The 61,700-nt window shown below is 36.3% G+C and overlaps 1 protein-coding gene across 1 annotated transcript; it reads left to right on the forward strand.

The window, feature by feature from the left end:
* Nucleotides 1-10,634: 10,634 nt before the first annotated feature.
* A2M (alpha-2-macroglobulin) lies at nt 10,635-58,557 on the forward strand. Its single transcript, XM_045554372.1, has 36 exons — nt 10,635-11,034; nt 13,277-13,460; nt 14,564-14,723; nt 14,885-14,937; nt 16,371-16,391; nt 16,666-16,834; nt 17,693-17,777; nt 20,320-20,440; nt 21,376-21,490; nt 21,640-21,749; nt 23,539-23,700; nt 25,898-26,125; nt 26,369-26,432; nt 27,569-27,711; nt 28,330-28,479; nt 31,839-32,006; nt 32,461-32,566; nt 33,943-34,063; nt 35,726-35,954; nt 36,676-36,802; nt 37,112-37,233; nt 38,023-38,074; nt 48,022-48,105; nt 48,378-48,554; nt 48,874-48,961; nt 49,758-49,914; nt 50,196-50,270; nt 50,652-50,832; nt 52,751-52,974; nt 54,239-54,457; nt 54,626-54,753; nt 55,609-55,699; nt 56,359-56,427; nt 57,433-57,535; nt 58,028-58,069; nt 58,407-58,557. The coding sequence occupies exons 1-36, from the start codon at nt 10,949-10,951 to the stop codon at nt 58,421-58,423; spliced, it is 4,431 nt and encodes a 1,476-aa protein (XP_045410328.1). The 5' UTR covers nt 10,635-10,948; the 3' UTR covers nt 58,424-58,557.
* Nucleotides 58,558-61,700: the final 3,143 nt, after the last annotated feature.

Here is a 61,700-nt window from a genome sequence, read left to right on the forward strand (position 1 = left end):
GGCTACTATCCAAATAAAAAAGTATGTTGGCAAGGATGGGGAGAAATTGGAACCTTTGTGCATTGTTGGTGGGATTATAAAGTGATAGAATCACTATGGAAAACAGTATAGAGTTTCCTCAAAAAATTAAAAATAGAACTATCATATCATCTAGGAATTCCACTTCTGGGTATATATTAATATCAAAAAGAATTGAAAACAAGGTCATTGCAGCACCATGCAAAATAGCCAAGAATGGAAGCAACCCAAATGTCCACCAAAGGATGAATGATTAAACACTATGTGGTGTATACATACAATGGAATATTATTCAGCCTTAAAAAGGAATGAAATTCTCATACATGCTGTAACATGGATGAAGCTTGAAGACATTTTGCTAAGTAAAATAAGCTAGTCACAAAAAGACAAATACTGTATGATTTCACATAAATGAGGTATCTAAAGTAGCCAGATTCACAGGAACAGAAGGTAAAATTGTGTGGTTATCAGGGGCTGGAGACAGAGGAAAGGGGAGTTGTTTACTAAGTATAGAGTTTCAGATCTGCAAGATAAAAGACTTCTGGAGACCTGTTTTGCAACAATGTGAGTATACCTACTACTGAACTGTACAATTAAAAATGGTTAAGATGGGGAAAAAATACATATCTGCATCTTCATATATATATTATTGTATACAGTAATATTTATAGACTGGAGATATTTGGGGGCAACTTATACATTATTTTCTGTTTTCTTCATACTTATATATTTTGCAATAAGCATATATTACTTTTATAGTCAGAGAAATATTTGAAAAAACCTAAAAAAATCAAAAGTTACTTTCTTCTCTCCAACTCTCTTCTCAAATTGTAATAACCATTTATTTGTGCTTATATAGCACCAATAGAATACGTAATGTTTATTGAATGAAATAATTTATCAACTAGTGATGATAAATAATGCCTATGATGTCACAGATGTGCTTGTGCAAACAAATGAAGTCGGACCCTTATCTTTACTGTATATAAAAAGTATATAGTATACTTTATACTATATAAAGTTTCTTACATGAGTAAGGAACATGCCTATTTCTTGAAATTACCTTTTGATAAAGGAAGAGAAAAAAAGAAAAAAGAGAAAAGAATGAGGTTATAACTAGCTGGTGGCATTAAAAAGCAAGCCACCTAATGAAACCCTGTAACAAGCCAAGATAATATAGCCCAGGTCTGTAGTATTTTGGTGGTCTGGTTTTACCAAATCCAGAGTCTAAATATACAGCAAAGTAAACAGATTCCACATACTTCAAAAAAGCGTAACTGCAAAGAAGAAACACGTCCTGACTCCACACATTCCACCCTAAAGAAGGCTGGTGGGAAAACAACTGGCTTAGAAATTGATTGCATTCTTACCAACTACAAGAATTTTTGTGTTATGAGTAGACTTAGCAAGACCAAAAAAAGGCCAGAAAAAGGCAATGGACACTGGCTTCAAGCTCCCAGACTCACCTTTGACAGCCTGTGGAATTTAAACTACAGTCCTCATCCCCCAGAATAGAGCGCCGGAGTCCACTCCTGGATATCCTACCAAAGGCCAGTCTCTGGGCATCATTCTAGAGAGAACTCAAACTTAGAAAAATGTGCTCCTGCAGAGAGGGACAAATCAATCCCTCGGAGTATTATATAGACACTCTCAGAAGTGTGTTGGAAAGACAGCAGAGAAAAGAAGAATGAAGTAGTTTTATAAAGAGAAAGGATGGTGAGAACAAGGAACTGAGGTTAGGAGCTGAGTGGGCCCATGACAGACCTCCTAGAAAGAATGTAACATCCTAAAGTTTTAACTCATAGACTGTAGGATAAGGTGTGACCACCATATAACTTTGCATTTTCCCTCTTGCATGATAAGGTTTCCTTTAATCAATTACCCTAACCCTTTTAGCAAAGTCTATTGTGTTTCCACAGCATTATGTGATGATGATATAAAGACTGAACAAACAGATGAGTAAAAAATGTATAGCCACCTCCCACCGTGTAAAAAGGGGGAACAGAATCCCAGGCAAGAGAAATATGTACTGAAGTTTCAAGCAGTGATTAGTTGAAAGGCAAATTGTAGTCCACTGTGTTCCATGCTGGAGACAAGAACACAGGGAGGGGACACCAAATACTTAAGGGAAACTTATAGATTTGGAGCATTCTGATACTTTCATAGACATTACCCCTTTTGGTCAAGCTTTTCATGGGAGCTAGAAAGCTCACTGAAGGACCTAGAGTCCCAGTATTCTGGATTGCTATGTGGGATCCATATTTAGGAGTCAGATGGGCAGCTGGTAAGTCATGCATTCTTCTGCGAAAATTAAGGAGCCTATACTCTCGCCTGGTTCATAAAATAAGCCACAAGAGAAACAGCAAACTTGAGTTTTCCTCTCAGAAGGTCCTATGTCACATGAAGAGCTGCTTCAGAGAGTAGATTTTGTCCTAAATATGAAATCTAAAGTTGTTACTGTTTTGAAATAAAGTTCCAATAGAATACCATGTTTTATATAACATATAAAAGAATTATAGAAACTTTATTAACTAATCTTCACTCAAAAGACTCACTAGATGAAATAATATTCTCCATTTCAAAAAATGAAACCAGTGAAATAGTAAACGCTTGTGGCTAATATAATAATCATCTCTAATATCTCTACAAACTTTTGCTCCTAACAATTGAGTTATATGCTTACCCAAAATCATTGTGGTATATTCCCAAATTTGTTATGACAGCCGTATTATTGTAATTATAAACTTCTGTAACAAATTGTGTGAACTAAGAAAATATAAATATGAAAAAAATTTCATTTTTTCTATAAAAACTAGGTTGAAAGTCTTCAGAAAGACTCAGTGGAAATGAATCACTTATGAATGCCATTGAAGCCATTCCATAATGTATACATATTTCAAAATGACATGTTGTAGACAATAAATACATATAATTTTTTTCAACTAAAAATAAAATTACCAATTAGATTTTTTCAATATATCATTTTGGACTTGTGAATTTAAACATATTTAATGAGTTTAAATACATTACATTTCTTTCTTATCTTTATTAAACTCAAGGCATCCCAGCTTTGGCCAGTGGAAACCTCTTAAGCGGGGCAGCTGAGTCCTTTTGGCATAACCCTAGAAGTCTTTGACAGCTTCCTTTCTATTTGGTAGGATAAGATGTTCTAGGCTCATCTTGCATTTACTGCAAAAAAAAAAATGCCATTGAATTAGGCATGGAGGAAACAATTACAAATTTTAAGAGAAAGTGTAAAGAATCTAGGCAGATTCTTCACTCTAACTGCTTCACAAACGAGGAAGAAACTGAAACTAGAAATGTAATCAATGTATTGCAGATGTGCTTTATACAAGAAAGATAGTACAGTCGTCCTCTCTTATCTGCAGTTTCACCTTCCACAGTTTCAGTTATCCATGGTCATTCACTGTGTAAATATATTAAATGGAAAATTCCACAAATAAACATTTCATAAGCTTTAAATTGCATGCTGTTCTGAGTAGTGTGATGAAATCTTGCACTGTCCCTCTCCTTCCCATGCAGAACATGAATCCCCTCTTTGTCCAGTATGTCACACTGCAGACGTTTCCTGCCCATGAGTCACTAAGTAGTTGTCTTGGTTATCGAATCAGCTGTCACAGTATCACAGTGCTTGTGTTCAAGTCACCCTTATTTTACTTAACAATGGCCTAAAGTGCAAGCGTAATGATGCTGGCACATTATTATAATTGTTCTATTTTATTATTAGTTGTTACTCTCTTACCGTAACTAATTTTTAAATTAAACTTTATCATGGGTAGGTATGTATAGGAAAAATTGTAGTATATATAAGGTTCAGTCCTATCCAAGTTTTCAGGCATCCACTGGGGGTCTTGGAACATATCCCCCTTGAATAAGGGGGAACTATGGTATACAAGATTAAGTAAGGTCATTTAAAAACCATTTATAAAATTGTATCATATAATATTTATTCCTACACAAGAAATATTCAAATTATTTTACCTAATAAAAATTAACATTTTGTACTTTCTAATAAAAATTTAAATATGTTAGCAGTCTATACCATTTCCTTTAATAACACGGGAAAATTACATCATGATGTCTACTAATTAATAGTTATTTGTGATTACCACCAAAAGTCAAAAAACAGCTTGATGCACACATATTAAATACCATGCCTTTTTTATACCCCTTGCTTTATAAATAACTTGTGATTTTACCTTCAAATTACACTGCATTATTTCAAATTAAATAAGAGAGTACATATTTATAATTTGTATTGAAAATACATGAATTATGAGGGCTACACCACTTAAAACATAACAGCTTTCAATGCCTTAAACATTATATTCCATAATTATTGTGGGTTAAATAACCCACAGTTCAACTAGTGATTAAATAATCTTCAGGCATGACAAAAATCAAATAAATTAGAACATGTACAGCACTTAGAACATGGCTCAGCCTATTTATATAGTGCATACTACTTAATTGCCAGCTATCTTTACTATTGTTGTTATAGCTGTGGTTGTTAGCATCATTATCATCATTATCATCATCTAAGTAATTAAAATAAAGCTTGGCAAATGATTTTATTTTTCCCTACTCTTAAAATCTGACTCCAGTGTTTGTTCCCAAGCTAAACAGAACTCTCTAAAATGAAAGTTCTGACACTGAAAAGTTCCACAGTGAACATCAGAGCCTCAGTGAACAACAGGGATTTTGTTCAACCCCGCACGCATGCACGTGCACACACACACTCGGGTTTTTGTTCACCAAAGGAAAATTAACCCTGCAACATTTCCCCACCTTGTCTCATTGTCAAAAATAAACTTCAGGCAGTTAAAGATAAAAAATTTAAATGCAAATACTTAACAGAGGAAAAATATAAGAGAATATTTTTATAATTTCAGCATGCAGAAGATCTTCCTAACCAGAAAATAAAACCCCTAAACAAAGTTAAACTACAAGCAACAGAGAGAGCAGCTACAAGTAACAATGATGCTGGACATCACTGGTAATCATAAATTTGAAAAAGAAAAGAAAAAATATATCATGCCCCCTTTCCCATTAGATTGGTAAAATTCTAAAAGATGAGCTGTGGGAAGCTACATACTCCTTAAACACTGCTGGCTTTGAAAAGGTAAATTGGTAGTCATTTTAGAAAGATAATGTGATAGTAACTATAAAATGTTTTAAATGTGTGTATTCTTTGACCTAGAAAGTTCACAGTACAGATTTGTCATACAAAAATACTTCTACATGACCCACAGTGTGTATATGTAAGGACAGTCATTGAATTTTATTGTTTGTAGTAAATTCCTTGAGTACAGGCACTAATTCCTCTGTATTACATCATAGGGTCTAGTAAAACAGATTGTCTGTGGATATCAGTCCTCTTTAGAAATCTAAAAGAGCAAACAGCTTTTAATTAAAAAGATAAAGCGCTTATTAAATTTTTGATAATTTTGAGAAACTATGGCAAGCATATTGTTAGAATAAAAACAATCTGAGAATTTGTTGTGCTTTTATCTTTGTACATGCAAATATTGTTTCTTATTAAAATTTTTTTTAAAGGATTAAAGAGAAAGCACAAATAAGAAACACTCTGATCTTTGAGAACATCTCTGTAGATACATATTTCCCTAACTCCAGGTTTTGACGAAGATACTTGTGCAAAGACAAAGCCAGCACACCCTCTGATAGGATAAACATGTTATGTCACCAACTGAGCTTTCTGATTTTGAAGATGGTTAATATGTAACCAGCTGAAATGGTCTTCATTATCCACTCTCAGGAACTACATGAAGCTCCTATGTTCACTTTTCACAGGCAATGTGAACTAAGTGTACAAATGGTACAATTAGAGGACTTATATTCAGTTTCTGGCAAGCACTACAGCAATACAAGGGAAAACATTTGTTTCTATTTACTTTTATTTAGGCCCATCAACCTCCTAATCCTAATTTTTCTCAATTCCCAAATATTCCTTCTTTGTTCTTAATATCATGTGCTTTCCTATATTTTTCTCCCCTACTTTCTTTTCCATGAAGTGCTTTTCTTTTTTCCTTACTTTTTCTCTCTTACCCCTTTACCTCAGCTTTCTAGCGGCAAGTATTTGCTAAATACTTCAAAGCTGTATGGAACTTGTCCGAGTTGTGTGCTCTCTGTTCTGTCAAGGACTCGCTACTCAGATAACCTAACTCCTTTTTTTTTTCTGGAAACGCTGATGGCTGCTGTTCCACAGCAAAGCCCAAAGCAGATCTGAAATAGACTCTTCCTCAGCCATTAGGATTCGAAATATAAACACTAGCATGGTAAGGTTTACAATTTTAAAGCTCTGTTACATATCACATCTTGTATAAAACTACCCCATGAAGGTGAGAGTACAGATGTTACCACCCCCCCCATTTATTGCTGAAGAATTTGAGTGGAGCTCAGAGCAGTTAATGGGGTTTTCCAGGCCCCCATGGTTCAATCAGAAACAGGACCCAGGTGTCCTGGCAACTGACCAGCCCAGTCACTTTTTTCCCCTCCAGCTTATTTTCCCTTTCCCCAAGAGACGAAGGCTCTATCTTGGTGAAAGGGGATTTTAATAATACTTTCCTCTTTATCTATGAGTATACCAAAAGTGGTGTTCCTCCATCCATGTTCTTAATACCTCCACTCCATACATCCTCAAAGGCCCCCCACCAGGGTTATCCCTTCTCACTGCACAGCCTCTCCCCTTTCCCTTGCTCCTCCCACTCAGCATTTATAGAGGCAGCATTTCATTTCAACGTGTTCAAATCTCTCTCCTCTTAAAGAAATCTTCCTTTCACCTGACATCTCTGCCAAGTACTGCCCTACCATTTCTCTCCCCTCAGACAAACCCTGCAAAACCAGCTCCAGTTCCTCACATTCCCCTCACGCCTTAAGCAGCTTCTGCCCTACACCAACACTGACAGTGCGCTTGTCCCTAAATCCAGCAGAAAAATTAGCAACCTGGTCATCGATTTCACAGTGGCATGTGACGTGAACAGCCAGGAATTTGTCAGTAACAACCGTTACAGATCATCTTTGTAATTTACGGTGGGGCATCAGATGAATGGTATTAACATTAGTCTCTCTTGTTTTAAGTAATCAATTTTGCAAATAAGCATTCAGTTATTTCTGGCTTCTTAAAAACAATTTAAATTCTGTTATATTTTGAATCAATACATCACAAAATTATGCAGTCATTTGTAATTGTTTAAAATTTTGTATGCTATAAACATTGATATCTTGGTATAAAGCCACAATTACTCTGAACTAGTAAAAATCTTCTGTTGACTATCCCCTTATTAAAATGAACCCTTCTCTGAGACTCAAGACCCCACACTCTCCTGCTTGTGTTTCTCCCTGTCTGGGCCCTTCTTCTTCCATTTGGGTACCCCTGACCATCGTCTAGACAAGGGTGTTCCCTGTGAATCTGTCTTGAGCTCTTTTCTCTTTTCATCACTATATTCTACTTGGGTATTATTATCCATTTCCATGGCATCAGCTCTCCCAATAAACTGATAAATCTCTAGTCTGTATAAGTAGACCAGATTCAGCAAACTAGTGGCATTCAGACCATTTTAACTTTAACCTACAATAAGAAATTTTGTATATTTTTAATAGGCAGTTCACAATGTAACACTATAATCATATTTTCACAATGTAACTGCTACATTGTGACCCAGGCCATACAGAGTTAAGGATAGAGAAGGTTGAGATAGAAATACCGACAAAGAGAAAGTTATGAAGTAGGTTTCAGTGCTATAACAAACACACCTCAAAATATAAAGGCTTGACTAAGAGAATGTATTTCTGTCTCACATGAAAGTCCAAACCAAAGGAGCCTTTTCTGTCTTGCTTGTTGCTCTGCCTTCCTTGGCACCTGGCTTGCATCGTATGCTCTATGATAGAAGCTCTGACAACAGTCATCACGTCCACACTCCAGCAGGGGAGGGAAGAAAGGGGAAGCACAGAACTTTACTCTTCTTTTGTAAGTCATGAACTAAAAGTGGCGTATAGCACTTCCACGCACACTCCAATCACCAGAACTTAGTCATATGCCACACTCAGCTTGAAGGGAGAAGGCTAGGAAATAAGTCATTAACCAGGCAGTCTGCACCCAGAACTCATGAGTTCTATTATTAAAAGCAGAATTGGAGAAGTAGTAACAGGAAACAACCAACAGTCTCTGCTGGATATATGTGAAACAGATATTTCCTAAATTAGTATTTTCACTTATTCTGTCTGACACACTATATTTTCTATTTTATTACATTATATTTCATTTTTTTTAAATCCTGGCCATGACTCACACACAGGTCATGATACCATAACTCACTGTAGATAATGACCCATAATTTGGAAAACATTGCTCTAAGCCTATTATGTCCAATAGCCTTTAGCCACAGGGGACTACTGAACACTTGAAATATGGCCAGCCTAAATTGATCTATGTTATAAATGTAAAATCCAAACCGGATTGTAGACTAAGTATGAAAAAAAAGAATTTAAAAGTTCTCCTTAACAATTTAATATTGACTAAATATTGAAATTATCATAATCTATATATATTGCATTAAATAAAATACATTATTAAAATTAATTTAATCTGTTTGCTTCATTTTTTAATGTGGCTACTAGAAAATTGAAAATTACATAGGAGGCTCATGTTATATTCCTATTAGATCCACATTGCTCTAAGCTCTAGATCCAAATGTTAAACTGCCTATGAATATTAATACTTGAATATCCCACAAGCGCTTTCTAAAACTACACTCTTTATCTTCCCAGCTCTCAGCGCTGTCCTCCCTCTGCTCTGACCAATCTCAGTTTCACTTACTCAGCTTAAAGGCAATGCAATTCACTCAGTGACAAGCCAAGAAAGTCAAAAGGCACATTTTCCTTTATTCCTCACATTCATACATTCACTGAATATTATAACATTACTTCTTAAATATGATAGAAATCTGTAACCTCTTTCCAAATCCCACCATACCCTAGTTCAAAATACCATCAGCTCTCACCTACATTCTCACACCAACTCCCATGGGTCTTCCTGGATTGCCTCCTTCCAATGGGTCTTCCAAATTTCAGTAAAAGTGATTTTCCCGGGAAGCAAACCTGAAGTCAATCCACTAATTACTCACTCAAATAGCTTAATATTTTCAAGTTCTTTTCTTATTTGAAGATGAATTTCTTTACTACCCTTCTAAATGTACAGGTATTCACTCTCTACCAAATACATTTTATTTCACAGAATATGCCATGATTATTCTCACTTCTTAGGTCTTTGCATATGTCATTCCTGTGCTTAGAATGCTCTTTTTATCTCCTTCTTCTGGCTAACCACTACGCATACTATAGAGCTTAATTTACATTTTGCTCTCCCCCAAACTGCTTTCCAAGGTCACTAGTCTGGATGACGTGCCCGTCTTAGATGCTCCCAGAGGATCCTGAACTTCAATAATAATGTTTGGATAGTATATTTTTATTGCTTATTTTTCTGTCTGTTCTCACATCCACAAGAATGTAAAACCTTTTAGTGCATATCTGTTTCTACTTATTTGACCATTCTATCTCTAGGATTGTGCATGGTGTCTAGCTCTAGTAGGATCAATAAATACTTACAAAACAACCAAATAGCCACATGAATGGATGGATGAATTGATACAGGCATGGATGGATGGATTAATGAAATTGTTTATATGACTTAAAGATTGCAGAGGAGTATCATATTTAGAAGACAGTAAAGAAATTTGTTTGCAAATTAGATGGTAAAGGCAACTGAGATCTTTGTTAGGCATGGTAGGTCAAAGCTTGTTTTGAGGTCCTGTTACTTCTCCATTAATCTTTTCACTTTATTTATTTATTTATTTTATTTGAAGATATTAGGGGGGTATAGATTTTTCTGATATATGGCTTGAGTCAGGGCTATAAATGTGCCTTCACCCAAATAATGTTCACTGCACACATTAGGTGGGTTTTTGCCCTTTTCCTCCTCTTCTCTGTCCCCTGCTTGATTTCCAATGATTTTACTTTCTTTTGTGTCCTTCTATGCCCATCAGTTAGTTCCAATTTATTAGAGAGTACATGTGGTGCTTGTTTTTCCATTCTTAAGATACTTCACTTAGGATAATGGTCTCCAATTCCTTCCAAATTTCTGCAAAAGGCATTAATTCATCCTTTTTTATGTCTGAGTAGTACTCCATCAACCCGTGTCCATCAATTCATGAGTGGATTGACAAAATGCAGTATATGTATATCTTTTCACTTTCTTAAAACAGGAAATTATTTTCTATTATCATTCTTCCGGGGCCTGGCTCTTCATCTGCAATCCAGTAATATCCCTATGGTCAAAACCTACCGGCTTAATCCAATATTATTTTCATACAGGACCACTGAATTCTGAAAGGGCTTCAACATTTAAGGTAAGCATGTCTAATGGAGGCACCCTGACTTATAGGAAAATATCTATTTTGAGCTTGCCCAGTGTTGCTCAAATTGTAGTCTCCCTGGCCAACCATTCATACAAGAGATGTGAGAAGAAACATAAAAGGCATTGTGGGGGGTTGTGAGGGAGCGAGAGAGAGAGGAGAGTTGAAAAGCTGATCTGCTGCTTTACAGTAAAACCCAGAGAAAGTGAGCACTAACGGGAATGTGGTTTTATCCCTCCAGGAATTCTATTTAGCCCGCCAGGAATTAACTTTGACTACAAATAGGTCATCAATGATCCTTTCAGAGAATGTTCAGAGACCTCAACTTTGTTTAGAGACCTTGTGTGGGTGGAACTTCCTGTTTGCACAGAGAGCAGCATAAAGCCCAGTTGCTCTGAGGAGTGTTTGGGACCAGACCAATTGTAGGGAGTAGGGTACAATACAGTCTGGTCTCCTCCGGTCCCTTCTCCCTGCGCAGCATGGGGAAGAACAAACTCCTTCATTCAAGTCTTGTTATTCTCCTCCTGGTTCTCCTGCCCACAGATGCCTCAGTCTCTGCAAAACCGTGAGTTCCACACACAGCATGAAGCACGAACTTTAAGAGTCGTTTCCTTTGTTTCAGATTCTCCTTTTTATTATTCATCTGCCTCTCCTGTGAAACTGTCCTCTCCTTCATCTCTAAGTTTCCTTCCAACCAGGGGAGTTTGTAAATCTAGTTTATTCATTCTTCCCTTATTCTTAACCATTTTTCTCCAACTCTCTGGATCTCTGAATCTCTAAATTTCCTGGTGATACGTAAAGCCTCTCTAAGGGGCATCAGAAATTGATACTTTTTTTTTTAAAGGAATCAGTTTTTCAGATCTTCGTGTTCATATTGCTCTGCTTGAGACCATGCTATTTATCCTTTCTTACCTCCCCTTTCTTAATTGCCCATATTCTGTTTTATAAAATAAAGAGAAACTTCTCCCCCAACCATATCTTACCATGGATCATTGTCCTGGAGTATAAAAATCTCCAGGGTGCAAAATAAAGGAAAAATTTGAAATACTGGTATTGGTGTTGAGAAAAGCAAAGGACTCTCATGACAAGAGAGAAAATCCTTTTGGAGATCAGGTGATGATGAATTCTTTGTTTCAAGAAAATTGAAGGAGGAACTAAAGGAAATACCAGCTGATAGGTGATTAGAAGCAATTCCTGGTAATAGGGTACTGGCTGAATTTGGGCAAGTAGTGTAAAAGAATTTACAAGTGGTGGCAATAATACTATTCTTTTACCTGCCATTTATACTTTTATGTGAACAATTCTTCTCAGGACTTAAATCTACACAAAACAAAAATAGTAACAAAATTAATGTTAGACCTTGTTTTATTCTTGCAATAAGTAATATCCATCCATGGATGCATAAATTCACCAGGAAAAAAACAACTCATCATTCTCACTAAAGATGTGCTTCAGAATTATTTTTATTTTAATTTTATATCTAATAGTCATGAAACATACTTTGTAATGTATTTATTTTGTTTTGATCAGTTGTATACAAGCACTTTTGTAAATAACTCAATCAGAAGAAAATGTCTAATATTTACAAATTTATTGTCACATTATCTTTGTAAGAGGAGTTAAAATTAAATTTATCTACCCACCTGTAATATTTTATATATATATATATGTACATATACTTGTTAGTAAAAAAGTAAGAGTGATCCATAAAATATTCTGAAGCACAAAAATCTTAGGATAAACTTCTATATGGTAAGAGGCATGGAAATTCAAGTTCAAGGAGGAAAAAAAAGGAAGGATGTTAAGAAACTGACCATTACACAAAGAACTTTTTAATGTTTTTAAGTAAATGATATTAGGTATCTTATCACTATAATATTTAAGATTCCATGGGAAACTTGTAAAAGTAATCAAAGTTTTAATTTAACATATCATCAGAAATAATATCTTTTGCTATTATTTAAAACTGGTTTTAAAAATAGAGGTTTACTTGAGAATATATAAGACGTGCAGATGTTCAAAAATTATTTTAGGAGTTCTGTGAACAAAAATATGTAAAAACTGCAGAGTCAATCTTAGATTATATATCAGGATAATGAGAATGTTTCTGTCCTGCTCATGAGTTAGCAAGATCTAAGTTCAATCACTAGAGGATCATTTTTGGATGGAACCATTGTCTAAATATGAGTTGAAAGGCAAATATTTAAAATGCAAACATCCACGGTTAGGTAACACTCTAAGACTTTATGAGTTGCTAACCACAACTGAGACTTTAAACTAATGACTCACTTTCTTTGGGGCTTAGATTCCGTATCTGTGAGGTAGAAGCAAGTACTTGCCATATAATTTCACAGAGTAGTTGAGTTATATGTATATATGCATATTTTCTTCTTTTTTAATGGAAGTTTTATAATTTGATTGGCTTTTCAGTGTTCACATGCCTGAGAGCTTGCTTGCTTTTTGCAGCAATCCTAAGGTAAAAGAAATTACATGAATAAATGTAACTGACATATTTTTTATTTGAATTCAGATGCTCGTGTATTAGGATTCCTTAAAGTGAAGTATGCCTACAAATTTTATTCTTTTAAGGCCTACCTCAAGTAAAATGTTCACTGCCACACCATGTGATGGAAAGGGGAAATAATTCTTATGCGTGCCGTTCAACAGCAGAGTTTCATGCTCAGCAATCTGTCTTCTCTTAAAGTAGAACTGATGATGGTAACAATTATGATGGAAAACAGTGCTGTTGACAGCAGTGCCTCTCTTCTTGTCCTCTTCTCTATCTAACTGGACTCTCCCACTCCCAGACACTATATGGTGCTGGTCCCCTCCCTGCTCCACACTGAGACCTCTGAGAAGGGCTGCGTCCTCCTGAGCCACCTGAATGAGACAGTCACTGTACGTGCTTTCTTGGAGTCTCTCAGGGAAAACAGGAGCCTCTTCACTGACCTGGTGGCAGAGAAGGACTTATTCCACTGTGTCTCCTTCACTGTGAGTGTGGCCGTTTGAATTTATATATTCAGTTCTATTGGTGAAGGTCTTAGGGATCCAGTATTCAGTAAAGATAAGGGTTTGGGAGGCTAGTACAAAATTCAAGAAGGAATTGAAATGCAGCAACTAAGCATAGAAATTAAATGCAGCCAGAGCAGGGTGGCTCACACCTGTAATCCCAGAGCCTGGGGAGGCTGATGCAGGAGGATCGCTTGAGGCCAGGAGTTCAAGAACAGCATAGGCAACACAGTGAGACCCCGTCTCTACAGAAACAAAAATTAAAAATTAGCTGGGCGTGGTAGCTCGTGCGTGTGGTCCCAGCTACTCAGGGATGCTGAGGCTAGAAGATCACTTGAGCCCTGGAATTCGAGGTTGCAGTGAGATTGTGCCACTGCACTCCAGCCTGAGTGACAAGGCAAGACCCTGTCTCAAATAAATAAATAAATAAAATTAAAAGCGATGTATGGATCAATTTAATGATTAAAAAAAAAACACCCTATTAGCCAGAAAGAACAAAAAAGAGAGTATGCACTAAACAAAGAGAAAAGATGACTTTTTAAAAGTATTAATAAAAGTGGAGAAAACCTAAATAAAGCAAACTAGGCCCAGAATCAACATGAGCTGCTCCTTGCAGGCTGAGAGGAATGCATCACTCCACACTCTAAGAGTAAAAATTATAGAAATTACTCCAAGAAAATGTCTACTATGTCTTCAGAGTGGCCCATGTGTGAGATGTTTACAGCCTAGTGCCAATTAAATATATAGCTTTTTACGTAGCCTTCAGACATGCTTCTCCCATGCCCTTTTGGCGTATAACATTGACTTGGTAAAGCTCAGCGTATAATTGAATCAAGACTGTATTTTCTGGGCTATACGAACATGTGAGTCTCAGTCATAACCTGTCTTACTGAAGTATTTTCCTCCACCTTGTGTTCTGGCTTCCCATGTGTAAAACAGCAAGAGTCATTCCCTCCCATGCCAGCTTTCCCTGACGAGAGTGCAGGAGTGAAATTAGGGCAAGATCTCGGGGAGGAGTGGAGCAGAGAACGGCATTGGAGACGTGGGAGGCTGAATGGGCTCTCAGGATCTCTGCTGTGTTGCAGGTCCCGCGGTCCTTGTCCAGTGAGGAGGTGATGTTCCTCACCATCCAAGTGAAAGGACCGACCCAGGAATTCAACAGGCGGACCACAGTGATGGTTAAAAACAAAGAGAGTCTGGTGTTTGTCCAGACAGACAAAGCTATCTACAAACCAGAGCAGACAGGTATGAGGAAGCCTACAGTGAGGACAACCTCAAAGACAAAGACCTTCCTACCCTGGATATTCCCCGAAGCTCCTATAATCTTGGTTCCTTAATTGCTTGTCTTACCAGCCTCTAGGCCTAGTTTAGGGTTCGGGGACTCATGGAAAATATTTCCATTTCAGTGAAATTTCGTGTTGTCTCATTGGATGAAGATTTTCACCCCCTGAATGAGTTGGTGAGTCTCCTATTATCTACATAAAGTTATTATTATCTATATAATGGCAGGGGGCCTACTTTTAGTGTTGCAGGGAGGACCAGGGAAAGGACAAATCAGGTATCACTAACAGTAATTCTGGCATTACAAGGCATGGGATCCTCATTTACGACATTATCCCAGGTCAAAAGAGTAGGTAATTCTTTCTGTCTTTTGCACTAGTACTCAGTTGGTTGTCACACAATTAAACTTACTCTATAGATAGTTCTCAGTTAGGAATATTAGAAAGATACACTAAATAATCAACATAGATAAGCCATCAGAGGACCTAAACTGAAATAGCTTTTCAGAGATTTAGACTTTTTCTAAACACTTCTACCTAAACCTCTGCTATAAAGGAAGATGTGGGTAATCAGTTTGCTCCTCAAGATTAACCTTTGATACTTGTGATAAAAAAAGAATTCTTTCTATTACAATGCAAACATCAAACCAAAGTCTTCCTTTTTCTCTCCCAAATCTACTCCTCTACCACATTTTCCTATCTCAAAAAGAGGCAATTCTTCTCTTCTAGCTCCTAAAGCAAGAGATTGTGGTATAATCCTTCCTTCTCTTTCTCCCACACCCACATCCACTTCACCAGAGAATCATCTTGACTTAAAATATATCCAGACTACTTCTTACCACCTGAATTGCCACAACCTATTCCTGATCAATATCATCTCTAAACAAGATCACTGCAGTAATGTTGAAAGTGAGCTCCCAGCTTCTGTTCACACTCCTCTATCTAAAATCAAACGCCGCATCCATCATTCTGTCAGCTTAACCCAGCTTTATTTTTCTTCTTGGCATTTACTACCACCTGAGAGATGTACACAAAAGGCTTTCTTCCTATTTGTACATTCGTATTAAAATGTAAGTTCTGTTAAAAGAGACATATTGTTCTTTTGTGCATTGCTACGTTCTCAGCACCTAGAACAATGCACAGCACATGAGTAGGTACTTAATAACTATTAGTTTTAAAAATCAATAACCTTTTATAGCAGAGGAGCTATTTCCATTCTTCCTCATTCTTAGAATTACCTAAAAATTCTGTCACCCATACATCTGAACATGGTTGCATACAGTTTAATGTTTATTTCTTGATCTGTATAACTGCATGGCAAAAGAATGTTCTTCATTAAAATTCACTATAAGTACTTAAGTAATGTTAGTAAATCCCATTCCTAGTGAATGGCAGTGCATATATATATTTGTTTCTGATGGTCTGGTAAGTTCTTAACATTATTTATTAATTGCTTAAAATAGATTAATTAAAAGTTCTATAAAAGTTAACCTGGAATCTTTTGTGTTTTACCATAGAGAGAGTTATTCTACACAAATCTGCTTTGTTTATAAAAAGGATTTGGGAATATTTGAGAACAATTATAAACTCCTTTTTTGCTTTCTCCTTTCAGATTCCACTAGTATACATTCAGGTAAGCAACTTGAAACATTCCATAATTGGAACGAAAGCAACAAATTCAGGGAAAGTGTTCTTGAGAGGCTCTTCCAATATCTCAGAAATGTGTCATTAAGGGAGAAGCCTTCAGACTCACCTAGGATTGGATGTTTATAACTCACTCCCCTCTTTACCCCTCACCATGACCCCATTTGTTTTCTTTGTGGGTAACATAGGAGTTTTTTTTACCTTTCTTTTATTGTCTCCAATGATCTAGATGCTTTTGTAAGTGATAATTAATTTATCCATAGGACCCCAAAAGAAATCGCATCGCACAATGGCAGAATCTCCAGTTAGAGAGTGGCCTCAAGCAATTGTCCTTTGCCCTCTCATCAGAGCCCTTTCAGGGCTCCTACAAGGTGGTGGTACAGAAAGAATCAGGTGGAAACGTAGAGCATCCTTTCACTGTGGAGGAATTTGGTATGGATCATGGAAAATCATGCGCACTTTTTTCTTGTAGTTAAACATCTAGGGCCCAGAATTTGAGCTTATTTGGAGTCTTTCCCTTCCCTATGGGTGACACTGGGCTTGGAGTAGAACTAACTACATCTAACTCCCATGAGGACATCAATGATTTGTGAATAGGGCTTCATATAACTTGGTTATTTTTTATAGCAATAATGAATACTCCAAAAAATATACAACATCTTTATTTTAGTGGAGTCTTCCATAACTCATTAAGGATACAGTGATCTGTCATAATCCCTCTACCAAAATCTCCTTTTGAGAGTAAGATAGATGTCTTAGTCCCTTTAGTGTTTCTACAAAGGAATATCTGAGGCTGGGTAATTCATAAAGAAAAGAGATTAATTTGGTTCATAATTCTATTGGCTGCAAGACTGGGCATCTGGTAAAAGCCTCAGGCTGCTTCCACTCACAGCAGACAGCGAAGGGGAGCCAGTGTGTGCAGAGATCACATGGCAAGAGAAGAAGCCAGAGAAAGCAAGAGGGAAGGTGCCACGCTCTTTTTAACAACCAGCTCTTGTGGAAACAAACAGAGCAAGAAATCACTCAACACCCCAAATCTATTCATGAGGTGTCCATCCCCATGACCCAGATACCTCCTATTAGGCCCCCACCCTCCAACACTCGGATCAAATTTCAACATGAAGTTTGGGGGAACAAACATCCAAACTCCAGGAGTGGATACGGTTATATTGGAAAGTACCTTTTCAGAGACCTAAAATATAATTAAGAAATTGTTGCAGAGAATCTGAAAATATTAACACCCCCCAAATTGAAAACTAATCATGAACCTTCTGTATTGCTAATCAACAGTGCTTCCCAAGTTCGAAGTGCAAGTGACAGTGCCAAAGGTAATCACCATCTTGGAAGAAGAGATGAATGTGTCAGTGTGTGGCCTGTGAGTTGATTATTTTTCATCTTTTCAGAAGAATTATTTAAAAGACACTCACGATTTGGGATATTTTGGCTAGTTTCTCTAGGAGCAGTGGCAGCACAAACACTTTATTTTGGGATCATCTCCATCTATAGAATGTTCTTCTTCTGTTGCTTTTCTATTTTTCCTTCTTATTTTCTTTCATATCCTTATAAGTATTACTATAACTATCAGGAGGTGGGGAACTGTTTCTATAGAGGCTATGCTATTAGGATGGATTCTGAAAGTGACAAAACTGCAGGCACACGTACACCAAAACAAAAACAAAAACAACAACAGGATAGTGCTGAAGGTTAAAGTGACTTTCCCTTAACCAGAAGTAACCAAATATATATTAGAGAGATGATCAACACGTGGTTAAAGAGAAAATTCAGTCATCAACAGATCATTTATGTGACCTTGCACGTATAGTCAGAAAATGGCCTACATTCAGAATTTGTAGAGACAGGCATATAACCAAACCCCATCTAACTCATTGGTCTATCTAAGGCGTGTCACATACCTCTCTGCACTGCCGTTTTTACTGAGGAGACTGGACATGATCTTTCAGTATGGTCTCTTCAAGGCTCAAAAATTCATGTTTCTAAGATCTTGTGCTCCTATCCCTGGTAGCCCTGCAGTAGCACTAGCAGGAAGAGCAGGCAGAGTGAAGAAACCAGTCCTGCCTAAAGACCACATATGTAATGCACTTACTGCTCAGCTGGGGCCCTGCCCCAGGCTGTCTCAGAGCAATGGCCAGGTTCCTGGTCCCACGTAACTGGTGAGCCAATGCTCTTGCAAATAGAGATATAAAGGACATTTCAAATAGGGAGGGAAGCACAGTGATCATCTATGACATATTTATGGAACAATTCCATTTTTGTAAAAAGTAAGCAAGTAAAACTTGGTATAATTAAAGATGGCTGTACATGGGGAGAAGATGATGGAAGCAGAGACGCCATCATATTAATAGCTTGTATTCCTAGGTAGGCTTAGGTCATTCATTTCTTCTCTTTATTTTTGTTTTGTTGTTTTTATTTCAAAATATTAAGAGGGCACAAGTGTTTTTGTTACATGAATGAACTGAATAACACTGAGGTCAGGGCTTTTAATGTGCCTGTCACGAGAGTAGTGTATGTTGTACCCAATAGGTACGTTTATATCCTTCACCCCACTCCCGCCTTTCCCCCTTCTTAGTTTCCAATGTCCTTTATACCAACTATATGACCGTGTATACCCATAGGTTAGCACCCACTTTTTAGTGAGAACATATGTTTTTTTTTCCATTCCTGTGATACTTTGCTTAGGATAATGTTCTCCAGTTCCATTCAAGTTGCTGGAAAAGGCATTATTTCATTCCTTTTTATAGTTAAGTGATACTCCATGGTATATATATACATATATATACCACATTTTATTTTTCCACTCATAAACCATAGCCAAATATACTAAATGGGGAAAAATTAAAAGCATTCCCACTAAGAACTGGGACAAGAAAAGGATGCCCACTGTCACCACTTCTATTCAACATAGTACTGGAAGTCTTACCTAGAGCAATCAGGCAAAAGAAAGAAATAAAGGGCATCCAAATTGGGAAAGAGGAGTTCAAACTATCCCAGTTTTCCAATGATATGATCTTGTGTCTAGAAAACCCTAAATACTCCCCCCAGAAGACTCCTGGGATTGATAAATAAATTCAGCAAAGTCTCAGGTTACAAAATCAATGTACACAAATTGGTAGCATTTCTATATACTAATAACGGTCAAGCTGAGAGTCAAATAAAGTAATCAATAGCATTCACATTAACTATAGATAAAATAAAATACCTAGGAATATACCTAACCAAGGAAGCAAAGAATCTCTACAAGGAGGACAACTACAAACACAGATGACAGCAATCTTCTTTCATCGCACAAACAAATGGAAAAACATCCCACTCTCATGAATTACAAGAATCAACATTGTTAAAATATCCATACTGCTTGAAGTGATTTACAAATTCAATGCAATTCCCATCAAAATACCAATGTCATTTTCCACAGAACTAGATAAATTAATCCTAAGCTTTATATGGAACCACAAAAGAACGTGAATAGCCAAAACAATCTTATGCAAAAAGAAAAAATCTGGAGGCATCATATCACCTAACTTCAAATTATACCACAAGGCTATTGTAACCAAAATGGCATGGTATAGGTATAAAGATGTTTTTCTCTTAAGGACAGGTTTAGCTTTTGTATTAAGAAAGACATTTTCTAAGATAAAATTAAAAAGCAATCAAGGAAGAAAAAGATATGATAAAAAGAAGAATCTAGTAAATTTTAGCATGTTGCACTGGAGATTTCTAAAAGAGAAGAGTGATTAGTGACTCTTGCCCTCAATATTGTGTGATCCTTGCAGAGAGCAGAAGGAAGTACAGAGGGGGGATGTACGAAAGCTAAAGGGGAAATTTAAATATAAATAGGTAGGAAACAGGGATGATGTTCAATGTCTGCTTTGATTCATTTGGAAATGTTCTCATGACAGATACACCTATGGGAAGCCTGTCCCAGGACGTGTGACTGTGAACATCTGCAGAAAGTATAATAACCCTTCCACCTGCTTTGGTGAAGAGTCACAGGCATTCTGTGAGACATTTCATCAACAAGTAGGTTGAAAATTCTTCCTCCTAGGAAATAATAATAAAGGCTTTGTTGACAAGCAGTGAGTTGCAACATGGTGCTAACTCAGGAAGAGATTTCCATGCCAGCCATTGTAATTTTAAAAAATCATCAACTTAGCAAAATAGAAATTATTTCTTGTAATTGCCCATTGTCAATGTTCCAGAATGACAGAAGTTGAACTATCCAAAACCTCCTTGAGCATCAACTTCTACAAAGGAAGCAGAAAAAACATATACCTCTTAATTGCCTTGGCTGGTTAGAATGGCAGTTCTGCTCTCTTTCTGTGAGCAAGAACCTGTCACTTGGCCCCACCTAGATGCCAAGGAGGTGGAGAACACAGTTCCCAGATAGGTGGCCACTTCCCAACCACACCTGTATATCACAGGAGGAGGAATTAGACTTTGATGAGGACTTAGTTCTAATGGTTGATAGCAGAGTAGTGTGACTATAGTTAGTAACAATGTATTGTATATTTCAAAATAGCTAGTAGACAGAACTTGAAATGTTCTCAACAAATAAAAATGGTAAGTACTCCAGGTGATGGACATCCTAAATAACTTGACTTGATCATTACACATTCTACTCTTACAACAAAATATCAATGTACCCCATAAATATGTACAAATATTATGCCTCAATAAAAAGATTACCCGAAAATGTTTAAGCCATTTCTATCTCATTCTCTCTAGGGAATTTCAGATATGTGGGGATACACCTGTCAGTTATACACCTGTCACAACACATGATGTATTGTTGTGAAAGGTAATAATGTTTAGTCCCTAGAGAAAAAGTATTGTGTCCTCATCATAGAAAATACCAAGATTATGCTCTCCCAAAAAGAATCCCATCAGATTAACTGACCACTGATCTGTGCAGAATAATATATGCCGGTTTTGTATTTTATTTTCTTCCCTCTTAGCTGAACAGCCATGGCTGCTTCTCTCAGCAAGTAAACACCAAGGCCTTCCAGCTGAAGAGGCAAGGGTATAAAATGGAACTTCACGTGGAGGCCAATATCAAAGAAGAAGGAACAGGTTTGTATACCACATGGGTATGGGAGAAAAACAATGGACATCAATGTAACTTTTTAGTCAAATTATAAATTGTAAGGGAGGAGGTAGTATAAGAAGTTCAGGGACATCGCCCTTCCAAAAACAAATTTATTGTTTTTCTTCTTTTTCAGGAGTGGAATTAACTGGAGTAGGATCCACTGAAATCACAAGAATCATAACCAAACTCTCATTTGTGAAAGTAGACCCATACTTTAGACAAGGGATCCCTTTCTTTGGGCAGGTGAAGTATTTTACAGTTCACTGGTGAACCCATGTACTGTCACCTAATTAGTACAATAGGTGTAGTTTCTGCTTAAACCATAGCTGATTAATGTTATCAATTGATAAAACATTACAAAAGTTTGATTAATATAACCAAAGGGATAAAGCCACATAAAACTAGATGTGTTGCTGTGTAAATTTGTATATGAAATATATAAAATTGTTCTAAAGTCCTATCAAAATTAGTAGGATTTTTTAATCACCTTTGGAACAGTATTGTATGATATCACTCAATTTCCTTTTCATGGTTTACCATGCAGTCTCTGTTTTCAAGACATTTTCTCATAGGAATCTCGAATTTTATGTTGACCATTTATTTATACTATCCTTCTAACACTAACTTTGTAAGGAAATGGGTGGGTAGGTGCTTTTAATTTTTATTTTGAAATATTAAAGATTCTACTATATCTAGTGTTTCTTTTGTGGGTATTATATTTACATTGCTTTTCTATAATGACAAGTTTATTTTTAAAAACAGTAAACCCATGGTTAAAATACTGCCATTTAAGGTTTCCAGATTTTTAACTTATACATTTTCATACAAATCTACCAAAATATCTTTCATTGTGATTTTTCTATTGTAAGCAGATGTACAAATGGACCTTTCTGATTCAGAAGTCTGGAATGGCAGTTGCAAGTACCTCAATGTGCAATTGCTGTGTAACATGTTCTTGATAGAAAGGTTTCAGGATTTCAGCTATGGAGGGCACAAATAGTAGAGAGCTTATGTTATGACAGCAAAACATTTTCAGAAACTTTGGACACTTCCTAAAATGAAAGTGCAGTCCACTTTTAAATTGCTCAGAGGTACATTTTACTTTTTTATATTTCATTGCTATTAAATAACCATCCTATTTGTCATAAGACACTCTCACTTGAAAAGAATCAGAATTTTGTGCACATTTTTATCTTTGTACTTGCAGTCAACATTTCACTGGCAAACTTAGATTTTGTTAATCAGTTATGAATACTGATGCAAATCAGCCTGTTGTACTTCCTACTACCAAAAGTAGCTCATAGTGAAAAAGAGCCTTCATCTTTACAATCTGATTGGACTATTCATCTGCTGAGTTCACTATTAGCAATAATATTTGGTGTTAGGCCTTATTTGATACTGTGTGACTCTTTTCAGTTTTACATTTTTCACGTGGGAAATGTGTCATAAAATCTGCCAACCTTCCAAATGGTTGAAAGTCCAGGTTGAGAAGCAGACACCATAGATAGAACAACTAGAGAAGCACACTGTGTTAGCAATTGCTTACTTGTGCAAGTATGATGCTTCAAGACACTAATCCTAGGGAGTTAATGGTCCACCCCAAAATAAGTGTTTGGGGCTCAAATAAATGTGACTAATGTATTAAAATTTTCATTACTGTATTACTTTTGTGCTCTATGACTCTCTAAGAGTTATATATAACACACAGTATTTCCAAAATATCTAGAATGCGTCCTTCTGGTCATCCCTATTGTTATTCCTATTGCTCTCTATCCCTTCAAACTGCTTTATTTTTCTTCTTAGGATTGATTACTACTAAATCAGTGTATGTTATTTTTGCATTCACTTAGCATCTGTCTCTTTTATTAGACAGTAATGAAAGGAACTTTGTTTTGTTCAATGCTATATCCTCAATGCCTGGAACTGTATTCAACATGTAAGAGGCACTCAAAAAATATTTGTGACAAAATGAATATGGTTGGTGCCTATTAGTTATTATCCATATAACTGACCCACAGCTTTTAATTTTCAGGTGCGCCTAGTGGACGGGAAAGGTGTCCCTATGCCAAATAAAATCATCTTCATCACAGCAAATGAAGCTAACTACAGATCCAATGCTACCACAGATGAGAATGGCCTGGTGCAGTTCTCCATCAACACCACCAATGTTGTGGGCACCTCTCTTACTGTTAGGGTAAGTTAGAAAGAAGTTACCAATGGCATGAAGTAGCCTCAAAAACATGGTTGCAACTTAAAAAGTGATGAAATTTCCAAATTGTGTTTAGTCCTATGGAGAGAAAAAACTAGGAGTTAGAAACCAATTTAAGGTCAACTTTTTATGAGTTTATGAAAGGGAGGCAGTATTTTCATGTGGCTAAAAGTGTGAATTCTACTTTAGCAGTGCTGGTAGGAATGTAAAATGGTGTAGTCACTATAGAAAACAGTATAGCAGTTTCTCAAAAATTAAAAAATGGAATTACTATATGACCCAGCAACCTTACCAAAGAATTGAAAGCAGGGTCTTGAAGAGATATTTGCATACCCATGTTCATAGCAGCACTATTCTCAATAGCCAAGACATGGAAGTAACCCAAATGTCCACCAATAGATGAATAAACAAAATGTGGGATATACATACAATGGAACATTATTCAGCCTTAAAAGGGAAGGAAATCCTATCACATGCTACAACATGGATGAACCTTGAGGATACTATGCTTAGTGAAATAAGCTAGTCACAAAAAGACAAATGCTATATGATTCTACTTATATGAGGTTCCTAAAGTAGTCAAAGTCATAGAGACAGAAAATAGAATGGTGGTTTCCAGAGGCTGGGGAGTAAAAGAAATAGGGGTTTGCTGTTTAATGAGTATAGAGGTTCAGTCTTGCAAAATGAAAGGTCTATGTTGCACAACAGATATACTTAATACTATCGAACTGTACACTAAAAAATTATGAAGATGATCATTTTGCATTTTGTTTTTATCACAATTTTTTGAAAAGTATAAGTTCCAGAATCAAAATCAAGTAATTAAAAATGCTGACTCAACTGTATGTTAAGGGAAAATAACTAAAACCTCTATGCTTCATTTCCTTACCTGTAAAATGGGTACAATATTAATATCTAACTCTTGGGGTTGTTATGAAGATTAAATGAAATAATACATATTAAAGTACTTAGTAACTGCCCATTAACTGTTAAATACTTTTATTTTAAAAGCCAATTTTAACATAATTAGCATTTAGTTTCACAAATACATACTCCATAAATTGTTTTACAGTATTTTTGTCTTGCTTTTTAATTTTCTCCAGATGACCCATCTATACCTATATAACTTGTTTTGTATAGCATACAGTCTTCTATTTATCAATAGAGATATAGGTATATGTTTATAGATATACATAGCTACACTATATATTACATATCATAATACTAGAAAAACCCTGCCTCATTTGGTATAAAGAAAAAATAAATAATATGTTTTATTGATTTAGCTTTAAATAGGTGGTCTAAAATCCCATACCTCCAATGACTCAAATTTGAATGTTTATTCACTTATCAATCAAGAAGTGTCTTGAATGCTTTCTATGTGCCAGGCACTGTGCTAGTCCTGACAATGAAAATATTATCTTTAAATGGTCCCTCTTTCTGGTGGCCATATATATGTTATCACTAGAACACATATTGAGATATGAACAAAGTGTTTTGCTGGCATAAGGATGCACTCATGCTATTTGGCAGCTGTGGAGGAAGGTAGGGGAAGCCTTAAAAGGGTTAAGGACCAACTTCTACATGAAGAAAAGTTGAAAATACAACTCAATAGGACCTATGAGGCATAAGAATCCAGAACGGCAGAAAGCATGAAAAATAATCAGCCTAAGATAGCCCAGGAGAGGTAGATTTCAGCTAATTCCCAACTCGGCTCTTAAATCGATGCTTTTTACCAATGTTTTCTCAGACCCCTGAGGTTGTAATATTTCATTCATTCATAATACCCATGTCAAACCCATCATAAAAGAGACAGCTAGTTTCTGAAGCAGTTTCTTAATATGATTTACTCTCCTCAATGAGGTTTCATAGCACCAGTGTCTCTATCTGCATAAGTAAAGTAGACAAAGAAATTTCAAACAAGTTAATCAGATCAAAGGAAGCCTCCTTTTATGCTCTTCAGAAATGTAAATCCCAACCGTGGCAGCCTCTGCAGTGTAAAAGCACAAATCATGCCTCATTTGATACAGATAAATAAAATAAGGAGCCCTTCTCTCACTTTTTATTGTGGAGGGAAATATGTCTAGTTAAGGGAGGACAGTGAACTTATACGGTTTCAGGAGTATATTTATTCTTTATGACATATAATCTATAAAATAACATTGCTTTCCTAATTCATTAGGTCAAACACAAGGATCAGAATGTCTGTTATGGCTACCACTGGGTGTCAGAAGAAAATGAAGAGGCATATCACACTGCCAATCTTGTATTCTCCATAAGCAAGAGCTTTGTGCACCTCGAGCCCATCCCTGGTGAACTGCCCTGTGACCAAACTCAGGCAGTCCAGGCACATTATATTCTAAACGCACAGGTCCTGCAGGAGCTGAAGGAGCTTGTCTTCTATTATCTGGTGAGAAGAGAGGTCACTGCATTGACTTATCTGTAGATAAAACCTCTCTGCCGGGGCAGGTAATTATGAAGCTCTTTGGGCATCACCACTTTAACTTCTTATGCATGTTCCTTTTGAAAGTTGGACTTCTCTTGGGGCTAATTATTGCTGGCAGGGGCTCAATAAAGCAAGCATATTGGAGCAAGCCTGGAATAAGATCTCTGCCAGGCACATTAAATTTCTTTTTATTTCCTTTTTTTTCAGATAATGGCAAAGGGAGGCATTGTCCGAACTGGAACTCATGTACTGCCTGTGGAGCAGGGAGATAGTGAGTATTTCCATAATCGTATGGAATTGTGTCCATTCTGACACTTCAACGTTTCACTACAGAAACATCAGAAACACTTTCTAGTAAAGAGAGATCATTTCTATCTAATCACAATAAAGAAGAAGTTGAGGGAGGGAAAGCAATAATGTTTCTTTTTTTACATCCTTGATCAAATATCTGGGGGTTTTCTCTTCAGCATGTTCTGTTTGGATTATTAAAAGTTGTCATACACAATCTATGCTTATTCCAAATTTTTAAATCACAAATATTCTTGGACCCTCTTCTCAAAATGGGAGACATCTGAGAATTGTTTTAGAGAATGGGGAGGAGGAAAGGTAAAGTTTTGGGATGTATTCTTATGTTGAGTCACTTATATCTTTATAAATATCTCATTTTCCCTTTGAAAACAGTTATGATTTGTAAAGAGTTAAATTGGGCACTACTGAATTGGACTTTCCCCATGGACAAATATGTAGCAATATAAACCTTTGAAGGTTGCTCCTAGTCTACTGGGATCTAAAAGATGACTTACTAGAAAACTATCAGTGAACTACTCTTTTGCTCCCTCTTCATAATAACACAGAAACACCAAAGTTGACTTAGGGAAGCTTAATGCAACCTCTAAAGAATCTACGTAGGCATCAAAAAATAACTTTCAAAGGAGCATAATATTTCTCTTAAGGAGAAAAAATAGAGTATTTTCTTCATAAATGGTTAAAGAGGATATAACCATAAATACAATGTGTTAAACTCTTCCTATTATATCTTATAACTTCAAGTTCTATTTCCCTGTTCTAATGTGAGATCTAGATCAAATGGTAGCAAAATGGATGTCTCCATACCCTTAGATAGCATCAGAGCCTTATATAGGTGAGAGCTACAACTTAAAATTGGCGAGAAATTAATACAGTATATGATTTATGAGAGGAAAGGGGGCTTTGATAAAGTTTTTCCTAAAACTAAAATTTGCAGTCCTTCATTTACTGCATCTGCTGTCTATTTTCTCTATCTACTAACACAAACACTCACTAACCAGACCAGCCTCCTAAAATGCCTTCGTACAACAAAATAATTTCATGTCAGCCCTGAAGAGAGGTCTAACTCGTGATTGCTTCCTCTCATTCTCCCTGCTCCAGTGAAAGGCCACTTTCCTGTGTCAGTCCCTGTGGGGTCAGACATTGCTCCCGTTGCTCGGTTGCTCATCTATGCTATTTTACCTGACGGGGAAGTGATTGGGGATTCTGCAAAGTATGAAGTTGAAAATTGTCTGGCCAACAAGGTGAGGGCTTTATATCATAAGCCTTTCAACATATCAAACTAGAAGTTACTATCATTATCATTCATTGTATACATGTGAGCATTGGAACCAAAAGGATTACACAAATTGCCCAGAGACATTGAGCCAGATAATGGCAGAGTCAACAAAGAGAAGCCCTGCCACTTGACTCCTAGTGCACAACTCTCAAAATCCTCCTAGTACTTTGTCCCTTACCAAATGACACAGTTCAGAGTACCTTGCTCCCTTCATCTTTGATGAAACGTTGGGAAATATATGAGCGAGTTTTTAAGACTACAAAAGAGAAACACAAGAGCACCTAGACCCATGTGCATTCCAACTGCAGTTAACAAGCACCTCACCGTGTATCAAAGGTAAAAAATGATGTCGTAATTAGTAATGTCTAAGAATAACTAGAAATTATTATAATGGCTCAACCAATTCTTGAGAATGAAAGAGAATTGCAGGGGACAAAAAGCCTCAGGATTGACATAACGCCAGCCACCTTGACCGGAGTCAAAGTGGTTCTGCGCTGAATGGGAGGAACACTCAGAAAATGCGGGGATATGCGTGGTTAAGTCAGTAGATTTCTGTTTCTGACCTTTTTCCCCACTTTCACAGGTGAATTTGAGCTTTAGCCCAGCCCAAAGTTTCCCAAGCTCACACGCCCACCTGCGAGTCACAGCTTCTCCGCAGTCGGTCTGCGCCCTCCGTGCGGTGGACCAAAGCGTGCTGCTCATGAAGCCCGAGGCTGAGCTCTCCCCGTCCTCCGTGAGTTCCCGGCAGCATGCGGGATCAGGAAGGGCCACGCGAGGGGCTCAGAGCAAGGAGAAATGCCTATCTGAGGGGGATAAGATCTATTAAAATTATGTTTACCTAGGGGTTAGTAGTTTTGAGCTCATTCATGTTTTCTTTGGTGAAGAAGATGTATGTGTATATACACACACACACACACACACAGAGGTAGACTACTAGCCTTTGCAGGTAAAAAGATTGATAAAAAATTTATTGCCTCACACAGCATATTGAAATGAATAAAAGAATTTTTAAATATAAAATGTGACCAAAAAAATTAGCAGCAAAGGAGGCTAAGGCTGGAGGATAGCTTAAGGCCAGGAATTTGAGACCAGTCTGGGCAACATAGTGAGACCCCATCCCTAAGAAAAATAAAAAAAATTTAGCCGGGCATGGTGGCATGTGCCTGTATTCTCAGCTACTCAGGAGGCTGAGGCCAGAGGATCACTGGAGCCCAATAGTTTGAGGTTGCGGTGAGCTATGATGATGCCATTGTACCCCGGCTTGAAGGACAGAGTGAGACCCTGTCTCAAAAAAAAACCAAAAAAAGGACTTGTGAATCAAATTAAGTTCCCATAACTATACAAACCCAAATCTCATGTGTCAAGACATTATATATGCAAGCTGGAGAAAAAACAAGGCAGATTGTGAAAAGTGCTATAAGAGAGATGCAGATATGCAAAATAAAAGAAAGGATTAATTCTAATTGAACAATCAGGGAGGTCATTCATAAATGTTTATATATGTATATTATATATTGTATATTTTGTGTGTGTGTTTGTGTGTATATATATATATATAATGTAAAAAGAGAAAACATGCACTATCCAAAGTCCCTGAAATCCCAGAGCTCCATGAAACCATTAATAGGAGTTTCCAACCTAGTTTTAACATTTCAAAAAGCATAACAAAAGTGAAACATTTACCTGCTCTGAGACCACACAGCATAAATGAAATGTCAAATTTCTGTTTTTATAAGAATTATATCAACTGAAACAATGGCTGTCCCAAGCTGAATACAATTTCTGAAGGAAGGCATGTATTATCTCTGATGAAAAATTTAGGAAAAATGAATTACTATATGATAGTTGATATTGATAAATGAAATATTTTAAAATATGGGGTTAATAGAAGATATAGCAAAGAAGGTATGTTGAAGTGGAACAAGAAACTACTTAGCATGTACTAATAACAGTTTCCTCATATCTTCAAATTTTCAATATGAGGCCAATTGAAATAACCTTTTATTGAAACTTTTTCTACTATCAAAATTTTACAAAGGGAAATTTTATATTTTTACTTCCTTAAAAGAGAAACTAGAAAATACTTATTGGTTCTTCTAACAAGATTTTAATTGAAAATGTTAGAATACTTCTAAAGGAAGGATTAACTATGTATCAATAGTGGGAGCAAGAAGATGTGTAGAAAAATAACATTAATGTTTTACATTTGTGTAAGAATTTTACACTTCTAAGGTACTTTATCAATTATAACAACCTTGATGGATAGATAAGGCAGAAAATCCTATTTAACTTATTAATAATAAAGCAGAAGCTTTTGGGTACTTAGTAGTACACCTGGGTTAGAACAGTAATTTCTTTTAATCCTTGGTTAGTTATTTTACTCATTAAACACTTTGCCCCTAGTAGTGTAAGTCATTCATTCAATGCATACAGTTGACCCTTGCACATTGTGGGGGTTATGGGCACTGACCCCCTGCACAGTCAAAAATCTTGAATATAACTTTTGACTCCCCCAAAACTTAACTACTTATAGCCCGCTTTTGACTAGAAGCCTTACTGATAACATAAATAGTTGATTAACACATATTTTATATGTTACATATATTATATATGGTATTCTTACAATAAAGTAAGCTAGAGAAAAGAAAATGTTATTAAGAAAAGCATAAGGTTGGCCGGGCACGGTGGCTCATGCCTGTAATCCTAGCACTCTGGGAGGCCGAGGCGGGTGGATCGCTCGAGGTCAGGAGTTCGCGACCAGCCTGAGCAAGAGCGAGACCCCGTCTCTACTAAAAATAGAAAGAAATTATCTGGCCAACTAAAAAAATATATACAAAAAAAAATTAGCCGGGCGTGGTGGCGCATGTCTGTAGTCCCAGCTACTCGGGAGGCTGAGGCAGGAGGATCGCTTGAGCCCAGGAGTCTGAGGTTGCTGTGAGCTAGGCTGATGCCACGGCACTCACTCTAGCCCGGGCAGCAGAGCCGAGACTCTGTCTCAATAAAAAAAAAAAAAAAGAAAGAAAGAAAAGCATAAGGAAGAGAGAATGTATTTACTATTCATTAAGTGGAAGTGAATCTTCAAGTTCTTCATCCTCATCATCTTCACGTTGAGTAGGCTGAGAAGGAGGGGAAGTGGGGTGGGTCTTGCTGTCTCAGGGATTGGCAGAGGTGAAAGAAAATCCACATATCAGTGGACCCACACAGTTCAAACCCATTGTTGTTCAAGAGTCAACTGTATTTATTTAATGCCTACTATGTTCTAGGTACTATACTAAGTGCTGGGAATCTAGTGTACTACTGGAAAGACCAAAACCCACGTCTCCTGTAACATGCATTCTCATAGATGAGACAGCCAATAATGATGTGCCTTGCAGAAGAATAAAGCAGGGAGGGGAGATGGGAAGTTTTAAAAGGGAGCTGCCTTTGAGAAAATGTCTAATTTCATCCCACTACTCACCTTGCTAATCTATTTTTGTCAATCAATTTACAACCCCTATGAATGTAATACAGTGCACCTATCAACATTTTTATGTCTGTCTTACTCTTCCCCTTCAAATGAATCTGAAAGCATCATGTCCAGTATATGATAAAGTTTTATGTATTGTGTCAAAAACTGGAGCATTTTGCTTCCATGAATAATTATCCTGTCCTATGTAGAGAATAGATATTTATTCATGTGCCTGTTTAGAACATATGTCCATTAACTTTGTTACATACTGAGTCAGCTGCCAATCACAAGATGAGGGAAAACAATCTATTATAAAGCTTTGTGCAATATCTCAAATATAGCAGACCTAAATTTCTCAATTAATATAGTTATATTTCATTCTAGTTTTGAGTCCAGTGTTTGCCTCTGAACTGTGTAACAAAATATTATGACCCTTGAGTACTTAGATGAGAGTGTTTTGGTTAAACATCTTCAAAATGACAATAGTTTTTAGAGAAAATGATCCATATCCTCTCTATAAATTGTCAAAGCAATGAGAGCACTCAAAGAAAGAAAGATAGTGATTATTCTTGTTCTTTCCTCCTTGAACTTAAAAAAAATAAACTGCAAATAAATTTGGTTTTTTGTCCTTTGCATTTGTACAGGTTTATAACCTGCTACCAGTGAAGGACCTCACTGGCTTCCCCACAGGATTGAATCAGCAGGAGGAAGACGATGGAGACTGTGTCCATGGTTACACCATCCATATTAATGGAATAACATATTCCCCAGTATCAAATACAAATGAAAAAGATATGTACAGCTTCCTACAGGTAAATTCCTCTCATTGTGGATGGTCAGCTTTTACAGTTCTTAAAATATTGTATATGGAAAAAATTATTTAGTTTAATGCCTTCATATCATGGTTGAAGATAATGGGACATAAAAAGATCAAGTGACTTCTCCAAGGTCACTAATAGTAGCGGAAATGCTAAAATCTATAAAATGGAACTGGAACTTTTGGAACTATTAATCAAGTTTTCTTTTTTATCAAAATTCATTACTTTGTGATATTTTTAAATATCACATATATAAAATAATTACTGTTGAAAGAACTCAAGGAAGAGAATGAAACGACTTCTATAAGTACTCTAATATCTCTTCTACAGATGTGAAAATTAAAAGTTTAATATTAAGCTAACTGGATTGTCTGTCAAATTCAATGAAAAGAAGTATGCACCTATATATAATATATGTGTACTGATTAGGTGATAATTTCCTTTACAGGATATGGGCTTAAAGGTATTCACCAACTCAAAGATTCGTAAACCCAAAGTATGTCCACAGCCTGAACATTATGAGATGCGGACATCTAAAGTTCTAGCTTATTCAGGTAAAAAAATGAATAAAAAATTAATTTCCTAATATACTTAACCAAATAAAAGAATTTGTAAAAAGGTAAAAGGTAATAAAATTAACCAAAAAAGGACTTGTAATTCATATATATTATGGTTCTTGTTGACGATCCATTGAAGGTCACATAACAATATAAACCCAGATCTTCTGATTGTATCAGGCCATCCACATACACCACGCTGGCAACAGTACAAGGCAGATTGTAAAAAGTCCTATAAGAGAGGTACAAATATGCAAAGTAAAAGAAAGTATTAACTCTGCTTGAGGAATCAGATGTCATTCATGAAGAATTAGCTTCTGGTAAATGGAGATGTGTGAGGTTGAAAAGGGAAGGAAAAGCTTCCAGACATATAGCTAGAATCAATGTAAACAGAAATAGAAATGTTCACAAAATAGAGCTACATTCTCATCAGTCAAGTAAAACAGCTCTTCAACTTCCCCAAAACATCAGCCAATATTCATGTGAGAACCACAAGCATTCATCAATGATGTGAGCTACTTCGCTGATGAATCAGATAGTAATCAAGTGTTTATACTCTCATATTGTCAAATCATGGTTAAGGATAAGTTGAGTGCAGACAAAAGAGGTTCAAAATATAAGAAAAACATTCAGTGAGAATCAATTCACTATATGGAATGTGTTACAAAGATTATTGTATATATTGACATTATTTATAAATTATATTCTATAATCCTTTATCAGTAAGATTTAGAGTAAACTGACATATGTACAAGTATATATATATACATATATATATATATATACACACACATATATATATATATATGCACTATTTTTTTCCAGGGCTTTGATCATTAAATATTTACCAGCGTACCCTTAGCAGAAGGTGAACAGGGTAAAAGAACCAAACTCTGGTTCTGACACAATATGGAATAAAGAGGCTTTTTTATCCTTGATCTTTTCACTCCTGTAAACTGTTTCCCAGAGCCACTGCCATAAAGTCTGTGTCATGACTGAGAAACACACCAATGGAAACTTTGACTCCTGCTCTCCTCCCAACGCCATGTCATAGGACTCTCCGCCTAGCATAACGGCACAGCCTCACAGGACTCCGCAGCCCTTCCTCTCCACAGGCAATCCAAGGCTCTTTCTGCCTGGTCTCTATATCCTCTGCTTATGATCCTCTTCCCCCAGCTCACTCCTAGCTTATTCTAATTCTTCAGAATTCAGCTGGAACATTACCTCCTCAAAGAAGCTTTCCCTAACCACCCAAGCACGCTCTCCTGGTTTCTGTTTCATCACTCTTTATGTCTTGATGGCACCTATTACAATCTCTCATAAGCTTTAGTTTTAATGCTTATTGTTCGTGTCTTCTCCCTCACCCACTGTAGAAGCAGAGGGAGGGCACAGAGGCCATGAACGTGCAAATATGATACATGATGAAGAGGCTCACACAGAGACTGTACGAAAGTACTTCCCTGAGACATGGATCTGGGATTTGGTGGTGGTGGAGTAAGTAACTTCCTTTATATGCAAGATGCAACAATATAGATCCCTCACTATGTTCAATTTTTGCTAATTTTCCTGTTTTTATTGTATATATGTAAGGTGTACAACACAATGTTTTAATATACATATAGTAAAATGATTACTGCAATCAAGAAAATTAACATCTATAATCTCACATTGTTACCTGTTTTTGTGTGTGTGGCAAGAGCACCTCAAAATCTATCCTCTTAGCCAATTTCCAGTATACAATATAATATTATAACTATAGCCTTCATGCTGTACCTTAGATCTCTAGATTTATTCATCCTACATAACTATGACTTTGTAGCCTTTGCTGCATCTCCCCACCACACTCTCATGATTCTATTCTCTGTTTCTATGTGTTCAATTTCTTTTAGATTACACATACAAGTGAGATCATGTATTATTTTTCTTTCTGTGTCTGGTCTATTTCACTTAACATAATGTCCTCCAGGTTCATCCATATTGTCACAAATGGCAGGATCTTTTTTCTTTTAAGGCTGAATAATATTACATTATACAAACACACACACACCCCACAATTTCTTTATCCATTCATCCATGGATGGATATTTAGGCTGTTTCTCTATCTTGGCTACTGTGAATAATGCTGCCATGAACACAAGAGTGTGTATATTTAAGGTGCCTGTTTCATTGCCTTTGGGTATACACCTAGAAGAGGGATTTCTGGATCATACAGTAGTTTCATTTTTAGTTTTTTAAGGAATCTTCATACTGTTTTCCACAATGGCTGTACCAATTTATATTCCCACCAACAGTGTGAACATCAAGGAGTGTGAGCACACTCCTTCCAGAGAAAACCTGGAGTCTGGATTTTATCACTGGAAGGGAGTAGGGAGGGCATGGAAGACGGGAAGTTCCCAAACTCCTTTTCAGTCTCCTAGAGGTCTCTTGTTTACCTGGCCTTTCTGTTCCCAGATGCCAGCTAGTTAGAAGCCAACCTCAGGCAGCAACTGAGAAAGTGTGTAAACAAACCCCTTCCAGGGAGAAACTGGGAGCTCTTGGCTAATTTTTCAGTACTGAAATACTTCTTTTAAACACATTGGTATTTTCAGGAGTGGTTTAACGTAAATACTGGGTTACAAAGTCGCATTAAATGGCATCAAAACTAAGAAATTTTGCACAAGTCTAATTCTAAGATTTCTAAAAAAAAAAAAAAAAATGGGCATAAGGACCAAATATAACAAATACTGCAGAGATAAACACGTGTAAAAGATCCTTTATTGGTCAACAATCTTAAGCACAGATTCAGTCAGGCCAACTATGCACAATAGTAATAGAATTAAAAACTATATAGCAGCTCCGGTGGAACAGCATTTTAGAACAAGAACTTAAGGACAATCTTGAATTACATGTTAGGTTTATAGCTATTTTTTCTGTAAAAGATTATGCTACAATTGTATGTATAGAGGAGATTCTGATAAAGACTCGCACTGAAAACAGAATTGGAAGAAAGGGAAGACCTATATATTCCCATCTCAAGCCTTGATCATACTCTCAGTTATTGATATTTCTATTGAGTTCACTCAAGTATGACAACAGAATCATTTATAGGGGTTCTCGTCCCAGAAAGGATTTATTTAACTGCTTTCTTTCTGTTCTTCACATTGCCCTCCTCCCCAGCTCATCAGGTGTGGCTGAGGTAGGAGTATCCGTCCCTGACACCATCACGGAGTGGAAGGCAGGGGCCCTCTGCCTGTCCCAAGACACTGGACTTGGTCTCTCTCCCACTGCCTCTCTCCGAGCCTTCCAGCCCTTCTTTGTGGAGCTCACGATGCCCTACTCTGTGATCCGCGGAGAGGCCTTCACACTCAAGGCCACTGTCTTAAACTACCTTCCCAAATGCATCCGGGTAAGGAACTCTTTCTAATTGTATACAAGATAGCAGTCGAGTAAATTAAAAGTTGCATGCCTAGGAGTACTAACTCTTGTGTACAATATGTGCTAACTAGAGGAAGAATACTATCAGATATTCATTTGTCATATGAGTTACAGTTGCTATCTCCAAATAACAAATTGCAACTTAAAACAAGTTTCTAGCCCTTATCATAACCGTTTAAAGTTCAGTAGTTTGTGTAATATGAAGATTTCTAACACAGACAACAAAAAATCAGTACTCTTCATCCTCATGTTTTATTTAGATTCTTCAAGGTTTCAGCCTCTACATTCTCATATATTTAATTTTCATAGCTCATTCATCATATTAAACCTAATTTTAAAAGTTATTTGTGAGCATCTTACCTCTGCTGAAACCATAACTCTTTATAAATCTTACATACTCTGCTGGGAGAGCTAAGGAAAGGGGCAAGGTTCCAGACCAAAGAAACAGAGCAGCATGCCATCACCACCTCTCCTCTCTTTGTTCCCACCACACGAAAGAGCACGTTGCAACCAAAATACTCAGATTTAGATGGCAGATCCACCTAAATGTACTAAAGGTGCTTGGTCTTTGTTTGTATCATCATTAATATTAGGCAACCTGAAATCTGACCAGTCCCTCAGTATGCTTCACTTCAAACTCATTCTCCCTCTGGTCTCCTTCTCCCTCTAATCTGTCTCCTATGTCGTTTCAGGTCAGTGTCCACCTGGAAGCCACTCCTGCATTCCTAGCTGTCCCAGTGGAGAAAGAACAAGAGTCTCACTGCATCTGTGGGAACGGGCGGCAAACTGTGTCCTGGGAAGTAACCCCAAAGTCACTAGGTGAGGGGCAGACCCCTAGAAATAATTCTCTACTCAAAAATTGTATATATCCATGGGAACCTTATATTCAACACTACTTTACTCAGGAAAAGACCCCAGATGGTACGATAATTTTTCTGTCTTTCATTGTAGGGTTCCTAGAAGGATTCGCAGTATCATTAGCCTCTCATTTATGATATTTCCATTCCTGCTCCAGTGTTTTTATAAAACAAAAATAAAACAGAGCATTGAACATTTATAAATCTTGAGTTTGGAGGCATGGAGGAAGGGGGAAAATGATACTCATCTTTATTGGGTCTTTTTTTTCAGGAAATGTGAATTTTACTGTGAGTGCAGAAGCACTAGAGACTTCAGAGTTGTGTGGGACTGAGAAGCCTACAGTCCCTGAATATGGAAAGAAAGACACAATCATCAAGCCCCTGTTAGTTGAAGTAAGTAAGCCTGCCCATTTGACAGGTCACACTGAGTCACAAAAAACAATGTTTAATACAGCTGGGGTTTCAACTTTTAGATAAGAAGGCCTAAATAATATATGGTCAATAATATCCAGAATAATAAAACAATAATATACTTGGGTAATACAATAATTATTACAACTATTTCACAGTAGTATTCATTCTTTTTTATCTACCTACCTACCCATCTATCATCTATTTCTCTTGATTTTTTTTCTTTTTCTTTTTTTTTTTTTTTTTTTTGAGATAGAGTCTCCCTTTGTTGTCTGGACTAGAGTGCCATGGCGTCAGCTTAGCTCACAGCAACCTCAAACTCCTGGGCTCTAGCGATCCTTCTGCTGCAGCCTCCCGAGTAGCTGGGACTACAGGCATGTGCCACCATGCCCGGCTAATTTTTCTATATATATATTTTTTTGGCTGTCCATATAATTTCTTTCTATTTTTAGTAGAGACAGGGTCTTGCTCTTGCTCAGGCTGGTCTCGAGCTCCTGAGCTCAAACAATCCACCCGCCTGGGACTCCCAGAGTGCTAGGATTACAGGCGTGAGCCACCGCGCCCGGCCTTCATATATTTTCTTAATCTTTCCTTTACTTTCTCATGTATCAACCTGTCCCCTTCATATCGCTTGTACTTACAGAGTTTGTTTATATTAAACAGTTCAGATTCCTCTCTTCACTATCTGGAAATCTGTGGTTCCCCTGTCAACACATGTGTCCTGAAAGTCGGTCCATTCTCACCTCTAACTTCTCTTTCTTTTACTTAAAGCCTGAAGGACTAAAGAAGGAAGTAACATTCAACTCCCTGCTTTGTCCATCAGGTAAGAGTCAACCAGCATAACTTTAAAAACATTGGCTAAAGATTTTATAGCATTTGAAGTTCAAAGAACTTTTGTATATTATTTTTACACTTTCCCTATGAGGTAAGACCTGAAGTGCCGTCAGCACATTTGACAAATGAGAAAACGGTTCTTAGAGAGGCCAAGTAATTTGATGGGGAGAAAATCCATAGCCCACGCGTTCTGAGTCTTGATCTCTTGCAGCACTTATGTAAACACCAAAATGTCTTCCTGAATAGTGTGGAGTGTGGGCATAGGTAGAAAGTGGGTAAAGTCAAAATGAATATTGCCCATGGGTATATTTCCTTGAATAATTACTAATATAACATATGGATAGCTGAACTCAGGTTATTCCAACACTGAGTTTTGCATAGACAGTATCATTTGATAACGTGACCATGCTATTTCCCAAAGGAAGAGTGGTTGTAGTCTTTACCATTATTATCATATTAATATTTGTTTGACGCTAATCCTGTACCTAATGCACTATCAGTCATTTGAAAAAGCACTGAAAAAATTCACAGGAAAAACCATAACTTTATCTTGGTGAAGAATTTTCTAGTCTAAACAAAAACATTTATAGAAATTTAGTGCCCTAAGAAATGTACTAACACAATGTGTTCTCACCCCAAACCAATGTCAAATCAAGATCATACATATGTTCGTTGCCTTTCTCTGTCTGTCCACTAATGTCTTTTTACTGTGCTTTTTATGTTGTCAAGACTTAATGTGTAAAATGTGTTCTAAAAACATTATTTCCTGGTCTTTAGCTTTATTTCTACATTTAAGTCCATTTAGTGCTTACTACTCAATCCTTTTATGATGACTTCTCCATTTCTGAGTTATTCATTTTGATTTATCTTTTCGGCATCAGTACCAATCATCAAGCAATTTTATTAAAATTTATTTTAATTACCCATGTAATTATACAAATAAATTCTCCTTTAAGAAAACAAAACAGAACATCATATTAAAGGCTAATGTCACTCCCTCATTAATATTTTTCAATACCTTAAAGATCATCCATGGACTTTTAGAAATAATATGTGTAGATGTATGTTTGTGTATGTTACATAAATTGTATTACACAAATTATATAACTTTCACTCTATAACTCTTTATTTTATATTCATCAATCTGTCTTGGAGATCTATCTATGTTAAATTGTAGGTCCAATCATTCCTTTTAATTGCTTTTAATTCTATAATATCAATATATCACAATTCTGCTTGGTCTTTTAACCTTCCCATATTGGTTTTTCCAACTATTTGTCAATAAAAGAAAATTAATTAATTAATGATAATGATAGCCTCCTGTGTACATATGCAAGTGTACCTAGGGTAGATGCCAAACTGTGACATTCCTGAGTCAGAGGAGGTATGCATATGTATGCACAGTTTTTTTGTCTGCTTTTTTTTTTTACTTAATTATATTGTAAATTGACAATTTATAATTGTATGTACTTATGGCATACAAAGTGGTCTTATGATTTATGAATACAATGTGAAATAATTAGTAAAGCTAATTTGCATATCTATAACCTCAAATACTTATTTTTTGTGGTAACAATATTTGAAATTTATTCTTTAAGCAAGTTTGAAATGTACAATACACTGTTAACTATGTTCACCACACTGTGCAGTAAATCAAAAAAAAACTTATTCCTTCTCTCTGAGACTTTGTAAGCTTTGAACATCATCTCCCTATCTGCCCACCCACATCTACACCATTCTACTCTCTCGTTTTATGAGTTTGACTGTCTTAGCTTCCACATACAAGTGAAAACATGCAAAATTTGTCTTTGTGTAACTGGCTTAAATCATTTAACATAATGTCCTCCAGGTTCATTCATGTTGTTACAAGTAACTGATTGTCCTTCTTTTTTTTTTTTTTTTTTTGAGACAGTCTCACTCTGTCGCCCTAGCTAGAGTGCAGTGGCGAGATCATAGTTCACTCACAACCTCAAATTCCTGGGCTCAAGTGATCCTCCTGCCTCAGCCTCCTGAGTAGCTGGGACTACAGACCAGCACTACCACACCCAGCTAATTTTTTCTATTTTTAGTAGAAATGAGGTCTCCCTCTTGCTGAGGCTGGTCTCGAACTTCTGACCTCAAGCAATCCTCCCACCTCAGCCTCCCAGAGTGCTGAGATTACAGGTGTGAGCCACCACATCTGGCCAAATGTCCTTCTTTTTAAAGGCTGAATAGTATTCCATTGTGTATATATACCACATTTTCTTTATTCATCTGTTGATGGACACATGATTCCATTATGAATAGCACTACTATAATTACTATTATTACCTATTATTACTATTACTATTATCACCATTACTATTATTACCTATCAAAGGTTTGCAAATATTTTATCCCAGTCAGTAGGTTGTCTCTTCACACTGTTAATTGTTTCTTTTGCTGTAAAGAAGCTTTTTAGTTTGATGTAATCGTATTTGTCTATTTTTGCTTTTGTTGTCTGCACTTTTGGAATCAAATCCAAAAAAAGTCATTGCCCAGACCAATGTCATATAGTTTTTTCCCTATATTTTCTTCGAATAATTGTATATTTTTAGGTCTTATATTTAAGTCTTTAATCCATTTTGAGTTGAATTTTGTATATGATGTTATATAAGGGTACAATTTTATTCCTTAACACCATTTATTGAAGAGACTATACTTTTTTCCTTGTATTTTCTTGGCGATGTTGTCAAAAATCAATTTCTCGTACATGCATGGATTCATTTCTGGGCTCTCTATTCTGTTCTATTGGTCAATATATCTATTTTTATGCCAGTATCATGTTGTTTTAATTACTATAGCTTTGTAATATAATTTGAAATCAGGTAGAGTGATGTCTCTAGTTTTGTTGTTTTTATGATGATTGCTTTGGCTATCCAAGATATTTTGTGATTCCATATAATTTTAAGATTGTTTTTTCTATTCCTATGAAAAATGAAATTGGAGTTTTGACAGGAATTACATTGAATCTATAGATAGCTTTGGTTAGTAGGGACATTTCAATAATATTAATTCTTCCAATCCATGAACACTAGATATTTTTTCATTTATTTGTGCTTTCTTCAGTTTCTTTCTTCAGCATTTTATTGTTTCAGTGTACATTTCACTTCCTTGATTAAACTTATTCCTACATATTTTTTATAGCTATTGGGAATGAGATTGTTCTCTTGATTTTTCTTTCCAATAGTTTGTTGTTAGTGTATAGAAACTCTACTGATTTTTGTGTCCTGCAACTTTACTGTATTCGTTTATGAATTCTAACAGTTTTTTTGTAAAGTCTTTAGGATTTTCTATATATGAGATCATGTCATCACCAAAAGTGAAAATTTTACTTCTTTCTTTCCAATTTGGATGCTTTTCATTTTTTTTTTCTTATCTGATTGCTCTTGCTGGTACTTCCAGTACTACTTTGAGAAGAAATAGCTAGAATGGGCATCCTTGTCTTATTCCAGATCTCAGAGGAAAGGCTTTTAATTTTTCACTGTTGAGTATAATGCTTGCTGTAGGCTTATCATCTATGGCCTTTATTGTGTTGAGGAACATTCTTCTTTCTATACCTAATTTGGTGAGAGTTTTTATCATAAAAGAATATTAAATTTTGCCAAGTGCTTCTTCTCCATCTAATGACATTATCATACGATTTTTGTCCTTCATTCTGTTAATGTGATAGATACTGATTTGCATATGTTGAACAATTCCAGCATCCCAGGAATAAATCCCCACATTATCATGGCGAATGATCATTTTAATGTGTTGAACTGGATTTTCTACTATTTTTTTTTTTAGAAACAGGATTTCACTATGTTCCCCACATTGGACTCAAATTCCTAGGCTCAAGTGATCTTACTACCTAAGCCTTCCAAGCAGGTGGGATTAAAGGCATGTGCCACTGTGCCTGGCTGGTTTGCTATTATAGTATTTCATTGAGAATTTTTGTATCTATATTCATCAAGGATAGTGGCCTGTAATTTTCTTGTAATGCCTTTGTCTGGCATTGGTATCAGGGTAATGCTGGCCTCATAAGGTAAGTTTGGTAGTATTCCTTCCTCTTCAATTTGTTGGCAGAATTTGAGAAAAATTGGTATTAGTTCTTCTTTAAATGTTTGGTAGAATTCATCAATTTTGCCGTCAGATATTGGGTTTTTTTAATAGGAACCTTTTGTTACTAATCTAATCTCTTTACTCATTATTGGTCTGTTTGGATTTTCTAATTCTTCATGATTCAGTCTTGGTAGTCTGTCTATGTCTGGAAATCTATCCATTTCTTCTAGATTATCCAATTTATTGGTGTATAATTGTTCATAATAGTCTCTTGTGATCCTTTGTATTTCTGTGGTATCAGTGGTAATGTCTCCTCTTTCATTTCTGATTTTATTATTTGAGCCTTCATTCTTTTTGCTTAATCTAGCAAAAAGTTTGTCAATTTTACCTTTTCAAAAAAGCAACTCTTAATTTTATTGGTCTTTTATATTATTTTTCTAGTTTCTATTTGATTTATTTCTGCTCTGATTTTTATTATTTCCTTCCTTCTGTTAATTTTGGGCTTAGTTTATTCTTTTTCTAGTTTGCTGAGGAGTAATGTTAAGTTCTTTATTTGATATTTTTCTTCTTTTTTGGTATAGGTTTTTATTGCTATAAACTTTTCTCTTAGAACTATTTTTTCCATGTTTCATAAGTGTTGGTATGTTATATTTCCATCTGCATTTGTCTTAAGATATTTTTTAATTTCTTCATCAGCCCATTGGTTTTTCAGACGTATGTCATTTAATTTCCATGTATTTGTAAATTTGCCCTAATTTCTCCTGTTACTGGTTTCTAGTTTTATACCACTGTGGTCAGAAAAGAGACTTGATATGATTTCAATCTTCTTAAATTTGCTAAGACATTTTTTGTAGCCTAACATATGATCTGTCCTGGAGAATGTTTCTTGTGTGCTTGAGAAGAATGTATATTATGTTTCTCCTGGGATGAAATGTTCTGCATATGTCTGTTAGGTCCATCTGATGTATTTTTTCTTTTTTTTTTTTTGATAGGCCATTTAAAAGACTTTAAGGTCCATTTGCTCTGAAGTATTGTTCAAGTCCAGTGTCTCCTTATTAATTTTCTGTCTGGATGATCTGTCTGTTTTTGAAAGTGAGGCATTCAAGTTCCCTGCTATTATTACATTGCAACCTCTTCCTTCGTATCCTTTAATATTTGTTTTATATATTTAGGTGCTCCAATGTTGGGTGCATATATAGTTACAATTGTTATATTCTCTTGATAACTGAACACCTTTATCATTATATAATGTTCTTTTTTTTTTTTTCTTTAAAGTTTTGATTTAAGGCCGGGCATGGTGGCTCACGCCTATAATCCTAGCACTCGGGGAGGCCAAGGCAGGAAGATTGCTGGAAGTCAGGAGTTCAAGACAATCCTGAGTGAGAGCAAGACCCCATCTCTACTAAAAATAGAAAGAAATTAGCTGGACAACTAAAAATATGTATATATATTTTAAAAAATTAGCCAGGCATGGTGGCGCATGCCTGTAGTCTCAGCTACTCAGGAGGCTGAGGCAGGAGGATTGCTTGAGCCTAGGAGTTTGAGGTTGCTGTGAGCTAGGCTGATGCCACATCACTCTAGCCCAGGCCACCAAGTGAGACTCTGTCTCAAAACAAACAAAAAAATATATTAAAGTTTTGATTTAAACTCTGTTTTGTATAAGTATAGCTACCCTTGCTTGTTTGGGGGAGTATTTTTTAAGCAGCATATAGTTGAGTCTTGCTTTTTGTTACTCCATTCAGTCATTCTATGCCTTTTTATTGGAGAATTTAATCTTACATTCAAGGTAATTATTAATAGGAACGAATTTACTACTGCCATCTTGTTCATTGTTTCCTGGTTGTTTTGCAGATATTTTATTTCTTTATTTCTCTCTTACTGCCTTCCTTTGTGGTTAGATGGCTTTCTATAGTGGTATACAAATCTTTTTTTGTTTTGTTTTGTGCTTCTACTAAAGATTTTTGCTTTGTGAGTTACCATGAGGCTTACCTAGACCATCTTATAACAGTCTATTTCAAGCTGATAACAACTTTGCATACTTTTACTCCCCCATACCTATTTTATGTTTTTTGATGTCAGAAAATGCATCATTTAGTTACTTGTATCCATTAACAATTTATTTTAACTATAATTGTTAATAGTTTTGACTTTTAACCCTCACACTAGAGATAAAATTGGTTTACACATCATCACTACATTTACAGCATATTCTGAATATGGCTTTGTATTACTTATACCATTAGATGTTGTGCTTTTTTATATTTTATGTTACTAATTAGAAGGCTGCAGTTTCAGCTTAATGAACTCTCTTCCTGTAATTTCTGTAAGTAATTCCTGTAAGGCAGCCCTAGTGATGATGAACTCCCTCAGCTTTTGTTTCTCTGGGAAGTTTTTATTTTTCCTTCATTTCTGAAAGACAACTTTACTGGATAAAGTATTCCTGGTTGACAGGGCTTTTTCCCCCCCTCCCCCCCTTCAGTGCTTTGACTATATCACTATATCACTTCCTCCTGGCCTGCAAGGTTTCTGCTGAAAATCTGCTGATGGTCTTATTAGAATTACTTTATATGTGGTGTACTATCTCTTTCTGGTCTCAGAATTTTTTTCTTTATCTTTGATCTTTGATAGTTTGATTATTATGTGCCTTAGTGGAGTCTGCTTTGGGTTGAATTTGACTGGGGAACACTATGCTTCCTGTACCTGGATATTGGCATCTATCCCCAGATTAGGGAAGTTTTCAACCATTATTGCTTTAAATACGCTTTCTGGTTTTTTTCTCTGTCTTCTCCTTCTGGAACTCCTTTGATGCAAAAGTTTGGTCTCTTGATGATGTTCCATAATTCCCATAGGTTTTCTTCATTCTTTTTCATTATTTTGTCTTTTTGCTTCTCTGATTAGATAATTTCAAATATTCTGCCTTTGAACTCACTGATGGTTTCCTCTGCTTTATCAAGTCTGTTGTTAAAGCTTTCTATTGAATTTTTTAGTTCAGTCATTGTATGCTTCATTTCTAGAATTTCTATTTGGTTTATTTTTAGTTTTTTCTATTTTCATGTCAAACTTCTCATTTTGTTTGGGTATTCTTTTCCAAATTTTATTTAATTTTATATTTGTATATTTTTGTAGTTCACTGAACTTCTTTTAGAGGATTATTCTGAATTCTTTGTCAGTGATTTCATAAATCTCTATTTCTATAACATCAATTTTTGTCAATTTCTTTTGGAGATGTCATGATTCTCTTATTCTTCATAATCCTTGTTTTTTTGCATTGTTGTCTGCACATTTTGAGGAGACAACCACCATTTCTGACCTTTATAGGTATTCTTTGGCAGGGATAAACATTTGCTATTTAGTCTAGCCTGTAATTTTGGAAGGGCCATCTGGTGACAACCTCAACAAGCAGATCTTATCATGGGTTCTCTAGCTAACTGGACCACTACCTTTGCTCTGATGTTGGGTGGTGCCACTGGCTGGGTTTGCTGTCTGGTGAGATGACTGGTTTGGCTCTACTATCAGGTGGAGCTGCTGTCTTGGTACTGCAATGGCCTCTGATCAGGCCAGTCAGAAGATTTATTGCCTGGCTGGATGATCAGGTTCCAAGTAGCAATCAGGGCCACTGGCTGGGCTCTGTGGTTAGGTGCAGTTGCTACTTGGGGATGGGCAGGACCAAAGACTATGTCCTTAGAAATTCATGATTGAGACTTTCCTCTCTGTGTTGGTGGAGTTACAGGGTGAGGTTTTGGCTGAATTGAGCAGCTGCTTAACCTCTCAGGTCAAGCAGGCCTACCCCCTAAATCTCTACAAAATGTGTGGAGGTGGGTATCTCCCTGCCTTGGCAAAGTCACTGGGTGGGTGGGTCTTTTGGCTGAGCTGAGCCACATTTTGGACAACTGTGTCAAGCAGGTCTATCCCCTGTACTTCTCTGAAATGTGCAGAGGCCTGTGTCTCCTATCTGGGCAGGGGCATTGGGATGGGTTCTGAGGCTAAGTTTGGAGACAGGCCATCTAGAATCTCAAGCCAGGTTGAACATCATATCATGCTTCTGAAAGTGACCAGCTCAGCTTTGCAGGCGGGCTATACAGTTAGATGGTATCTCTAAATGTGCACTATAGCTGGCAGAAACACAGAGTTACCACCAAGATTCACGTTTGTCACTGTGAGCTCTTTCTCCTTTCTTTGTTTCCACTTGACCCCAGCTGGTCTAGCCAAGCCATTATTCCCAGTGTTTCCATGTGGTGAGACCAGAGTTGGCTTCCTAAAAAGTGCCTCAGAATGCTTGGGAAGCTGTATGACTCCCTCTGGTTCTCTTTTCCCCCTGTGGAAATTGTGGGCCCAGGGGAATCCTCTCCATATGGCATTGTGCTAATTTAAGGGAGAGAATGAGATGGCATGATTAAATTGAGACCACTCTTCTAATTTGGTTTTCATTCAGTTCCATGAACTACACAGGTGTCCCAGACTTGTTTCCAGGTATTGGGGTTTTCAAAAGGATGTTCTGATCTGCAGGTGGTTGATAGTTGAACTTTCTGTGGAAGGAGGAGGAGCCTGAGACTTCCTATTCCACCACTTTGCTCTATTCTGAGTTTTAGTAGAACTTAAAAAATTCCCTCTCTTTATTAACTAAATACATTTATACTTCCACCAGCATACATTTTTATAATGTATACTCACCATCACCAACATCACCATCAATGTTTTAATTTTGGCCAAAACTTTAGATGAAAAAAATGTTTTGCTATTGTTTTAGTTTATATTTCCCTAACACAAGTGTTGGGAATAAGGATGAGCTTATTTTTGCATGTTTGTGAATTTTCTTCATAGCCTTTGACCATTCACATTTTGAGTAATTTGTCTTTTTCTGACTCAGATGTATGATACTGATTCTTTAACTATTAATATGTTGCAAATATCTTCTTTGACTTGTTCATTTGTCTTTTAACTTTCTTTTTAGCATCTTTTTTTCCTACAAAAGGTTTAATATTAATTTTATGAGAAAAAGAAGATAAATACTACACTTTTCTCATTTTCATCTTCATATAATTCACCAAGATTAAAATGGCAGTAAACATACGTTTGTCAGTAGCAATTATTTTATTTTCAATGAATCAAAGCATCTTATTTCATTGTTGATTTGTCCTTTGTCTTTGCTTAAGGCATCTGTATTTTTTATAAAAGTTTTAATGTTAATTTTATGAAGGATTCAGTATGAAAATAAATACTACAATTCTCTCATTTTCATCTTCAAATAATTCACCAAGATTAAAATGGCAGTAAATGTATGTTTGTCAGTGTTATTTTATTTTCAGTGAGTCAAATACTATTCATGTTCACCTCTCCACCTTTATTTTCTAGGTCTTTCAAAAAATACTGTCTTTATATCTGGTAAAATTTGACTGAAGAAAAGACATAGCATTATTGTAAAAATCTGGACCTTTGGAGAAATTTTTCCTTTGCATATATTATATATACACACACACTTACGGGGCATTGTTGGTGTTTTTTCCCCATACAACTGTTGAGTGAGGAGGTTAAGGGGGGCACTAAATAGATCATCTTGTGATAATCATTTTGTGTTAGCCATCAGAAAACTAACAGATGAAATGGAATCACAACATACCCAACTCTTATCCATTTGTTATCTTCTTTTGGAATGTCATTCTACATATAAGGGAAAAGATAGTTGGAGAAGAAATTCTGGAAATTTCAGAATCCCAGTAGCCTATTTTTAAGACACTAAAAAAATTCTATTAAAAGGAGGGACAACTTTTCAGGATAAGTTTAGATGTAAGGTATAGTCCTACCTTCTGGGTCATAGAGCTCTTCAGAAAGATAAAATGAAGAAATAATTTTCTTATGGCTGATTTCTTTCTCTAGGTGCTGAGGTAACTGAAGAATTATCCCTGAAGTTGCCACCAAATATGGTAGAAGAATCTGCCCGAGCCTCTGTCTCAGTTGTGGGTGAGTCTCTAGCCCCTAGTGGATTTGGGCATTAATAACTTTTACTATGTGTATTTCCATACATATTTACTAAAATAACAATTATAATTTTAGCTTCTTTTTTCTTTCCTTCTTTGGGCTTGTTTATTGTTTCCAATCATATTTCTGTCCCTGGAAGTGTCACCCTTCCTAAAATTCCTCATTTTTTTAGCTTGACTAGTTATTTATTCTTAATGATTCTGGTAGATTATAGTCTCTAAGCTTTATGACTTCCCATCTCTCCCATTCCCCAGGAGACATATTAGGCTCTGCCATGCAAAACACACAAGATCTCCTCCAGATGCCCTATGGCTGTGGAGAACAGAATATGGCCCTCTTTGCTCCTAACATCTACGTTCTGGATTATCTAAATGAAACACAGCAGCTGACTCCAGATATCAAGTCCAAGGCCATTGGTTATCTCAACACTGGTGAGTGACTGAATGAGTGAGTGGAAACTTCACATTGCTATTTCAACTGGATTTTTCAAGAGGCTTCAGTCACTTATCAATAGTATAATACATTAGCTTATCACTATGATACCTACTATGATAAGAATACTATGGTACTTAATTTCATGGAAACTATCCACTCTCCAACCTCCAATAAAATGTTTAAGGCTCAAAACTTTCTAATATATAACAACAAATTTAAGAAAGGTCACAAGTAAAGCCAACATAGTTTAGTATTTTCTCTGGCCTCAGCATGAACATTAATCTGTCATGTTGTTTCATGAATGTTCCACTTCAGGTTATCAGAGACAATTGAACTACAAGCACCACGATGGCTCCTACAGCACCTTTGGGGAGCAACATGGCAGGGGCCAGGGCAACACTTGGTAAGGAAAGAACAATTTTTTGAGCTATTTGTGTGCCAGCTCTTTCACATATATTATCACTATTATATTCACAGCAACCCTAACAGAAATGTATTATTAGACCTATAGTTGGTTATACTCAATAAATGCACCAAGATTAGCAAGGTACAAGCAGAAAAGCTGATATCCAAGAGCATATGTGTTAGACTTATTCCCAAAATTGATCTTGTTAATAATATACCAAAGCACTTTCTAAAATAGCTACTCCTTCCTAAATAACTCTCATAACCATGAGTTTTTTAAATGATGTGGCCAGTGAACATACCACATAACTTCCAGATAAATCATGTTAACTTCAGCTTATATTATGTCTTATAGATCAGACTTATCTTGACTTATAATAAATTCATTAATAGGAAGAAATATTTGGGAAGACAGTAATATGAAACCTTATTTTTTAAAATCCCTAAGGCAAAGCAATAGTAGAAGTTATTGCGTACAAGAGCTGCACATGAGAATATTCTATCATCTACTGAAAGAAATCTCTAAAGAGAAGTGAGATTTAAAGACTTACTCAAATAATTAAGAAAAATAAGGAAATTAGAAGTATTTAGACTCCCTGTGGCAAAGGGAAAGTGAGTCGGCAGATCTAGCAGATTAATCAAAGAGTAAAGGAGACAGAAGCTCTAAGTATGTGAGAATTCCTGTTAGATAACTCACAGCAATGTAAGAAGTGTCCTATGAAACCTGTTGCTGTGAAGTGGCTATAGAACCATTCTAACAACATGCATATCTTCATCACTTCCTCCCCTCTCAGGCTCACGGCCTTTGTACTGAAGAGTTTTGCCCAGGCTCGAAACCACATCTTCATCGATGAAGCACACATCACCCAGGCCCTAACCTGGCTCGCCCAGAAGCAGAAGGGCAACGGCTGTTTCAGAAGCTCTGGGTCACTGTTCAACAATGCCATGAAGGTGAACCGTTCTGGAGCTAGTTTTGATTTGTCCGTTATGATAACTACAAGGATGAGGAGAGAAAGGAATAATGCAGAAATTCTTAAGGGAAAGTATCATAGAAAAATAAAACCCTGATAGCACCAAGAAAGAGAGGATGGAACTTAGGTTGGTTATAATATTTTGCCCCACAGGAATGGATGTGTGTAGGGATAAATTGCATGACACAGCAGATGGAAAAAGCTGATCAAGAGCATTCTCAGAAGTAGAATTACTCAAATCTCTTCCTCTCATGTTTACAGGGAGGAGTAGAAGACGAAGTGACCCTCTCCGCCTATATTACAATTGCTCTTCTGGAGATTCCTCTCCCAGTCACTGTAGGTACCACCTCATGCCTCCACTGAAGGTAGTTCTGGATGCATTGAAACTGCTTAGCTGCTCCCTGAACTACTATCCTACTAAAAGAACTGTCAGCTTTCCTTCTATGCAGTGTTAATGCTTCCCAGATGGATAGAGAATTTTGTCAATCCATTAAGAAAGGTTTTAGTGATGCCCCAGGATATTTCTCCACCCCTCCCCCAAAAAAATCCTAAAGTTATGCCTTTTGAATACGAAAATAACACAAAAAATACTATTCTCTCTATCATAAGAATGAGGAATAGATGGAAAAATGCATTTGAAAAACATCTGTGTGTTTACCTGGGAATGCTAGCACCCTGTTCACGTGGCTCAGCTCCCTTCCTGTGGTCCTTTCACAGCATCCTGTTGTCCGCAATGCCCTGTTCTGCCTGGAGTCAGCCTGGAAGTCAGCAAACGAAGGAGAAAGTGGCAGCCATGTCTACACCAAGGCGCTGTTGGCCTATGCTTTTGCCCTGGCAGGTAACCAGGACAAGAGGGCAGAAGTACTCAAATCCCTTAATGAGGAATCTGTGAAGAAAGGTAAGAGCAAACCTGAGATCCTTCTTCTGTCCCATGTTCTCTGTATCAAGAACTACACTGCAAAAACTCTCTGCTTCTACTTCCTGTGATCCCTGTCCCCTCTCTTCTTTTATCTATGTCATATATATTTTGTCCATATCATACTTTAATAAAATCTAATTCAATTTTTATAAAATTTAATCAAATCATACATCCAAAGATAAGAGGCAGTACAGCTGCTCCTCAACTTACGATGGGGTTATGTCCCAGTAAATCCATGGTGAGGTCAAAAAATCATTAAATCAAACCATCGTAACTTGGGGACCATCTGCACGTGCAGTAGTAAGAAGCTCAGCCTCTGGAGACTAGCTCCAGAATGTACCACTTGGGCAAGTCATTAACTTTTCTGTGTTTTAATTCCTTTATCAGTAAAATGAGGGTAATAATATTTACCTCATAGTGTTATTGTGAGTATTAAATAAGTTAACACATATGAAACACTTAGTATAGTATATGGCACGTAGTTAATGAAAGTATGAGCTATTATTACTAAAATAGCTGTTCTTAATATATACCCAACCCCTACACGGTATGTCATATCATCTTAAACATAAGGAAAAATTGATGGAGGTGACCCCATGAATAAACTCTGGTATTTTAAGCTCATTTAACCAAACCAATAATGTTGACCAATCTATTCATATTCACACAATACTTCTACATACACCATGGTCTATATGAAGGACTGAAGAGAAAAATAAAATGCAAATGATAAGATGTACAATAAAATACATTCAACATTTCTCTTTTGACAGTGCCATGAATTGTTTTTAAAATGTTTTGGGAAATATTTCAGATACACACAAAAAAGTAAAGAATAATTAGCAAACACCTGTATAACTCCTTCCCAGCTTAAGAAATAAAATATTAATATTACCAATGCAGGAAAAATCCCCTGTGTCCCTCTTCCACCCCCAGAGGTAATCATTATCCTGAATTTGTATTTTTGCTGCATATATATTCTTAAGTAATATTCATAATTTTTAGATTGTTTTCATCTTTAGATAAGCAGTATCACACTTTTGGATATTTCAGAAGCTTTTTTGTTTGTTTATTTGTTTGCCTTTTATTTTTTAAGTTCAACATTATGCTAATGAAGTCCTTGTATGCATGCTTATAGCTCTAGTTCATTAATTTTCACTGCTACATAATATATTACAGCATAAAAATAGGTCAATACTGAGTTTCTCCTCATGGATCTTTTCTTCTTATTTTTTACTATTGCAAACAGTGCTGCAATGAATACTCATGTGTCTCCTTGTGCATGTGTGTGAGTTTCCCCAAGTTATTCAATAAGTAAGGTGACTGATTAGTGGGCTAAGCACATCTTCCCCTTTGCTGAATATCGCCAAATCACTCTCCAAAGAGCAATTGACATCCCACAGCAGTGTATATTGATTGCCATTGTTTCATATCCATGTCAGCCGTTGGTATTTCAAGGATTACTGTATTTTTTTCCAATCTACTAATAAGTGTAAATTCCATTATTTCACATGATCTGTGATCCTCACAAGAAACCTCTAAGGACGGGCTTCATAGGAAATTTAACAAATTCCAGAAAAGTTCTAGATAACGTCAGAAATAGGAAAATAACCACAACCAGTGGGAGAACTTGCTCTGCCATTTCTTTCTCCCACCAACCCAACTATAGCAACTATTTGAAAACATAGATGGGTATAGGCCTCTGATCCCAGGACCATTACCTGTCTTAGCCAGGCTGAAACACACTGAGTTCATGTTTACATAGAAGGAAAAGCGTTATTAATATATAAGGTTCAAGAGATTACAATTGGAATGCAACCCTCACTTCAGCACGTACTTTTACTATGAATTAAATATGAATATGTGTCACTTACAAATATCTCTTTCTCACACCCAGACAATTCAGTCCATTGGGAGCGACCTGAGAAACCCAAGGCACAAGTGGGGCATTTTTACCAGCCCCAGGCTCCCTCTGCTGAGGTGGAGATGACGTCCTACGTGCTCCTCGCTTACCTCACAGCCCAGCCGACCCCCACCTCGGAGGACCTGACTTCTGCAACACACATTGTGAAGTGGATCACAAAGCAACAGAATTCCCAGGGCGGTTTCTCCTCCACCCAGGTTGGTGACTTGCCAGAACCTTTTACTTCAGGTAGCAAAAGATTTGAACAAGACAAATACACCTGCACCCCAGAATTCAGAGTTATGATCAGTCTCCTGTCTCCATTAACAGCTTTACCTCCCTAAAGCAGTAGTGGGGCACCAGCAGAATGAAGGAAATATCTCCTACCATTCTTCCGGAAATTCTAAGGGTCTCTTTCAAATTGTTCAGAGTAACTACTCAAAATCCAGCAATCTCTCCTTGCAAATCTGTCCATTCTTAGGTCCCCTTTAATGAGTTTCTTTTAAAGCTGACACATTTTGTGCTTCTCTTATCCAGCTCTTAATACACAAACATTTGTTCATCAGAAGCATAAAGAACCGTCTTTGTTCATTCAACCTCCTCAGCCTAACTATATAATCTTATATCTAAACAATCCATCAATATGTGCAGGGCAGGAATTCAGAGAATTTAGGTGTTAGCATATTCATGCTAAAAGAGAAGAGACTGTGACAAAATGGCATCCCATCCTTTTTATATTGTGTTTAAACTCTTATTTTTCCATATGAATGAAAAAAAGACTAAATAATTTTGTTAAAACATGTATCATTCATTTCTGAGAAATCCATTACTTGAAGGATGTCTTCCAGGTTCAGTGTTGATGAGTATTGAGAATATGGCACACCAAAGGAATCCACTGGGCAAAGGAAATATTCCAACAAAAAAGGGAAAGCCAAAAAATTAAAAATTAAAAATTAAAAAAAGGAAAGTCAAATAAAATGTAATTAAATCAAGAAAATAATTATAATATTCACCTTTTATTTCCTTGAAGAAACTGAAGCATGACCCTGATCATGGCTACAAAGAAGCCCAGGTTCCTGCAGGACACTGACTGCAGCAGCAGAGCAGAGTTTCATCTGGGGAGAGATGCAGGCTACACTTTGGGTGGGTGGTGGCAGATATAGGCACAGTTGTCAAGAAAGACATCTTTGGCAAATAGCTGATGCCAATAATGATTCCCATTCACATATATTTTCCATATTCTGTATCCATATATCTATAGAGAGAAAACAATCAATTCTCTGACAAGTAAAAATAAATGTCTAGAGCATATAGTCCAAGGTAGATATATGAATGTTACAGTTCTGTCATCTATCCAAAGATTATAATCAATCTTCAAGTTAGAGCTCTGCCTTATGACAGCTCATGTGGGCCTCTGGAAAATATCTCAGCCCTCAGAGGGTTACATACCTAAAAATAGGTTCTCTCACTCATCTCTTCCAGGACACAGTGGTGGCTCTCCATGCTTTGTCCAAATATGGAGCAGCCACTTTTACCAGGACTGGCAAGGCTGCACAGGTGACCGTCCAGTCTTCCAGGGCATTTTCCACCAAATTCCAAGTGGACAACAACAACCGCCTGTTACTACAGCAGGTCTCATTGCCAGAGCTGCCTGGGGAATACAGCACAAGAGTGACAGGAGAAGGCTGTGTCTACCTCCAGGTAAGACTCTTGGGCAGATGAGGACAGAGAGCAGATGGGGACAGTGCTTGTTCTCACCAATGTGTCCTACCTTGGAAAACAATGGGGCAAGTCAGAGAAAGATCTAGGGAACTTGAGAGGAATTTTGGGGAAGGGCGAGAAACAGACTTTGTCTTTAATGTTCCATAGACATCCCTGAAATTCAATATTGTCCCAGCAAAGGAAGAGTTCCCATTTGCTTTAGAGGTACAGACTCTACCCCAAACTTGTGATGGACCCAAAGCCCACACCAGCTTCCAGATCTCACTGAGTGTCAGGTAAGACCTTCTGATTGTATCACCTAATTCTGGGAATAACAACCAATCTTCTTACTGGGACTCTTCATTAAGTAAAGCAGTCCAACAGTAAATGTTTACGCTACATTTATTGAAAAAGCAATGTGTTCTCTTAACTTGATATAATAGAATTTCTCAATGATGTGGTTTACACTGTCCATCTTCTGCCTCCAGGACCTATTATTGCCCAACCTCATTATTTAAAGGTAATGAGTCCCCCCAGTAATAATGGAATAAAGAATATTACCCTTTGCCCCTGACCTGAATTCCTTCTAATGTAATGAAATCCCATATTATTCTTGCTTTATTCAGAACAGATCAAGAACTCTTAAAAAGCATGAATAGAAGAAAGTGGTAACTCTTTAGTTAGAATTCTATTGGCAATAAATAAATCTCAGGTTATATATAATATAATCAATTCTGGGGAAAAAGTACATTTATATGCAGCAATATTCAATAGCTACAGGGCTTACACAAAAGTATCTGTCCACAAGAATAACTTGGTTAGGGATACTATTCAGGAAGAACATTAGGATACACTTTATGTAATAAATAACTGGCACAAATTAGAATATGAAGCTCATGCAACACTTGTAGAGTCAGCCCCACACACTTGAAATTCTGATTCACCAGGTCTAGAGTAGGGCCTGGTCTCTGTGGCTTGAACAGGCTCCCTAAAAATTCTATACACAGCCAGTTTTCCAAACCACTTCAGTAGGATATTTGGGAAGACTTAAGTGTACCTTTTAGAGCTGTTGAGTGCTTAGCATAGACGGAGAAAAAGAGGACATTTAATAACACAGAAAACCCTAATTTCTTCCTCCCCTGCATCCTCAGTTACACTGGGAGCCGTCCTGCCTCCAACATGGCAATTGCTGATGTGAAGATGGTATCTGGTTTCATTCCTCTGAAACCAACAGTGAAAATGGTAGGTGTATTATAAGTCCAGAATGTCCTATTTTTTTAATGTTTTATTACCCCCAGACTAAAACAATACAAATAATAAAATACTATTAAATCATCTTCTATCAAAGACTTACACTTTCTCCAAACTCAGAAATATAATTTAGCATGTTTGCATGAGTGCCCACCATGTGCACAGAGCTTGCTAGGAGCCATGAGTACTAGGAAGAAAAGTCTGTAGGTTCCTGCTTTCGTGGAGCTTAGAATCTCATTAATAAGATAAAGCACAGAACATGAGCCAGTGAAAATGCTCTATTGGCGTAACTATAAGTATTACACAAGTTAAGAAAAAAATGAGATTACTGTAAGTTAGAGCAAGAAAAAAAGAAAGAAAACTCCTTCATGAAGGACTAGAATGTAAACTGAATCTTGAAATATGAGCAATTCCCAAGTTTCAGATATTTAGTTCCTTTTTCTTCAGAGAAATCAACTTTACATATAGATCATGTATTAAACTCTTTATCCAAATTACCTTTCATTTTTAATTTTACTGCCTTATGTCTTTACTTACAAAAAGTGCTCAAAGAAATTCTACCATCAGGCTTATTTTGGCAATAAAAAATGCTCTTTCTCTGCATACTCCAGGTGTTTCATTAACATTTGTGATGTTTTAATTTTCCTCAGCTTGAAAGATCTGACCATGTGAGCCGGACAGAAGTTAGCAACAACCATGTCTTGATTTACCTGGATAAGGTGAGAGCCCCGCCCATCTAGTTGTAAAAAATTATACATAGTAATCTCTCTTATGGGAGCATCTGGGAAGTGAGTGAATGCATTTTAGAAACATCACTTCCATGCTAAAAATTTGAGAATTCTAATATTAATTCCAATGAATGTTCTCCTTTCATTAATTTATATTTCACCTGGGATTGTAAGCAGAAATGGCTAATTGTAATATTGGGATAGGAATATTTCTAGGACCCTAGAAGCAAGAAATCCTCCACAGAGTGTGTTCATTATGTCTACAAGTTATTTTGAAAATGCTGAGTAATATAGGGAAGTAACCATTGTGATTAGTCAGTTATTCTACTAACATCCCATCAACAATATAAAAGGAGAAAGTGCTGTCAGTATCCACAAGGGCTTGGATCATAAAACAATAAGACCAGTCCACCAATAAACAATCTGGTTTTATAGATATGTGTGGTAGCATGGTTTATTCATGCATATATTGATGGGAATTATAGTTTATAAATTTTATAAAACTTAAACAAGGCTACAATGATCAAACTTTTAGATACCTCTTTGAGTCTACACAAGTATTTCTGCAAGACAAAGGGTGAAACTGTACCAAATCTCTGGATATTTAAAAATAGGTATAGCTAGTCAACCAATAAAAATCATGTATCATTCATAAACAGAGGCATGTGCTGGCACTGATGGAGGTATATGAGTTATGTTCGTTATTTAAGAAATAAACTCAGGAGGCTGAAGCAAGAGGATTGCTTGAGCCTGGGAGTTTGAGACCAGCCTAGACAACACAGTGAGGCCCTGTTTCTAAAAGAAACAAAAGAAAAGAAAAATAAATAATTTGGAGAATTTCTCATCCACTCTGAGGGATTTCTGCACAATTTAAGGATCCTGTAGTGTGCTGTTGGTTGATAAAATTTTTTCCCCAAAAGTAGATGAATAGTTAAACTTATTCAAAGAGAAAAGAAAGCTCCCCAGAAAGTCATTTAATTCCCTTTTGCTTTCTAGGTGTCAAATCAGACACTGAGCTTTTCCTTCATGGTTCTGCAAGATATTCCAGTACGAGACCTGAAACCAGCCATAGTGAAAGTCTATGATTACTATGAGACAGGTGAGTGTGAGTGATTTTCACATAGAAATTAAATCCCTAATCACAGAAATTTAGGCGTGAGAGATGTGTTGGGGCAATTTATTACATTAAGTGCCCTTGTCGCTTCATTTTGTCTCCATCAAGTCAGATTCTCCTCCTTTTGTCTTCTAGACATACATTTTAGAAACATTCCACGTTATAAATATATCAACTACTAATACAAAACACCTGTAAGATATTTAGTTCCCTGTTCATGAGTTAAAGCAACTATAGAACAATAGAAGAGTTAATTAAGTAGAATATCTGAAGTGTCCTTCAGGAGTTTGGGGTAAAAGAAAATATACTGTATTTGAAAGGGTAATATGAGGCAGCAAGCAATGCATCAGATGAATGTTGCTGACATATCTGATACAATATGGTTCTTCCTACAATGAAGATTCCTTCATTGACCTGTATCCAACAGATGTTTATTTTCCCTCTCACTTCACATAATGGTTTTTGTTTGTTTTTCAGATGAGTTTGCAACTGCTGAGTACAATGCTCCTTGCAGCAAAGGTAAGCAATTCGCACTCCCTCAAATACAGTCAGAATTCCTTTAGCTTGTCCCTCGAATCTCCTTCATAAAATTGTAGCTAACTATTTTTCATAGAGATCATGTTGCTCACACTGCATATTATACAGAAACACATTTATTGGAAAGGGCCACTGACTCTGTCAAACCTCAGGCAGTTCATAGGATTGCATGCTGGGCAATTATCTGTAATAGATTTCATTTTCCACTGTACCGATTGGGTTTCCGTAGGCACTATGCTACCCAGATCTGAGGGAAGGAATATTCTCTGCTCATGGAAACTGAAGTTCATCTTAATTTTTTTTCTTTCCACTATCACAGATCAAGGAAATGCTTGAAGACCCCATGAATGAAAAGTGTTTTTGCTGGAGTTTCTGTTCTCAGGACTCCACAAAAGACAAGTGTTGTTTTTTTGTTTTGGTTTGGTTTTTTATCTCCAAAGATTTGATGAATAAACTTTTTTTCTGGTCAATCTCTATCACCGTTTCTTCATTCATTCAATAAACATTTCCATATGATTCCCAGTAGAATCCTGAGATAAAAATCAGTAGCAATCAAGGTCTGAAGGACTTCGGAATATGAGAAATGTTACAGTGATGATGGTGTGAGCAGGCTTTGTGCAGGGGTTGCACGGTAAAGAAGAAAGTATTGGGTTACGTACTAGGAGAGTGTAAAGTGTGTTTGGTTACGCGAATACCCTAACAAAAAGCCAAAGAGTGGATTTTTATGAAAAAATAGAAGACTGACTTGACCAGAAAAGACTTTTCACATTAAAAAGAAGTAATGAAATACAAAGTTGAGTAGGTTATATTGGGAAGCAGCATAATTGATTGGGACATGACCTGAACTAGAAGTTATGTGTCCTAATTTAGATCCAAATCTGCCACTGACTGGTAAGAGTGATCAGTCAGTTAACCTTGGATCTCAGATTCAATATGGATGATGGACCAAAAATATTCATGGGGTGGTACATGCAGAGGCAAGTTTTCTCAGAAGAAAAAATATATATAACTCAAATCCCAAATAGGAGTACTGTATTGAAGCATTTTTCTTCTGGAACTTTAAGCCAGAATGAAAGGATAGCTATAAAGTGAAGGAGATATTCAGATGCAGAAATCAGAGATTTTACAATATCTAGTCTCTCTCTCTGTCTCTCTCTCTCTCTCTCATTTTCTTTGCAGTACGTATTGAAATCATTCATTATATGGAAGGGGAGGCTGAAGCTTCACGAGTTTGTAGAGAAGTGGGCAGGAGGGTAACACAGGAGGATTCAGAGCCAAGAGATTCTCTAGGGGCAGTGCTACGAGTCTTAGTCTTCATTTGGCATAAAATGGCAGTGGTTTGACATAAGATAAATGTGGATGTTATAAGCTAAGAACTTGAAAGGACTTTGAAGTTCAAGCAATCCTTAGCTCTGTGTTTAGGCTGGGCAAAAATAAAAAACAAAAGCTGTAACATATGATTTTTTTCTTTAGCTTGTTAATATGATGGATTACATTAATTAATTCTTGAATGTTGATTTAGCCTCGTATAACTGGAAGAAATCCCACTTTGCATTGTGTATGATTATTTTTACACATTTTTGAGTTTGATTTGCTAATGTTTTATTGAGGATTTTTGCATTTTTGTTCATAAGCGATATTGGTCTGTACTTTTCCTTTCTTGTAAGATCTTTCTCTAGTTTTAGTATTAGGGTAATGCTTGTCTCATAGAATGGATTAGAAAGTGTTCCTTCTGTTTCTCTTTCTTGGATGAGATTGTAGAGAATTGGTATCATTTCTTTAAATGTTTGGTAGAATTCACCACTGAACACATTTGGACCTAATGTTTTCTATTTTAGAAAGTTATTAATTATTTATCCAATTTATTTAATAGATACAAACCTATTCATATTATCAGTTTCTTTATGTAGGTATTTTAGCAGATTGTGTCTTTCAAGCAATTGGTTCATTTCATCTAAGTTATCAAATTTGCATAGAGTTAGTTATTCCTTTATTCTTCTCTCATTTCCATAGAATCATGGAATCAGTTGTAATGTCCCCTCTTTCATATTAGTAATTTGTGTCCTTTCTCTTTTTTTCTTGGTTAGCGTAGCTAGAGTCTTATCAATTTTATTGATCTTTTCTAAGAACCACCTTTTGGTTTAGTTGATTTTCTCTATTGATTTTCTGTTTTCAATTTCATTGATTTCTGCTTTTTTTAATTATTTCTTTAAGAAATTATTCTTCTGCTTACTTTAGATTTACTTCTTTTTCAAGTTTCCTAATGTGGAAACTTAGATTATTGATTCTAGATCTTTCTTTCTAATATATTCATTCAATGCTATAAAGTTCCCTCTAAGTAGTGCTTTTGCTACATTCCACAAATTTTAGTAACTTATCTTTTCATTTTTATTTAGCTCAACATGTTTTTAAATTTCTCTCAAGACTGCTTGTACGCATGTGTTATTTAGAAGTCTGTTATTCAATCTCCAAATATTTAAGGATTTTCTAGCTATCTTTCTGTTATTGACTTCTAATTTATTGCTACTGCTATCTTAGCACATACTTTGGATGGCTTCTATTCTTTTAGGTTTGTTTAGGTGTGTTTTGTTTACCAGGCTGTTGTCTATCTTTGTGGATGTTCCACATGAGCTTGAGAATGAGTGCTGTTGTTGAATCAGTATAAAGGTCAATTAGCTCTAGTTGATTGATGATGCTGTTCAATTCAACTATATTCTTGCTGATTTTCTTCCTGCTGAATCTGTCATTTACTTGTAAATTGATGTTGAAGTCTCCAACTGTAATAGCGGATTTGTATATTTTTCCTTGCAGTTCTATCAGTTTTGGCCTCCGTGTATTCTGACACTCTGTTATTAGGTATATAAAAATGCAGTATTGTTATGTCTTCTTGAAGAAATGACCCTTTTATCAATATGTAATACCCCTCCATGTCCTTGACAATTTTCCTTGCTCTGAAATATGCTTTGTCTGAAACTGATATAACCACGTCAGCCTTTATTATTATCATTGTTGTTATTAGTGCTAGCATGGCATATTTTTTTTCCATCCTTTACTTTTAACCTATGTCTTTATATTTACAGTGGGTTTGTTGTAGACAACATTTGGATAATTTTAATCCATTATGATTGTCTCTGTCTTTTAATTGATGTATTTAGACCATTCACATTTAAATTGATTATTCATATATTTTGATTAATCACCACCTTGTTTTAACTGTTTTCTATTCATTGTCCTTATTCTTTTTTTTACTTTTTATTTAACAAAAAAAAAACCCTCTTTTCTGTCTTCTCAGGTTTTAATTGAATATTTCTTGATTCCATTTTGTCTCATCTCTTAGCATATCGATTATACTTTTTCACAAAAAAAAATTTAGTGCTTGGCTTGAGTTTGCAATATACATCTACAATTAATCTAAGTCCACTTTCAAAAATCACTATGCTGCTTCACAGATAGTACACGTACCTCATAACAGTATTCCCAATACCTCACTTGCATCCCTTATAACATTCCTGTAATATATTTCACTTATCCATAAGTTATAATCATCCAATATTTTGTTGCTACTAATATTTTAATTAAACTGTTCTCTTAGTAAAGAATAAGAAAAATAAAA

The sequence above is a fragment of the Lemur catta genome, chromosome 6 (genome assembly GCF_020740605.2).
Source record: "Lemur catta isolate mLemCat1 chromosome 6, mLemCat1.pri, whole genome shotgun sequence".
NCBI classification, from domain to species: Eukaryota; Metazoa; Chordata; class Mammalia; order Primates; family Lemuridae; genus Lemur; species Lemur catta.

Excerpts from the sequence above, each read along its gene's own strand:
- A2M (XM_045554372.1), top strand. The coding sequence starts at position 10,949 with ATGGGGAAGAACAAACTCCTTCATTCAAGTCTTGTTATTCTCCTCCTG. Across the intron at positions 16,835-17,692 it reads TTTCACTGTGGAGGAATTTG|TGCTTCCCAAGTTCGAAGTG; the intron begins GTATGGATCATG and ends GCTAATCAACAG. Across the intron at positions 55,700-56,358 it reads TGAAACCAACAGTGAAAATG|CTTGAAAGATCTGACCATGT; the intron begins GTAGGTGTATTA and ends AATTTTCCTCAG.